This window comes from Helicoverpa zea, chromosome 24, assembly GCF_022581195.2.
Source record: "Helicoverpa zea isolate HzStark_Cry1AcR chromosome 24, ilHelZeax1.1, whole genome shotgun sequence".
NCBI classification, from domain to species: Eukaryota; Metazoa; Arthropoda; class Insecta; order Lepidoptera; family Noctuidae; genus Helicoverpa; species Helicoverpa zea.
The window spans coordinates 6,268,907-6,340,995 of NC_061475.1; the positions used below are offsets into that span (position 1 = coordinate 6,268,907).

The following is a 72,089-nucleotide window of genomic DNA, read 5'->3' on the forward strand; positions in this document are numbered from 1 at the left end:
GAAACTCGGTATTGAAATAAGTTATACTTATATCAGAATGACATATACCTATATATCCATGCGCAGGATTTTTATAAATGTGTTAAAATAGTCAAGTTTAGTGCATATTTTATTTTAAAATATTTTTTTTTTTTTTTCAAAAATATTTTTTAATGTTGTGTATAATATAGTCCACATAAAAGCCGATTATAACTTTTATCTGATATTGCTATCCCAGACCTGTGAAACCGAATGTAGTAGTAGTAGTATAGTTAATCTGGCACATAAGTTGCTGAAAGGCTATCAGAGATTGTATCAATAGCCGATGAAACTTTCCATAAATCTATAAATCTTTCCATTAATATCTACAAAAAAGAAAGTCGTGTTAGTTGCACTACTTATAACTCAAGAACAGCTGAACCGTTTAAGCTGAAAATTAATATGGAGGTAGTTAAGTTTTTGTCACCGGCTACGTGAAGCTGTTATCTCGGGACGCAGGTGAAACCGTGGGTTTAAGCTAGTTAGAAAATGAAAACGTGGCAATGAAAGGACGGTACGCCACGTGTCAAGCGAATAGAGAAGTAGATTCACCGGTCAAAAACCGCTAAGATTTATGAAAGTACGTAATGACACGTGTCAAGCGTAGAGAGGAGTAGATTCATCGGTCAAAAAGCGCTAAGATATGAAAGTACGTAATGCCACGTGTCAAGTGAATAAAGCAGTAGATACACGAGTTAAAAAAGCTAAGATAAAGACACCAGACAAGATATTGTCCTATCTGCACGTTCATTTTTATGAACATGACGAAACATTTTTGACACGTTGGGAATCGGTGACGAGATTTTTTTCAAATCGGTTACGGTTAGTTTTGAACCCAAACAAACAAATGAAAAATATATTTATGTATCAGTAATAATGGCGTCCACGGCCGATTTCGGCCACGGCAGCTGTTCTCATTTAAGGAGATTAGCCAGCTGCGCAGGACATATTATAGTGCACGAGCATTTGCGCAGACACAGGTGCACTCCCTATTCCTTCACTCTCATAACCCGATGGGACGGCAATACAACACGACCGAAAAGAGATCAGGCGCAGGACTGACATTTACGTGCTCTCCGATGCACGGGTGAATCAATCACCAACTTCCAGACTACGGGCTGCTTTGTGAAAGTTTTAAGAAAACCCACAAAGCGAGCAACCCTCGAGCTCAGCAGCCGCACTTGCGACCACTAGACCAACGAGGCAGACTATCAGTATAGAGTGTAATTAGCATGATTATGATGCAAGTAGTTGAACTTGGTTCAATATGATGGATAAGTAAATAGATGATAAGGAAATCTCAAACTCGTGGCAATGAGATTATCAATAAATGGCCACCCATGGAATTTTCTAAAGAAACTATAGGGTTTAATTACCTAAGTTCTTGGATTTGATTTTCTAGTTAAATATTATAAATGCGAATGTTTGTATGTATTGATACCTATATGGTTGCTTATTCCTCTTTGTCACGCAAAAAATACAGGATGGGTTTTACGAGCTATATTATTGCCAAGTTTCATTAAAATTCAATTTTTAGTCTTTTAAGAGCAACTAAAATCCAGAATTCAAAATCGAATTTACAATATTAACTAGCTGTCTTCCCGCTGTTTCACTTACGCCCCTGGAACCTGTCCGTGCCCGGATAAAATATAGCCTATGTTACTCGCGGCCAATTTCTTTCCCAACAGTGAATCAATTTTCCAAAATCAAATTCTTTAGGATATAAACAAACAAACAGACACAAAAATGTTTCCACTTCATTATAGTATAGATATAGATTATTAATTAGAATAGGATGTACTTAACGAGACACGACAAAGATACGTGGGTGTTACGATTATCTTATACAAAAAAAAAATGCGTCGTCACTTCACGTGCCAATAACCACGCTGATAAGTTTATATCTTGTCTGCTGGCCATATCTTGGTGCTTTTTAACTTTTGGGTTTTTCCTTTAGAAAAATAGAAGGTCAGGCAAGTACCAATGCAACTTTTCTAAGTTTGTATGTACTTTCTAAGTAATCTTAGACACCATTAGCTGTGTTTCGGATGGCATGTTAAACTGTAGGTCCCGGCTGTCATTGAACATCCTTGGCAGTCGTTACGGGTAGTCAGAAGCCAGTAAGTCTGACACCAGTCTAACCAAGGGGTATCGGGTTGCCCGGGAAACTGGGTTGAGGGGGTCAGATAGGCAGTCGCTTCTTATAAAGCACTGGTACTCAGCTGAATCCGGTTAGACTGGAAGCCGACCCCAACATGCTCGGAGGATGATGAGACCTTTACAAGCACTTATAAAAATCAAAATCTATACTAAAATTATAAAGCTGAACAGTTTGTTTGTTTGTTTGTATGTTTGTTTGAACGCGCTAATCACAGGAAATACTGGTCCGATTTGAAAATTTCTTTCAGTGTTAGATAGCCCATTTATCGAGGAAGGCTATAGGCTACTTTTTATCCCGGTACGGGAAGTAGTTCCCACAGGATGCGGGTGAAACCGCTGGCAGAAGCTAGTTAGCTATAAATTGGTTGCTCATTCCAAAAGTAGTTTCCTATGGAGAAGAATGGCAAGAAACTCCATGGTTACCTACCATAACATGCGAAGATCATGTAGAATCACAGACAAAAAAAAAAATGGCAAAATTAAGATGCTACATGGTGTTCACATTTACAAATCGGTTTATTATATTTTGGTACAAAGTTACAAACAAACGATTAAAAAATGATACAATTTTACTAGCCGGTGTAATTTTAAATTGGTGTGTCCTATGGAGCAGGACCAGCATGTTTCCAGGCATTTTTATCTTGAATATAATCTTCTAATTTATAAACTTCTTCTTATTTACACTTTGTAAAAAAGAATATTATCTGAGTTTTAAATCGCAAGTCATTCAGTTCCAGAATGATGTCTGGTATTTTATTAACATTTGACACAATATCCCATGAAAGATGTATATACTTTAGATAGTCTAAACGGTGGGATCAATTTTTTTTTTCGAGTGTTATAATTATGTCTATCACATATTTATTATGGCTGTTTATTTATTTAAAGTATTACGAGGTAAATTATTTAACTCCACAATTCTTATGGAGCTACGCATGTGCGTGCCGGATGGGTATGTGAGTAGGCGGCGGCGGCCGCAGCTGCTGGCGGTGCCGAGCGCGCGCACCAACCTGCTGCAGCGAGCGCCACTGACGCGCGCCTTGCGCACGCTCAACGCAGTGTCGAGTAGAGTCGATTTGTTTACTTGTTCGCTGAATGAGTTCACAAGGGCCACCTATAGTATTGTTAGTATTTAAAACTTTAGTAGTGGTATTATTTTTGTGATATTATGTTTAGTTTCGTATGTATAATGTAATTTTGAATTTTTAAATTTTATATAATGTAACTAATTTTTTCGTATTAGGCTAAGTGCCTGTAAAGATTAAATTAGCTGTGTTTTTGATAAATAAATAAATAAATAAATAAATAAATAAATAAAAAATATTTTATCAAACAAATGTGGGTTTTTCCTAACATACATGATAATTTCATATATAAATTACGGTCATAATATTATTTTTTTAAACAGTCCCCTAAGAGATTCACGACCACGTAAGTTATACATAGCTCTGACAGCTCGCTTTTGCAAGATAAATGTGCATTCAATGTCAGCAGCTCGTCCCCACAGCAGAATGCCGTACGACATGATGCTGTGGAAGTAACTAAAATATACCAGTCTACTACCAATATACATAGTTGGGAAAAAGGCTCAGGAGAGAGGAGAGGAGTTCAGTTCATCGTTATTGCACTTGGTATATCCTGTTATGATAATGAATACGGAAATAAATAAAATAACTTAAAAAGAGATAACATATATTGATAAAATCCGAAATAGAACATAATTTTCCTTACGTTCGGTTTCTAAGAGCGGGGGCACACGATGCGTTGCGGCGCCGCACCGCAGAGATTTCACCGTGTCAGTGGGCACACGAGCGGTGCGGCGCCGTAACGTTGTTATGTCGCAGCGGCGCCGTAGCATTTGACAGTCTGTTGTCCTTCCTCGTGACGCAAAACAACTGAGCGGTGCCGCTCCGACGTCGCAACGCATTCACCCCTCCCCGCCTCGTCTTGGTGGTTGCAAGTCCGGTGCGGCGCCGGAGCGCATCGTGTGACATGCCGTAGATATTTCTATGTAAGACGACGCAGCGACACCGCTCCGGCGCCGCACCGCCGCCGCAACGCATCGTGTGCCCCCGCTCTAAGGAAAAGTTTTAACAATTAACTGTCTATAATTAGAATGATAACAGAAATAGATATCGAGATATTTATTGAAGAATTTCTTTGATTTCATGATTTTAGATACTTTGATTTCATGATTGAACTGATTTGTTCTATCATGAGAATTATTGTCTAATATGACGAAACAGTCTAAGATTAGCACTCAACGTGACGTAGCAAATTCTATGGACAATAATTTATAACAAGTACAAACTTGAAAATTATATCCATACCTAAAGAGGTTTTTTTTGTCTGTTTGTTTGTACTCTAAAGGCTATGAAAATACTGAACCGATTTAAAAAAATCTTTCACTGTTTGTAAGCTATACTTTTCCCAAATAACATAGGCTTTGTTTTATCCCGGCATAGGTAATTCCCACGGGACGCGAGTGAAACCATGACAAAACGGTTAGTTATTTATGCAAAAAGTTTTACAACCTGAAAAAAATATCTACATATATAAACTAGTAGAAGATGAGTTTAGCACATGGGGCAGGACAATGTCGGTTTTCCTTAGGTACACCCCAAATACATAGTATATACTAAATAGAAGACGTAGGTCTACATAGAGTAACAAATGACGGAAATTCATTACGAAACTAGCGACAAACTTTAAAATTGAACTTGCACAAAACTTTTGGCACACATTGAATTCGGAGAATTGTTGAAGTATGAATAAGCAAAGTAGCGCCAATTAAATATTTTATAAGCCCTAATAAAAAATAATTAACTATATTTTACGACATAAAATTAACGTTTCAATATGTTTTTTTTTTTTTTGTATGGCAAAGAAACACTTGATCTTATACATACTATACTGTACTACATACTATACTGATATATACATACTTTGTATATGGAGGACTTTATTTCTCAGCAAGGTTTACTCATTAGAAAGTGGGATAATCTGAAAGTTCGTCAGTCAAAGCCGTCAGACGACAACTATTGTACAAAGGACGATGTCCATACTCACTGCTCTGCGTTACATTCACACGTACGAAAAGAAACCTTAGAATTGACTCCAATTGGCGTAAAGCCATAATAAGGGTTAATTGTGGGTTGATTCCTTTATAACTAACAACTATCGCTCTATATTATTATTCATACTCAAACCTAATGAAACTTGCCAGAGGCGCATGTGTTTCCTACTCTTGCCGAGAAAACTTAAATGTAACCCAAACTTTCGCGTTTATTTGCATTGACTAGGTTAATTATTTGTTTGTTTACAATGTCTTTATTTATATTGTAACTACTGTTCTATGTTTTTGGTTCCACCTGCGTTCTGACGGAATTCTTTTGAGGAGCCTGATAAAATTGTAACTTTCATGAGATTCAGTTTTAGCGATTTTGCTGTGAAAATAAGTGGTAGGCGTGATATAACTATGACTAACTGAAAGGCAGAGGGATTTAATGTCTCATGAAGAAAATATAAATATCTTAAAAGTAACAATTAACTAAAATACCTAAGTGCCTAATTGAGGAGTATTCTATCAAATTAGTTTGTTTGTTTGTATGTAACTGAGTACGAACCTAGTTGAAAACTATAATTTTCCTACTGAAATTACAAAAGCAAAATTTTGTTACAGAGTACATTGCTATTCAATTGCGTAGAAACTTTGAGGCAACTATGTTCTGTCGTTATAGGTAAAGAATCAACGCCTAAAGCGACCAACAAAATTAAGTAAATTACCAAACCAAGTAAAATAATTCAAACTCGACTCTATCATCATCAAAAATCTATTAAATATCTAACGCTCTTCAATAGATCGTTTTCAAGACCCGGACAATAGTCGGTGTTGTTTGCCCGGCTGCAATAATAGCAGGATAAACCCGGGAACTGCAAAGATAGACGTAATTTCTGCCCAGAAGGCTCAATACCCTGAATGTGGAGTGCATTTAAATGGCCTTGTCTATTGTTCGAGGTAGCTAGCTTATGTTTTATACCGGCTTTTAGTGAGGGCGCAATAGTGGTCCTGTGTAGACTTTGGCTTAAATCTTCTAGCCGTAACATAAAGGAATAGGCACAGGTTCAATGCTTTTGAGACTGTCTTTTGTTTTTATTTTATTAACTTCCCTGTACCAAGAGTCATATTGAGTCATATGTGATACTACTATGTATTCATCAATGACAGAGAAGTGGTTAAGATCATTTTAAATAAAATGTTGTCTTTTTTGTCACTTTTCGTCTTTGATTGCATTCATTCATAACAAAAAAAAAAACAGTCGTTCAGGATAATATAATGCTGATCTAACCCAATCTGAAACCTAATAACAACAATATAATAAATGTATGCATCTGTTTACATTTTAATAAGGGAAAAATGCAAAAATATTTTCAGAACGTGTAGTTTTTCTAGTAGTTTCTATCGCGTCTATTTACAAAGAAGTAATGCTTTTAATACTTCGGTAAAAGTTTACTTAAAAAACATAAATTGCAAACTACTTCAAAGTGTGAACGGTGGCCATTTAAATTATTGAAAGCATCTGATACGAAACTTTTAGTTGGTAATTAATTATGAATCTAAAAGCAAGACCGTCTTTAATGTTTCTTCGTTTAAATTAAAAATTCATGATGTTAGTAAAAAGTTACTACAAATATTGGAAGAACTTTAAAATGTCTGGCGAATACTCACCGTCATTGGGCTTTTTTACTATCATGCAGTAAGGCACAGGCCTCTTCTTAAACTGAGAAGGAATTAGCCTTAATTACCACGCTTGCCCAAGGCGGATTAGTGATTTCAGACTTTAAAGTTCAGGTTCCCTCAAGGCCACCACGACTTGTTGAACCTGATTTTTAAAATCTCAATATCTCAAGGTCACAAGGCTCGAGGCTTCCACGACTTGTTGAACACTTTAGTATTATATGTGTGTGTGTGTATAGGTACTACTAGATTATAGCAAAATCGCACACCAGCGGAAAGCTATCTCTTTTCAACAAGGCGTTAAAAAGATGATTACTTCTACAAAATACTTCAATAGGTCTAGGTGCGGCAAACGTAATTTTTGTTCTTTATTGTTTGTAAAAATGTGAATACGTACGATGCGTTTATGTACAGGGACCAAGGTTCCTTAGTCTTTCTTCCACACCGCCTAAAATTCATATACCTTATTCAATCTACCGTAAGTCACGTGAAAAAACAATGTTGTAAGTACTTTTCATACATCTTCATAAGCTTTAAAGTCTACGAAATCTCTTTATTAACAACGTTGATAAAATATTAAACATAGAGAACAAATGACCAGTGGAGGTGCCATATCGGGAAATCACTTTAGAAAATAGCGCGCTAGAATGCGGCTGAGCGACGGACGAGGAACGTTACTGTTTCCGCTCTAATGTTTAAACGCCTTCTTTGGACCCAACCTGTTGACCGATATCTCAAAGAACCCAAACCCCTCGTTAGTTCACACATAACTGATCGATTTGGTCATGCCCATCTTGCGAATTTGACCTAGAAGAATTCGCCTACCTGCATTATGGTATCTCCGCTCCTTACTTACTCGGTGGTATTAATACAAATAGCATGGAAGCGAAATTAACAAGCATCTTACAAACTTTAATTATTAAATCGTAGCGATGGTTTTATCCGTCAGTCTTAGCAACTGTAATTAACAAAGTTATACCAAATAGAAATTATAAATTAATACACATTCCAAAGATATTTAAATGTCGAATAAGATTTGGCGGGAGTTTCGCTCATCCGCCATATTGAAAACGTTATGAAATAGGGAATTCATTTATTTGAATTTAGAATGTTACAATGGCTGTCTCGTTGATGTAGTGGTCACAAACTTAATTAAGAAAACTTATTTTAGACCTTTTTTATCTGACTGAGGTACTTAAATAAATATTCCTTTAGAACCAGCCAAAGTCTATTTTTGTGTACAGTCAAGTAGTAACAAAATGATAGGTAGAAGATGTATTTCCATTGCCATGAAAGTAAAAAAGGCTCTAGTAACTTATTTCTTTTCCTGAGAAATCTACTTACCTCACCCAGATGAAAAGTAGCGTTTACTTTGATGTGGGTATAAGCTATATTACTGCCCAATTTAATCAAAATCGGTCCAGCTGTTTGTGCGTGAAGAACATTCAAAAACCTTCGCCTTTGTACATTTTATAATTCCTAATTGTATAATCTACATATCCTTTTATGGCAAGACAAATTTGTCTATACTAATATTATAAAGAGGAAAACTTTGTTTGTTTGGTTGTAATGGACAAACTCAAAAACTACTGGACCTACATTACTGGAGCTACATTACCTGCGAGTAAAATAGGCTATATTTTATCCCGGTGCGGGCAGTAGCTCCCACGGGACGCGGGTGAAACCGCGGGGAAACGGCTAGTATTTGTATGTCTCTAACCGACCACGGGACTACAGAGTCCCGGATTTTTGGAAGGCGAACGTGGGGCCGAAGCCAACACGCTGAAGCCCTTTTGAGACAACTTTACTGAAATGGCGACACAAAACCGACGATTATCCCCGTATACACTATAGAAATGTACCCAAGGACAATCCCCGGTTCTGTGCTAAACTATTGCTAACTATGGAGGAAAACTACTTGGGCTATTGTGATGGGATGTTAGTGGACTAGGAATGGGAAGACTATGGGAACTATGGCACCTGCCGATAACAATGTTTGCACACGTAAAAATGGCAGGTGGAGACTCGCCAACTCACTTACTGGGCCCCCGGGAATCAGCCACTGAATAGCAACAAGAGGGCAACAGGTACATGAGCGGCTGAAGGGTGAGGATACCTCGGCGGACTTTAAACGCAGATCACGCGCCCCCTGTGGGTCCAGCATCACCGGCCCACTCGCCACTTACCACGAGGCACCTACCCTCCGAGTGGGCTGCTAACCCTGCTCTAGCGACTCCACTCTGACCGGCCGATGAAGGCAAGCCAAGAGGCGGGAGACCTATCCCCCGTCATGCTTCACTCCGGCAGGCCGGAGATGGGGGACAGTATACTCTCCCTGGAGCACTCGGATATATAGCCCCGCGGGGTCGCTACTCCCCGTCATCCGCCTCAGATGCCCTGCGGGGCGTATTTGTATATTATTATAATATCTTCGTATTACAGCGTATTGCGTTTCCATACGTTGTTGTTTGTTGTTGATCATAGTTGTTCATCTTGTCGAGTTGAGTGGAGTTCTCGAGTGCTCGAGTTTGTTTCCAGCCATTTATTAGATCTTGTTGATTTAAATTGTTAAGAAGATGATAATTTGTATTTGAATATAAGAATAGTTTTGTTTTAATATAAGTTTAATACAAGGTGTTGATTTGCATTTGTGCCATACTTCAGGAGGAGGACATACAATACGTTAATAATCGATTTGAATTACAGTAGACGGGAAATAGCTAATATGCACTGCTTTTTTGTCATTGTAATGTCGTAGTATTTCAGAAGTAATCCAATTTTATGAATGAAAGGACATTGTTCCGGCTCCATACATGTTCTGCCTAAGAACCGTTCGAATGGAAAGTGACTTCTATAAACTCTTAAAATTATATGGAATCCTAGGAAATAAGTTTTCACGAACGGACACTTCAGGAAACTAAAATAATTACGAAAAAAGTTAATATTTTGAGGTTATAAATAAAAAATAACCAAGCTTGCGTGAAATATCAGAGTAGTATTATCAAACTACACTATACAAAATATCAACAATACTATGTACAGCTCTATATGTTCTCTTCTAGATCTAGGAAAAGACTACTCTACTAGATACTAGGAAAAGAGATAGTACCTAGTCAAGTTTAAGATAATTCTTTGACAATGATCATTTTATAAAGTTGCATTTTCTGTCTGTTCCTATGAATGCTTTAGATCTTTAAAACTACGCAATGGATTTGGATGCGATTTTTTTGAATAGATAGAGTAGGTCAAGAGGAAGGTTTACACCAAGGTTTTACATTGCCACCGTGCGAAGACGGGGCGTGTGACTAGTTTTCATAAATGCTTAGATTTTTTATGAAAAACAACTACCTTAACGCTTTTGCTTTCAACGTTACGTTTCTTAATATATAGTGAATCCACTTTGGATTTGTGATAAAACGCATAAGTATCCAAAATGGAAGAGTTCCATTCACCACAATTCATAAAATATCGATATTATTACGATGGAGAATTATTTATTTAAATGATTGTTACTACTTTTATATTAGACAGTTACCTAGCTATCTACATGCCATAAGGCGGGAATCGAACCCGCGGTCTATTACCAAGAAGGCACAGACCATACTAAAAATGTCATTACCACACAAAATAATTTAACAGTTAAAGTAAGGTTTACCAATAACAATGAAAGAGGTTTTCGAGGATGTGCAATAAAAACAATTTTTATATTCAATTAAAGGTTTTTAATCATCAATATTTCTCAATAATATATTATCTAAGAACTGAGCAGGGAGTTCAATTGAATTTTGATATCTCGCCCAGCTTAAATACCAGATAATAGTCATTATGTGGGCACAACAGCCCACTGTTCTACGCCCAACGATACAATTGCAACAGTAACGCCTGATGGTAGGAGCTTCTTACAAAGTACACAATTGCGTCCAACAGTGCATTGCATCTTATTATGCTCGACTGCTTCAGACCAACACGTCGTACATATAAGGTCATGAGCTTCAACCTGTAATAAATAAATACAATAAAACATTAGTAAATGTCAAGTAACTTGCAATTGTGGCAATTGATTTGAAAACCGAGAAATTGTGTGCTTATGAAAACATAAGTAGGTAGTAACATTCTTATCAAAATTAGAAAAAACACTTTCGTAGACCACTTACCATACGGGGAACAGTCCATTGTTGTATGCAACGAAGTATATCTTCGTTTTCTAATACTAAAGAACCTCCAGCAGATCCTCAATTTATACAATATACTATATTCTGCATCCATTGTTGTAATTATAATACAACTAAATTCGATCACAGACACAGCAATATCCGAAAATGCCAGGAAAATCCAGTCCTTTACACACAGCCGAGTCTATCAAGTACGCAATCTAATCGGAGTGCGTAATCAAGCCAAAGTTGTTAGAATAAAACCATGAAACGCATAGAAAATCATAAAAGAAACGAAAGTCGCAAAGCAATCAAACTGACTTCTAGCAAACCAGTGTTGCCAATTACGAAAACTATAATCCTACTCGAATGTCAAGCTAGAAATTCGCGATTTCGCTTAAAACATATAGAATACTAGTTTTTTTCTAGCTAGTCAGTTTAGGTATTTAAATGAATAAAGTGTTAGCAACTTATTTTAATAACCGACTTCGGAAAGGAGGTTCTCAATTCGATCCGTATTTACCGAAATCGCGAAAACTTCCGAAACTGGCAGCACTGGCTGACGGAAACATTTTATAACGCATCAATAATTGTGACCCAACTTTTTATTTGGAATTTATTTATTTGAAGTGTCCGTGGAATACTAAAATATGTTTCAAACAATATAAAAATAAATGAAAATTATAGTATAATTTATATTCACATCGGTTCTTAGGCCAAAATTGAACAATGTCCTTTATGAATAATCGTAGCGTATGCTTTGTGTTTGCGTTTGTGTGAGGGCGCAACGCGGTTTTAAGGCCAGTAACACACGCGCGAAGTTTAAATACGGCTAGATGACATTGACGGAATTTCGAAAAAAAAAAAAAAAAAAATATTACGTACCAATTTTTTTTTTTTTTTTTTGATTTGGGTCGAGAATCAGTACCTAGCATAATTACGTCCTTGAATATGGCACGAATGCAAATCAACAGCTTGTATAAGTATATTTTTTCTGTATGCATTACTTAGACGTTTCAAGTCGATTATTTTGTCGATTGTTTACTCGCAACTGCTATTTATTTAATTTTTCATTAATTGCCATTCAGAGGAAGCGATTTGCTACCCTTTTGGTACGACTATCAAACATACGGCTACTTAATTGTACTTACTTATGATCCCGACTGACAAAAAAAAAAAACTAGAATTTTAAGGTCCTTCCCCTGCATTTGACCAACCAACTTACTTACTTGAATTAATCTAACGTGATTAACCAAGCCAAAAAGCCACAGTTTTATTTAAAGGTTAAAAGGTATTAAAAGATCAAAGAAATATTGACCAAGAAATGTAATCTTAAGCAAAAATCAAGATAAATTGCCTTTATCCTCAAAATACGTAACACAAAGGAATCCGTTTAAATCCAAAGAGGAATAGTACAGGACAATGTTACCTCCTTGGAAATTATTTACATGCCTTCTTGGAAAATTTCTTCAAGGTTACAGGAAAAAAATGCTGAAATAAAACTGTAAGAACAAGCTTTGTCTGTGTGAATATAATACTAATATTATATACGTGTGTGTGGATGTTTGTTCCTCTTTCATACAAGAAGTACCTACTGAATGGATTTTCATTAATGCAGATAATATAGGATACTAGAGGTATTTATTCAGGTGCGAGAGAGATGAGATGCTTTTTCAGATTTCTTTTAAACAAGAATGCACAAGCATACAATTATGCTCGTACATATTATGTTACATTGTGGCAATTAATTATTTGGATTTTTGAAGAGAATCAGGACCAATTGATGATAAAAGAATCACGGGTGAGTCGATGAAACAATGATTAAGATTTAGAGGCAGACCTCAAAACAGTGACCTTTTGAAAGACTCCTAATCATCATTTTATGGAAAGTACAATTTTGTCACCTAATATTCAATACACCTGCCCGTACTGCACACTAATTAATTCATCGTAATTGCTTTTAGACGTCTAATTATACTGATGATACCACGACCGCGGTCATTTGGCTGGATTGATTGCTAGTAATGGGCAATCTATGGTGGCATTGCCTGTAAGTACCTGTTGAAGTTGGTTCGTTATGACTTCTGTTTTCCAGCTAGTAAGTAAAGGGTGCTAATTAAACAGGCTTTTTTTAATATCATTATTCGCCCCCAAAAATGTATGTTGCCTTCTAAATTACTAAGTCAGCCACAATTAATAAAGCGTCGAGCATCTAAATAATACTATCTTAGCCACGAGTTATCTTCCACTCTAAATACAACTCAGCATGATGGTTATTTTTTTGCATCTAAATTTGTAGCATGCATTCTAACAGTAAACTTCTTAAATACTATTAAATGACATCATAAAAATATTTATTTACCTTCTAATTTTTTAACTCGTACCTACTGAGTTTTTACTGACCTCGTGAAGGTCGCCGGAAGACGCTGGATGCAGGTCGCCTCCAACAGGTATCTGTGGAGATCTAAGGGGGAGGCCTATGTTCAGCAGTGGACGTCCTATGGCTGAGATGATGATGATGATGACTGAGTTTTTTGTTTAAAATATAACACATCCCATATTAATTGTCCCAGCATGGAAGTAAGCATGCAACATGCAGCAAGCATGGCTTCTGTCGCGGCTCCGGCGCTGCGGGGACCCGGCGGTCCCATGCGAGCTTATCGTCGCATATGGTTTTCACGCTCAAAACCGCAGCTTCGGCTTGCTGGCTGGCTAGGCCAGCCAGCCTCAGCCGCGGCGGCGAGCGCTGAAACTACCTGCGCCTCAGCTCGCAGGTCGCCTCGCCCCTCCGCGCCTACGCGGTTTTGAATTGCACTCTAGGGGTAGGGCAGACAAGACTACGTGGAGTCGGTTTTGCAGCGATTCGTTTTCGTCACTAACTTCAATTTTTAATACAGTGTTTTTAATTGAAGGTTATAAATGGCAATATGCTAAATAAATGAATCCAAATTAAATTCTACCATCAAAAAAAAAACGAGCCAAGAAAGGCGTTGATCTCGTTTTTCTTGGCTCGTTTTTGGAAAAATGAGGCCGAGTTAGTAAATTAGATGACAATGTATAAATAAGAAGGACAAGTTACAATAATTGATGATCTTTTATTGAAGCTTTCTAGTAGTTGGCGTTGTAAAAAAGACGAATTAATATCTTAGAGGCTATGTCATTTCCCCGTTGCTTAGTTATAAAATTAGAAATTTAATCATGTGTCCAATAAATAATTTTGTGGCTACACTTATTATTTCCCGTAAGTAAAGTTTAAAGTGCCCATTTTATAGACGTTTTTTTAAGATTTATATTGTTTATTTATTTTAATTTACGGTAATAATGAGTACGAATATTACACACCTACCTTTTATGTGTCTGATTATTGTATACTTATAAATACTATTTTATTTTACGCAGACAGCCCGTACTATGTCGACCATAACACATAAATAATGAGGATGTTTTTGCACAGCATAAACCGTTATGACCGTTACACGAAAAGTATTTTCAATAATATTCAAATTATGTGTACATCAAAATAAATTAGCATTTAAGCGTAATTTTATCTCATACAAACAAGTAAAAAACTACGACAATATTCAAAACTTTTCTCAATTTTGAATATACACGTGACGTACAAAAGGTTTTGCATAAAACAATGAAGACATTTTACAAAAAATTGTAATTTCCTTAATTATGAGGAATCTAATGTTTTCTACAAAGTCATAAGACAGTATGAAGGTTTCGTTCAAAGTGTCAACATGTTGTCATTTACTTTAATAGTGAGTGTATTAGTGAGTGCTACTACAGGTGCAAAAATATTAGCTGTGTTTCCTACACCATCTATAAGTCACCAAGTTGTCTTTCGACCCTTAACTCAAGAACTAGCTAAACGAGGACATGAAGTCACTATTATAACTACGGATCCTGCATTTTCAAAAGGAGAGGCACCACCTAATATAACAGAAATAAATGTCCATGATATATCTTACGATCTATGGAGAGACAAACTAGTCAAAGTAGTATTTGAAGGAGATCGAAACGATTTAAAATTACAAGTAGAAACATATTTTACAACTATACTAGACATTGTTATCCAACAATTTCATAGTGATGGAGTACAAAAATTGGTTAAAGATAAAACAAAGAAGTTTGATTTGCTGTTTCTAGAAGCGTGTGTAAGACCTGCGTTGTTATATTCTCATATTTACAATGTTCCTGTGATTCAAATAAGTTCTTTTGGAGCTATGCCTGGTAATTTAGCAGCTTTAGGAGCTCCTGTTCATCCGATACTGTATCCCAACGTGTTTCGACAGAGGAGCAATAATCTTACAATATGGGAGAGGAACAAGGAAATCTTAAAATTTTATTTGTTCCATCATTTGTTCAAGTATTATGAAGATATAGAATCTGAAGAGATTATAAGACATGTTGGTGCAGACATACCGCCTTTATCAGAATTGTATAAAAATGTTGATATGTTGTTCCTAAATGTGCATCCAGTGTTTGAAGGCATTCGACCTGTGCCACCTAATGTCGTGTATATGGGTGGAATGCACCAAAATCCTATCAAAGAATTGCCAGAGGTAAGTACTAGTAATACATATACATATGTCTTTAGTCTATAAAGTTAAAGACTTGCAGAACTATCTGAGATGAAGTTCATTTTCTGTACCTTTACGTTCTTATACTGACTTGAGTTGCTTAGTATCCACAAATAGGACAGTTTTAAGAGGTCCTACTCTCAAGCGACTTCTGAAACAACGACGCAACTTTTAAAATCGGCTTAAAGTAAAATAACCTATATTTTTTTCACAGGAACTCAAATCTTTCTTAGATAACTCCAAACATGGTGTCATCTATATAAGTTTTGGCACAAATGTGGATACCAATCAGTTATTGGCTGGCGATGTCAAGAACATGGTGAATGTCTTATCTCAGCTTCCTTATGACGTATTATTGAAGTGGGATGGAGAAGAATTGCCTGGACGTGCTGAGAATATTAGAATAGCAAAATGGTTGCCACAATCAGATCTTCTCCGTAAGTTATTTCTTTATTTTAAGAGCATTGATCTTGTTGATGTTATACGTTCCCACTTCCTTCCCTTCTTGTTGATTCGATTCATAAACATAATTTTTCGCACTTATTTTCTATAACTACATACTTTTACACCTTGTAAATTAATCCTATTTTAGTAATTCACGGCATACCGCGAAAACTGTTCAAAATGATAAGATAACTATACTACAATAAATGTTTTACGTTTAAAATAGTCAGTTACCACAAGGAAGATGTTACACAGAAATAAATTGAAATTAATCCATCGAAGCGTGAATCAATTCAATTAGTTCGAAAACCTAATTTGTTTGAAAATTAGACTATTCCCTTGCATGTTCATTTAACAAGGTATCATTTTGTGGATTAAATCGTCGAATATTGAATGAGTGAGATTGAAATAATAATGAGCTTGAATAATTTGTAGCTGTGTTTGCGTTTCCTTGTGTATTAATCTGTTACGTAATCTTAGAGGGTAATTAATGTACATATATGCTCTTTTGTCTATATCTGAGAGTTTACGCTTTAGTTTACCAAAGATTTTGAAGATTAGTACTGATTAATCATCGTCAGCTTTTGTATCGTCAAACAGTAGAGCACAGACTTCTTCTTATACATAGCAGTAATGTGCGTTTATCATATCATGCTGGTTAAGTGATTTCAGAGTTTTATATCCAATTTTCCTCAACGATATTTTCCTTCTCCGTTGGTCACTGATTGATATTCAAGATACTGTTAGAAAGTACACATACTATAGGTGCATAGGTACTGGCATGATTATGGCATCACACTTGTACTTGAGAAGCAAGGCCTCACCCACTAAGCCACTACGACTGCTAATTAAAAGACGGTAAATATATTCCAGGGCATCCAAATATAAAACTATTCATAACACAAGGAGGTCTACAATCAACAGATGAAGCTATAACAGCAGGAGTACCAATGGTTGGAATTCCAATGCTAGGTGATCAATGGTACAATGTAGAAAGATATGAGTATCACAAAATTGGAATCAAAGTAGACTTGGAAACTTTGGAAGAAGATAAACTTAGGAATGCTATCATAACAGTTATTGGTGATGAAAGGTATGTCATATTTTATTGAAAAAACTTTCGAGATAAATAAATGTAAGGTTATAGGCGGGACCTTTGCCCAGCTGTGGTATAATATGGAAAACAAAAAACAAAGATGAAGATCAGATTTTTATGTTAAGTGATTTTAACTTCTGATTTCATTCAGCTTGCCACACAGCTTGTTCAGCCTTTTTAAATCATCACCGTCTTTGACTGTAGTATAAGTCTTGAAAGTTGATTCCTTAAAACTAAAGTCTACGAAGACGATCGAATATATTTCCTTTCATACCAGTTATCGTCGCAACGTAGTAAAACTTCGAACATTGATGAATGATCAGCCAATGACACCCTTGGAGCGTGCGGTGTGGTGGACGGAGCACGTGCTGCGTCACGGCGGCGCGCGACATCTGCGCTCTCCCGCCGCCAACATGTCGTGGACGCAGTATTTAGATTTTGAAGTAGTTCTAACACTTCTTTTTACTTTCCTAATTTTAGTATTCATATTCATAAGCCTTGTTTATTATGTTTGTATAAATTATGTGACTTCAAAGAAACTTAAGGCTGCTTGATGAATAAACATGTTGATTTTAGTCCTTAGAGTTTAATTTACTTTCAAATATTGTTATAATTTTCGGCTTAGATACAAAGTGAAGTTGGTCTTCTTATTGTTGTGATTTGAAACAGTCACGGTTTGTTACAACTTTTAACTACATAATAATAGTTGTCGCCATGTTAAAAAAGAAAATAATTTTGAAAATTAAATATGTGATGGGAAAAACAGTGATATGACGGAATATTATACGGATATAGAAAGAAGTCCCGGGGCACCCAGGGGTGAACGCGGGTAAAACAGCTAGTTAAATATAAACAAAAATAAACATCTTCAGCAGTTGTTTGTTCTATTCTCATTAAAATTTTAGTAAGTCAAAAAACATTACTGTCAAGTTCTATAATTTTCAAAGTTCCGCCCTTGAAATCAAAAGTCACGTTCATTCTGATAGACGCTCAGAATATCTTAATAGGTCAAATAATTCCATTAAGTACATTATACTGAGCATTCAATGAAGTGACCTTGGTCATGAATAGTATTGATAAACAGACAAACTGTTTATCTGATAACTTTGCGAAGATAACAATTACACCACTGTATGAAACATCTGTTGTTATCAATTTGGAAATAAACTGGTTTATGTAAGATAACCTGTTGAACCCCGTTTTACTTGCCTTTTACAAATATGCGTTTATTTTTTTTCATTTTTAAAATTCTTTTTTTAATTAGAAAAATACAAAAATATATGAACAAGTCATAAGCTACAAGTTCAACTGCTCACATTAAGGTACGTTATGAATGCCAACAGCCGATCGCACAAGCTGCGATTACCATTGAAAACGTACCCTTAGGCTCAAAGTCCACAAACGCAGAGTAGTGTTTAAACAAGTAATATAATTTCTCCACTCAGAGAACCTGCTGTGTAGGGGGAGACAAGACGATGAGATGATCGGAAAACGAAATTCTATAAGTAGAACTTCAATTATAGACTTCAATTTTTAAACACATTTATATTAATACATAGTAGGCTTCTTTAAATACGTAGTGTGTTTTTATATTGCACAATAAAAACCTTTGCTTTTGACTCAATCTATAAAGCAAGATTATATCCTAACTTTCCTAAGAGAATCTTGTATTACACAACATTGCGTAATATTATGAAATACTTTTAGCAGTACCAGGTATCTTCCAAAGATAATATCATTGTTTTAATATTAACTAAATTATTCATTACCTAACTTCAAATTAGTACCAGATGTCATGAATATTTTAAGTAAATACTACAGTCTAGTTGTCTGATTAACATACCCTAGTCATGCAAATTATTATTTTAAGATACCTAACAGTAACAATATACCTAAGTATTTACATAATGTACTTCAAACCAAATTAATTAGTTACGTGTTACAAAAATAAACCTACATTTACATTGAAGAGTAAATAATGTTTTATATAAAAAATATATTTTAAGGAAATAAAATGCTGCAGTATTTTTGTAAACGTTGGCAGGGACTTTCTGAAATTTGAAATCTTACACACTTTTATCAAAAAACTTCTATGGGAAGTCAAATATTATATTGGGTTCATTCTAAAATAAACTTACAATTTTTTATTCTTCTATAATGAGCAAAAACGCTTACATAGGGTATATTGAAAAAAAAACGGCAATTGGAGAACCCTAAAACCAATTTATTGAATTTAAGTCAAAAATTGAAGATAATTGAAGATAATTTCAATTAGCAACAATAAGTCTGTATAATGAAACATTGTAAAATAAAAATATTTTTTTTAAATAAAAAGATAAAATATCAATATTTCAAAGCAGAACAAAAAATTTTGCCGTAAAAATAGAAAGACCCTACCATTCAACAGGTCAAAATCAGTATTATATGATATTTTCATTAAAAAGATCTTTTTCATCAGAAAACCTATCTACTATGTGCCGGGTATCTCAAAATACTTTCAAAGATAACGAACGAATTTCATCATAATTCACACACACATGCTAATCAAACCGGTTTACGCTAGCAATATATAAGGAAGTACATATACAATATCATCACAACAATCTAAGCCACTCATCGAACGATGTACGCTCAATCGTTTTTAATATTTACTTTATTAATCGCATACAATGATGCGGCGAAAATACTGGCTATGTTCCCAGTACCGTCTATCAGTCATCAAGTAGCGTTCCGACCTCTCACTCAAGAACTTGCCAGGCGAGGACATGAAGTCACGGTTATCACACCAAATCCCGCCTTCCCGAAAGGAGGAACACCTGCAAATCTAACAGAAATTGATGTGCATGATATTTCTTATGGGATTTGGAGGAAGCTTTATGAGTATACTTCTGGTACTACAAGCCCAACCACTCAAACGAGGATAGCTTTCCAAATGATGGTTCAGCTAGTGGAAAACCAATTGCAAGTCGATGAAGTGCAAAGACTGATAAAAGAAGAAAAGTTTGACTTGCTGTTCTTAGAAGCAGTGGCACCAGCTTTAATAGTGTCACACATATTCAAAGCACCAGTGATTCAAATATCTTCATTTGGTCCTATGAATTTCAATGTGGAGACGATAGGAGCAGCATGGCATCCTTTGCTGTACCCAAACAGTTTTAGCCAGAAACTGTACAACATGACAAAATGGAACAAATTAGAAGAACTGTGGAATTTTTATAGTTTAGAAGGTGTTATGAGAGAATCTGATGTTTTAGAGTATGAAATGGCTAAAAGACTTTTTGGGGATAATGCTCCAACTGTGAAAGAGTTGAGAGATAATGTTGATATGTTGTTTTTGAATACTCATCGGATGTGGGAGGGAAATCGTCCAGCTCCTCCAAGTGTTGTGTATATGGGTGGACTGCATCAGATGCCACCGAAGGAATTACCAAAGGTAAGCCATATAATTAATCTAACATAGTATCTGCTTATTGATGTAAAATAGATATGAGACTTGACGCTTGTCAAATAATATGCTTGTGCAAAAGCCATCTTAGTTTTGATGGAGTATTGCAAAAAGTGGCTGTTTAACCTAGTGACCTAGTGTAGTATTTGTTATAAAAAATACTGATTGTAAAAAACCTTGTATTTATAGTAATGAGGTTGTTATTGGTTAACACGGAAGCAATTCAAGCGTCCTATCGTAACTGAGTATTTTTATTTATATAAAGATACTAAAATATAAACATAACGTTATCAAATGCTATCAGAATGTACCAGAAGTTCTTAACAGATAAAACACTATTACATAAATGATTGAGTGTAAACAAATATGAAGTAACTACTAACAAACGCCAGATGATTCGTTCAAGGTTAACAAACGTTTGCTAAATATAGGTTCAATGTCAATAATGAATAGAAACAATAGACTGCAACATTAAAGTTTAGAACATGCCGAAATGTCTGTGTGTAATCAACGAAATGTTGAAAATAGAAGAGATGAGGAGATATTGCATTCTTACATTGTGTTAGAAACATACAATAAAAAAAGAAAATTGACATATGCGATAAAATATCACGGTGTCTGAAGTTCCGCGGTATTGTTGACTGGTATTGATGTTAGTCAAAATTGATCAATCCATAATTCTCCACAGAAGTTATAATAACAATAGCGAAATTCTAGACATAAAGTTGAATTTATGTTTAGATGGTATTTTATTAAATTCATAATTATTTACAGGATCTCAAAACCTACTTAGACTCTTCAAAGAACGGCGTTATATACGTAAGCTTTGGTACAAACATTCAACCTTCACTATTCCCGCCCGAGAGGGTTCAGATGTTCATAAAAGTATTCTCTGAACTTCCCTATGATTTTCTATGGAAATATGACAAAGATGAGCTCCCTGGACGTACTAGCAACATTAGGATATCCAAGTGGCTGCCACAACCTGATCTTTTAAGTGAGTGTAAGAAGGATTTGCTTTATTGCCATCTTGATTTGTACTGGTTTTATCTCAGGTGGTTTAAGTCACTGGTTTAATTCATTCCAAAAAAGACCACTTTTTTCTTTACTTATTTAGTTAGACAAAACTATAGTAATCTGTTAGGTACTTTATTTACCGATACAGTTACTCTGAGCTTTATCCAGCATATTTGTGCCTTATAATTCTAAAGAAGGTAGGCATAATAGGACAATAAAAAGAAGCAAGCCTGTGCCTAGCAGTGGGACGATAAAAATGCTGATGATGTTGATAACCCTTAAAACTTCGATAATTTTAAAGACGATTTATAACTGGAATGTGATCTTTCAGGACATCCAAACGTAAAAGCATTCATAACACAAGGAGGTCTACAATCAACAGACGAAGCTATATCGGCAGGAGTACCTATGGTTGGTCTTCCTATAGTTGCTGATCAATGGTACAATACAGAAAAGTATGTTCACCATAAGATTGGCGTCAAACTTGATCTGGATGAGCTGTCTGAGCAGCAACTTAAGAATGCTATCAAGACTGTTGTTGGAAATAAAAGGTTAGTAAATGATGTGTTTATTGTTTACAACGGTATTGCAAGAGTTTTTGAAGTAACTAAGAGGAAAATAGGAGTTGTACGATCTGTCTTTAATGCCAGTAACATAACTTATTACATAGCTACTAATCTAGACGTTAATTTATATTAATAAATACGTTAATTGATATTATTTTTATAATATGGGTAATTGATAAAAATAATATCGTAATTAGGGCAGTGGATTATGTCCTTTTCGTTGATGGAAATACCCATTATTTCATGATTCTCAATAACTTTGATAGACGGTCCTTAAAGTACTTACGCACTAATTATGATAAAATCATAATTGATGTACACCATACCGCACATCGATAGAAAGATAAAATAGATCGTACTATTGGCGATGATAAGATTTCAAGTACCACCTGTTTATAGCATATGCCTACAACTCTCGTCAAATAATTTTGCCCTCTGTTAAGTCAACCGTTTGATTAGCATGTGCAGTAATATTAGTAAGCGCTGTTTTTGACTGTGAAAAAAACATGGTGCGTCGACCCGAACTTGGGATAAGGGCAGGAGGATAGTGACAGTTTTGCAGTCATAAGTAGGCAACTTAGGACAAGTATATATCTACAGCAAATAAGCTCATGATAAAGTACATGCGTAAGTACAGGGCGTAATTTGTCCAGCAATAGTATCCAGATGCTATAATTATTGCACTTGACTAACAAAACAGAACAGCGATAAACTTAACCCATAATTCTTGCAATCTTTCAGCTATCGCGAAAACATTGTGAAGCTAGGACAACTGATGTACGACCAGCCAATGACACCATTGGAGCGTGCGGTGTGGTGGACGGAGCACGTGCTGCGTCACGGCGGCGCGCGACATCTGCGCTCTCCCGCCGCCAACATGTCGTGGACGCAGTTCCTCGAACTAGAACTAGTTCTTACTGTACTTTCAGTCATATTAGGCTTAGTCTCAGTATTATTAGGTATAGTGTACTATTTGTGGAAGTCTTTTACTTCGAAACCAGTCAGTAAAAAAGTTAAGAAGAATTAAAAGACTCGTAAATGCTTTTGGTAAGGACCTAATTGTGATACTTGCTTATAGATAATATTATATGAAACAATTTATGTTATTAAGGAAAATAATGTTATGTTTACCTGTTACATCCGTGAATTTTGTACAAAATCCAAGCATTGGATATTTTTGAGTAAATTATAATTTTCCAAAGTATATTAGCTTGTTTTAATCATTTTTTCCTTGAATACGTATTCCGCATGTTTATCATCTTCCTCTTCACAGAAAAAATACTACAGTAACAACAGTAATAACAACAGTAGGTACTCTTTATTTCCTAAAATGTTTTTACCCAATCAAATTGCCATATGGCTTCATGAATGTCTAAACTTATAACTGATACAAAAAGTAAAGTTTAAAATCATACGTATGTAGTACCTACTACTTTCTCCCAGCAGTTCCACCCACGTCCTATGGGAAATACTTCCCGCACCTGGATAAAAAGCTGCACAGCAGCCTTCATCCATATTGGGTTATGTAACACTAAACGAACTTTTCGAACCGGTTCAGTATAATGCCTGAGATTAGTCGATGTAGCTATCAAATAAACAAACTCCTAGGCTTAAAAATATCAGTATACATTTTACCAATATAATATTTCAAAGAATTCACAATCTCATATCAGAAACGCACATCCAATCAAACAAAAAAATAATCTTCAGAGCTATAAAAAATAAACAAGATTTTCATCTGCCATTTTGTGGTGAGCTCAAAGAAACGTACCTTATCCTTTCTCCTGCCCTGTTCCCAATGTTTAGGTCTTCTTCTCCATCCATCTACATTTACACTTAGCGCCCACTTTGTTGCATGCGTACCCTCCCTCCACATTACACGCCCATACCACGACAATCTTCCACTTCTCATCTTTTCCGTTTTCAAAGAAACGTATCTACCTAATTATATAAAGGAGCAATCAACTTAATTAAATAAAGAGATGATGAGAAACTTGAAAGCAAAATTACAAGATTAAAATTCTGTGAGTCTATTTATTAATTAAACTAGCTTCCGCCCTTGGCTTTGCCCGCCTCGGATTCGGTTATATCGCGTTTCCAAGGGAACTCTTCAAAAATCCAGGATAAAAACTATCCTATGTTCTTTCTCAAGGTCAACTCTATCTCTGTACCAAATTTCATTAAATTCAGTTCAGTGGTTTAGACGTGAAAGCGTAACAGACAGACAGAGTTACTTTCGCATTTATAATATTAGTAGGGATAATCTACAGAAATTGTTAATTGTTTTCGGAAGGACATTTTGAACTTGTTTCGTATAATTGCGTTGATTGATAGCGGCATTGGACGGCCGTGACCCTGCACCGATGAATTTAGTAATGGAAAATGGGCGATTCCGGTCAAAATGTCCACCACGAACGAGACCTATGTGGCTAGATAGCCCGTTAAATATATATATATATTTGTTATGAAAGAAAAAAATATATAATGCCAGAAAAAAGTTATAGCAAAATCAAATAAAACATTTTTTAGATTTTTTCAATTACTTTTCGTGATGTTCGATTTTCGTACTTTCTGTAACTTCTGACAAAATAGAATTATTCATTATTAGAGAGAAGAAACCACCACTTACATCGAACTTTCTTAGATTCAGGCACCGCTGAGTATATTCAAGCACTTCAGCTGGCGCCTCAATTGGTTAGTGATTAGCACATCCAATGGGCAAAAAAATATGGGCTGTTTATATGCAAATGTGTCTTACTCATCTTAGTTTTGGATAAAGTGCGGAAATGGAAGTGGAATAAAATAAAAAATTATAATGGTAACATACAAAAAATACCGAAAATTAAGAATACATTTTTGGCTATAACTTTTTTTGGCACTGTTTTTTTTTTCTTTTTTAGTAAAAGTTACTCTTGATTAAATGGACTATTTAATTATATAGGTCTGGTTCGTGGTGGACATTTGGACCAAACTTTATACATTCTTGCCCAATCTCCATTGTTGGTTACATTATTTTGTACCAGAATGTTCTCTCTTGTTTATGACATTGCCATTGGTGAGTAAGTATACATAATGCATCGAATTGAAAAACCTTTAATAAATAAATCGTGATTAGGAACTAATTTTTTCAACTCATCATCGTTTTGCCTTATTTTATTGCCCACATAAAAAGTCATCTTAGAAATGATTGCCTCACCTCTTAGCAGTTGTTTGTTTGGACTTATAAAAAAGGGTGATAATATTAATTAGGCTATCGGCGGATTGTCGTAACCTATAGAGTTACATATATGAGTAGCAATTTGACATTACTTTTAAGGGGCTAATGTCAAATCTAAACTCTAGTAACCCAATCAACAGAACAGTATATGAAATACTGAAATCTGCAGTACATAATTTTCAAGGTTTTGCTTTCCAATGTTTGTAATTCAATACCAAATATAAGCAATAGTACCTTTCACAGACTAGCAATAGAAGTGCGAAGTAAATTAATGTTCTAATCCTTTGTACAAACGTCAACCCTTTTCATCTGACAGGCTCAGGAGTCGAAGACACACGTGTTATTGACAGACGGACAAAAGGTATTTATTATTAATTAGCTTAAGATTTAACGAGGATTATTTACTTGAAATACTAGATGGTTGCTGTGGTTTTACTCAGAAGTGAAGGGTTATGCAGTGATGTTACTTCATACCCCACTGAACGATCTCAATGAAAGAACGCCCATTGTATGATCTGAATGCCTTTTGACACGGAGTATGTGTAGTGTGTGTGCTCAGTTCTGCAGCACGCGAAATAAAAGAGCGGAAAATTCGCTTAGCGTGAAAGAGCTATAAGAATCACACATTACATACTAAACTGTCTTATTAATTGGCTCGATGGTTGCCTGATAGTTTATTCGGAAGGAAATCATGAATCTATTTAATTAACGTCCAACTTAATATAATTATTATTTTCTTCAAGGAGCAACATTTGGACATGAATCTTTACACACTGACAGTTGAAAATCCTGATTCCATAATTCCTATTACAATTTTCTTTTTACTATTAAAATCATCCATCGTTTAAAACCTCACTAGACATAAGACAACTAATGACACAGTACAATAAACTACATAAGACATATTTTATGTTAGAGAACAGAGTGACATCTGGCTGCGAGTCGTAAGCTCGCCACCACGCGTCATGACTTGAATAAACCCCGCCGTCATGTTATTATACGTTATTATGCTTTTAGGGTTCCGTAGAACTGCTAATATTTTCTTTAAATTATTACTGGCTTCTGTTCTGATAGAACGACTTCTAGCACCTGGATAAAAACTATTTTATGAGTTATTCTGATATATAAGCTTTGTTGTAACAAAGTTTCATCAATATCCATTCGGAAGTTTTTACTTGAAAGGGAAATATGTAAACATTAACATAAAAAACTTTCATGGTATGGATTGAGAAAAGAGAAGAATTATTTTAAATAAATGCAATCATAATTTTGGAATAAAAATGTTTTTAAGTTCTCCATTATTTAATTTTTATTTCACAGGAAAACCACAAAAATAATAAATTGCATCTACAGGAAGTAAAATGCAAAAACACGAGGAAGTATTTTTTCTCAGAAAAGAGATTACCTACTAATAGTACCTACGGACAAATTTTATTTCAGCAAGTTAAGATAATTTCAAGACTATTTCATTTACGGTACATAAAATAAAGGAACTGAGTTTTTGCAGTGTTCAAAATAAACTAATTTCAGTATAAAAATTGTAAAAGTCACCATTAAATTTACCTAAACTTCCCTTTGGCCCCTATATTCATATTATTTATTTGGCTTCTTGCTAGAATGCTCTTAACTCAGCAACTACTGGATCGATTCGAAAAATTCTTTCAGTTCGGTTCCACGAAGTAGTTCCTACCAAAAAGGTGCCACCACATGCAAAAACTAGTTATAAAATGATGACATGTCATCATGATATTTCAAATAAAATTTAAATTTAAATAAAAAGGATGATTTTCTGAAACTGACAAAATTACATACATTCTAAAAATAATATCAGCAGAACTGAGTAAATAAAATAAACGCAACAAAGATTCTTCTAGACTCTGGGGCAACACAGAAGTTAACTCGGACGCAACAAGGGCCCGACTCTCCTAATTTTACTTCGACTGAGATCCAATTCCGACTCAATTACGATTGAAGCAATTTGGAGACGTGGTGATGTGACGCGACGCCCTGCAGCGGTCTCTCCTGCAACGGTTGCCATGGCCGGAGGCTGCGCTGACAGGGCGCTGCGGTGACGGCGGTGGCGCGCGGCGCTGCGCTTCTGAGTACCACCCCAGTGACGTCTGTCATTCAGTGTTTAGACTGTGTTGTGTATATATTTATTTTTTGTATTTATATTTGTATTGTTAGTTGTAAGTGAAATGAACAGTAGCGATGCGGCGAGAAGTGCTAGTCAACCTTCTGCATCGCTAGATATTCCGGAACGATGCCCGCACTGTACCCAGGCACGGTACTTTAAAGGTAAGCGGGGTCTGAATATCCACATTGGAAAAATACACAGACCCCAAAGTTTTTCAGTACCTCCAAATGTCAACACCCCTCAACCTGGCCCACACACAGTACCCAATGATGTTCCCATTTGGCAAAAGCTTTTCAAATTAAAAAACTCTGTTCCCATTTTAAAGCGGGTTCCCCGTGGTGCGAGGCCATTAGTAGCGCAATCCTTAGCGCAGTGCATGCGTCTCGCAGCACGGGAGAACTCGCCACGTGCCTGGGAACTGTTACTCACCTTCCCCTACAGAATTCTCCACATCCAAAAAAATTTAGCTAGCAAAAAATCTTTGACATCAAAAGTAAAAGGAAATTGTAATATTTCGACTCAAAATTTTGACTCTAAATTACCGGCACATTGTTTTACCTCCCCAAGGTGTTTAAGCAATTTAATTGAAACAAAGCTAGGCGAAGGTGATATCAGAGGTGCAGCCAGAATACTCTTCAGCAGTGATGTTGTGGCGCCATGCTCTCCGGATACTCTTACAGCCCTGGAGAGCAAACATCCGGCCCCCGCTGATGGTCTTTCCTTTCCCGACCCTCCCCTTCCTGATACAAACACCCTCACAGTTACAGGTCGACAAGTGGTTGAGGCTGTAAATTCTTTTCGAAGCGGAACCGCCGGCGGCCTCGACGGCCTGACTCCGCAACATCTTAAAGATTTAACGAGCTCGGGCGCCGGGGACGCCGGTGCGGAGCTTCTTAAGGAGCTTACAGCCCTAACCAATGTGATGCTCTCCGGCAGTGTGCACGATGCTGTCCTCGACATCTTATATGGCGCTAATCTGTGCGCCCTTAAGAAAAAGGACGGCGGTATTCGTCCCATTGCCGTGGGAACAACATATCGTCGTATAGCAGCCAAAATCGGTTGCAAATTTTACAGTGAGGAACTTTCGAACAAATTTCAGCCCCTACAGTTGGGATACGGTTCCAAAGGGGGCTGCGAGGCTGCCGTACACGCTTCGTCGGCCTACCTAAATTGTGGCAAAGGAGAGGTCATCCTGAAGGTTGACATCAAAAATGCTTTCAATTCCGTAAACCGGGACACCCTGTTGGCCGAAGCACAAAAAGAAGTACCAAAAATTTATAGTTTTCTCTATCAGTGTTACAGGCACCCATCAAAATTACTTTATAAGGACAACCTATTGGAATCTGCAGTCGGATGCCAACAAGGTGATCCCCTCGGGCCAGTAATTTTCAGCCTAGCCATTCACCCGATCATTCGAGAGCTAAATTCCAAATTCAACGTTTGGTATCTAGATGATGGGACCCTGGGAGGCGATGTAGAGACCGTATTTCAGGATTTCATTCATTTAAAACATTTTCATTCCATTGGTTTAGAACTAAACTGTACAAAATGTGAATTATTTATTACTGACACGACTGACAGACAAATGACAATATCCAAATTTCAATCATTAGCACCACAGATTAAAATTATAGATAAACAGTCTCTCCGCCTCCTTGGGGCTCCCATCCTAGACGAATCTTTTTCTACATTTATTTCGGAAAAAATTGATAATTTCAACGATATTTCGGAACGCCTACAGAAAATTACAATGCATTCGGCCATCACAATTATTCGACACTGCTGTTTTGGTCCTAAATTTACATATTACCTCCGTTCTTTTCATCTCTTTAAACATAGCCACCTTTTAGACCCAATTGATAAAATTATCCGCCATACCCTCAGCTCCATTCTCAATGTGGCCCTGGACGACCGAGCCTGGCAACAAGCCACATTGCCCATCCGGATGGGAGGTCTCGGCGTCCGCAAAATTACCAGTATTAGTTTACCGGCATTCATATCCTCGGTTCACGGCACTGAGAAATTAACCAGGAATATTCTTACTCCAACACTGGCTGATTTCGAGGTGCCGTATTTAGCCGAGGCTATGGATGCATGGAAAATTACTTGCCCGAACGAAAATTTACCTAGCAACACGTCTTCCCAAAGACAGTGGGATGAGCCGCTCTGCAGAGTAACCCGGAATAGTTTAATAGAAACGGCAATTACTCCTGCTGAGCGAGCGCGCCTACTGGCTGTGGGTAGATGGGAGTCGGGGCTTTGGCTTCAGGCACTACCGTCGTCAAACATTGGCACCATGTTTGACGATACAACTTTCCGTCTCGCTACTTGTTTACGTATAGGAGCACCGTGCTGCTCCCCTCATCGCTGCCACTGTGGTGAGGCTGTCACCAGCCTCGGACACCACGGCCTGTCGTGCAGCCGTAGTGCGGGCCGTATTGCGGGTCATGCAAACATCAATAACATTATACGTCGAGCTCTTGTTGCCGTCGGGGTACCAGCTGTATTAGAACCAAACGGCTTGGCACGCGACGACGGTAAGAGACCAGACGGCATGTCGGTATTCCCTTGGAAGATGGGTAGGCCTTTAGTATGGGACGCAACCTGTGTCGATACTCTTGCGCCATCACACCTTCCAAGTTCTGCGTGCTGTGCTGCTGCTGCCGCTGCGGCTGCGGAGAACCTCAAGCAGCGGAAATATAGTGGCCTTGTCGGAAACTATATTTTCGAACCGTTTGGGGTTGAAACCCTCGGGTCGTGGGGTCCGAATGCCCACATTCTATTTAAAGATCTCTCTAGGCGGCTGGTTGACGCTTCTCGTGACCAGAAGGCTGGCTATTACCTCGGACAAAGAATCAGCATGGCGATCCAACGAGGTAATGCTGCCAGCCTCTTGGGCACGCTCCCAGTTGACAGCGATGATGACGAATTTTTTGACGCTTTTTAGTTGTTTGTTTTACTAGGATAGTTTTTGATTTTTATTGTAAATATGTATTGTAAATATCTATGTAAATAAATATTACACGCCAGTAAAATTGTTATAAAAAATAAAATAAACAGTTTTTGTTATTTGTCACATTAGTACGGAACCCATTAAATAAAATGATATAAAACCTTCATACTCATATTGCCATGTTATTTTTCTGAGAACTTGCTCTGATCATAATGACTTATTTTGATAAGATCTTCTTTTGATAGACAGATAATTAAGGTTGTGATTTATGATCGAATATTTTAACCTTTCAGATATATTATATACTCTAGGGTTTAGTGATGTAGCCGTAATAGCAAATTAGCCCATGTTTCTTACTAGACCCTTGTCTTGTAACACAGACGAAACAACCAAGGAATTCTTCACGTCATCGAGGGTAATCAAGGCCAACCAAGGGGTATTGGGTTGCCCGGGTAACTGGGTTGAGGGGTCAGATCGGGCAGTAGCTCCTTGTAACGCACTGGTACTCAGCTACATCCGGTTAGACTGGAAGCCGACCCCAACATAGTTGGGAAAAAGGCTTGAAGGATAGATGATCGAGGGTAATCAAGTTTACAATTCTTATAAAATAAGACTATTCGATAGATAGGTAATTATACTTCAGGTATTAGGCACTCAAATTTTTTTTTAATCATAGAACTAATTAAAGTACGTGATATAATGGGCAGTCTGATCGCTAAGAGTAATCCGTGCCAGACAACCTTAGCCACTTCATGATGGTCAAAATGGCACTAAATACGTATGAAAACTTCAACCTGATTTGACTTCAGAGGAGCAAAGGACTACATCAAACCAACATATTTTAGTGTCATAGTTATTTCTTGAATCCACTTGATAGTTTTTGATTTGGACTTGAAACAAAGATTGCTGGAGGATGCATGATGGGAAAGCTACCTCGGTCAAAATCTTGAAAAAAAAACACTATTTTTTCATCCTGGGTTTGAAACCTGAGAATTCTAGACTTAAAGAATGGTCAGTACAGGAATCTTAGAGTTGCAATCACATTTCAATCTATGATCACTATATAATGATTTCAAAAATAATACACGAACAGTCAACATAATTAAGGAGTACGACTTCCATCACACTAATAACGCCGCAATATTAAATTTCCATAACCAAAATACGAGCAGAACAAACTAATTACTTAAAGTTACAAACTCAAATAAGCAGGAACAAAATCCAATCTTCCACAAGCTAGTTAATTCAAAGCAAACAATCTATTTAGGCTGATTTTTCAATCGCCAGATAACTTCTATCTGAGGAATATTTTTAACGTTTTGACAGCTTTTGTATGGAAAATATGTCAAACCGCCATATTTATTCCTCAGATAGAAGTTAACTGATGATTGAAAAATCAGCCCTAAGTAGACACACAGTATACGTCACTTACTTACATCAAAGACATCAAATTATACGGTGACAAATAGTAAATCTACACTATATAATTATATGATCAGGAGGAAATATTTTTTTTGTTTGTCTGTTTGTGGCCTGAAGGTTTTGAAACTATTGAACCGACTTCAAAACTTGAAAAATTCTTACACTGTTGGAGAGCTACAATCTTCCCGAGTAACATATTATTATAAAAGGTGCTTTAATATTACCTGCCAGGACTCGAATGGAGGGCAGTATTGCGTTTATAGATTACAATAGTAAAGATAAATAATTGATTATTTGTCATATTTTATTTCATACAAAAAAAAATACGTATAAATTTGACTTTTTTTTTTTTTTTTTGGAGCTAAAAAAAATATATATATATATATACACTATATCTAAAAGGCGTCAAAAATTCATCCCCATCGCTGTCAACTGGGAGCGTACCCAAGAGGCTGGCAGCATTACCTCGTTGGATGGCCATGCTGATCCTTTGTCCGAGGTAATAGCCAGCCTTTTGGTCACGAGAAGCGTCAACCAGCCGCCTAATTTGACTTAATTTATTAGTTTAAAACCATCCAGTAGAGCTGCGCGTTGCCATTCTTGCAGAACAGATAGAAAGAGATGGCAGTTGTTTTCATTGACAAAGCGTGTGTTGTGAACCACGTTATGCAGAGTAGAGTTAATGTTAATTTAACTTGTTTAATGTCTTAAATTGAATTGACTGTTCTGGGGAACGAAATTTCTTCACTATTGCAATTTATAAACGCAATACCACCCCCCATTCAAGACCTGGCAGGTAATATTAAAGCACCTTATATATTTTGCCCTGGTACGGGTAGTAGTTCCCATGGGTAGTGGGTGAAACCGCGGGAAACAGTAGCTAAACAATAAATATCGAGGTGCCTTTTACACATGGTTGGCTAGCCCCATGGTAAGCTATGTACTGATTAGATACCACATAATATACATGTTCACAAATACATATTGAAACACTCAAACAGCCAACAAACATGCTGATCACACAAACATCGACCATACCGGGAATACATAGAACCCAGGACCTCAAGTTCCACAGTCCGGCATGGTGATCACTGCGCCAACAGGGTCATCTAAATAAACAAAAGTTAATTCATTATCAGGCGTGTAAACTGCACAAGTGGGACTAGTTCTGAACCATGGAGTAAGGAAAGATGAGCGAGCAGAGATGCCATAATGTAGGTAGGTCGGGCGCTTTCTTCTAGGTCAAATTCATACAGTGGGCATGACCAAAACGATCAGCAACGGGTTTTGTCAACGATTTTTGGTATTACCTACAAAAGATAGTCGGGTCCAAAGAAGGCATATAAGGGCGAAAACAGTAACGCTCCTCGTCCCCCGCACACCCGCATATTGTCGCGCTACTTTCTTAGGCGATTTTCCGTTATGTCACCTCCGCTAGTCATTTTGTTCTCCATGATCTGAACTTTGCAGATGTTGAAAGAGTAATAGAGATAGGAGATACAAAATTCCGTATGACAGAAGGAGATGGGTTTAACGAGGTTAAAAGTTAAGAATCTAGGGACAGAATTATAGTGGGAGTTGAAGGGTTGGCGTAGAAAAATTTTCCTCGTGGCAGTAATTAAAAAATGATTAGGTTTTGTCACGTTTTTTATACAGGCTCAGTAAGAAAGAGTTAAGATTGTTTTATGAAGATTAAAAAGTTAAAAGTAACAACCTATTACATGGAATTTAAATTTCAATTGGGAAAATATATGCCTACTATTCGCCAGATCTAGATGCTTTCTCCATGGTTTTAAATATTATCAATATTTAAGAAATAAGGAGAGACCTACTGCTTATTTGTTATCGACTCACACTTCACCAATTAAACTGAACGAGATTTTCATTAATTAGAATAGGTACTTTGATTGATTGAAAATTATATGAAAGTTACGTATCTTCAGTTACGAAGCCCCAAGTGCAATGTTAGATTTTAATAAGCTTTTACAAAGCAAGATTTTCATTTTTAACCGAAGATATTTTTATATGTAGTTATAAACTGATTTGTACAATGTATCTGTTATTACGTCTAACGGCCAGTTTCTTCATCAAAAGTTAAAGTTAAAGTAATGTCTAAAGTAAAAGTAACGGTCAAATACGTTTTTTCAAGGCTAAAGTGACAGCAAAACTAATAGAAAAATTGAATTTGACCGTTACTTTTACTTTAGACATTACTTTGACTTTTACTTTGGCTTTAACTTTTGATGAAGAAACTGGCTGTAAATCTTTACGATATTCAAATTACCAAAGCCCACAGACAATATAATAATTATAAATTTTGTTTAAAAATATTTACGGGAGATATAATAATAATTGTACCGTATTTATCTCCGACCCCTAGATAAGTAACTACCGTTTCGGAAATTAGAAATCGGTATAACTTGAGTTTGGGATCATATTATATTACTTGTTTTCTAATTAAAATAGACTTATTAACGAGGGGTGCGGCTGAAATGGTTTTGAACAATTTCAAAACAGGTTTTTGGAAAAATATTCTGAGCTGATCACATATGTGATATGACATTAGTCTCCTATACCAATATAATAAAGAAGAAACAATACATACTTTTTGTGTGTTGGTGCCCTAAAGTCTCCGAAAAAACTCAACCAATTTAAAAGCGGGTGGAAAAGTGGGAAAACGGCTATAGTTGACAATATAATTTGATGTGTCTTGTATCTTAAGTTCTACTTAACTGACCGTAGATGCCATTGGCACAATAATGTACTAAAAAGCAAAGATTTGTGAGAGTGTTTATCAATTATTCACGCACAATCGGCTCAACAGATTTATAACAGGTACAGCTTACCTTACCCGGGTGACAGAAATAGTTTTCTCAGATAGGTAACTAAATTGACTGCAAAATAATTTATTTTTAAATCCAATCCCAACTAAAAAAAACAATAAATAAACCTCACTGAACCATAGAAAAGATACAACGATCGTTTTATAAGACGTAAAAGGAACACGCTTGAGAGAGAACACGGGAAGTGCATTATTCCAACTGCACACAGACGGAGTCTGTATAAAAGTTTATAGGAGGTAAAAGGGCTCAAGTACTCCTTACTGCACTATACTAAAGTTATAATTAAATTTACAAGGTAAAGTGACAAATACCGCTGAAAGGTATTAGAAGGTGCTACGGAGGAAAAAAGTCGTGGTGGCCTAATAGGTAAAGAGCCAATCTCTCGAGTATGAGATCGATGGGTTCGATTCCAGATCAGGTACCAATGCAACTTTTCTAAGTTTGTATGTACTTTCTAAGTATATCTTGGACACCTATGGCTGATAAAAGGTGAAGGATCATGAGGAAACCTGGACTATATAGTCTGAAATCAGCAACCCGCATTGAGGAAGCGTGGTGATTAATGCTCAATCCTTCTCCGTGTGAGAGGAGGCCTGTGCCCAGCAGTGGGACGATAAAAAAGCTGTAACAGTAACAGAGGTATTGCTGCAAATTGTTTTATGGTACGTTTCGTAGACAAGCTGACGAACTGCAACTACCGACGGCTCGTGTAGCCACTTGTTTGAAATCGGCCAATATCTAAGGGCAGTCTGAAGTTGTAGTCGACAGCTGGCTTTCAAAACGTACCATTACAATTGTGGTTGAATGTGGAAGTAACTGTCTGACCCCCTTTGAGCCAAAACTGCTGTATCGATTTAAATGAATTTTGGTACATGGATAGACAAGCCCCGATCAAAAACTGCTCACGTTGTTATAAAGTAAGCAGTTTCCTCAACTCAATTTCTTTTGCAAAATAGAAGGTTTAGCTCTGAATGTCTGGTTCTTGCTCTATTTCTAAGCTTGTGTCAAATTAATTTAGTCTTGCGTTTTATCGGAGGTTGCTTATAATCATCCGTCTAGATGGCAGATGTAATTCGCAGACGACCTCTATAGCGCAATGGTCACCAAGCCGGACTGCCGAATTTGAGGTCCCGGGTTCGATTCCCGGTTCGGTCGACATTTGTGTGATGAGCATGCTTGTTGGTCGTGGTCTGGGTGTTACAATGTATTTATAAATATGTATATGTGTAGCTATATGTAGTTTATCAGTTGTGTTAGCACCCATAACACAAGTTAATTAATAACTTACCATGGGGTTAACCAACCGTGTGTGAAAAGGTGTCCCGACATTATTAATTCAATGTCGAAAAAAATACCTGGATTAAAGCAAGCTCACTCAAGGTCAGCCCACAAGGCTATTTCTGATGGGACACATGATTACATACAGCACGGGCTTCATAGTGAAGTTCAAATAATGATATTGCTTGCCCATAATTAGTGTACTAAAATAGGGTGCAACAGTAGTAATTATTTATTTAAAAATACCATGAAAAACCAACGATCGAACTTAATACCATTTTCGTTTCAATGCATTCAGACACAAATCATTTGTAGTCGTTCAGACCATACGAATATCTGGAAAAATATTTTTTTTTTTTGTAAACATGATAAAAAACAATTTAGTCGTCAACATAAAACCTATAATGATTTTTCGTTCCCTTTTCGGCTACCGTCAAAAATTTAACAGTCCCTTACAATCGAACTTTTTCGTTGTATTTTCGTTAATTAGTTTTTTTATGTGGTCTTTAAGTTTTGTTTTCAAAACCTATTATTTTCCCTTGGTTTATGTAATAAGTGATAATGTAGAATATTGCATATGCTTTTTCGTTGCGTTTTTTACTAAGGAAGAGTATATATATTTTTTTTATAAACGTCAATCCTCTATCGATAATTTGCCGGGCGCAGAAAATTTGTTTTCGCGACTTAATCTTATTTTAAGAGTTTTTGTATTTTATTGTTTTCTTATGAAAATTGTAGTTATTATAATATTGAGGATTTTCGCCCCTGAATTGTTTCAATTAGGTCTATATTTGGATATTGTAATGGGACTCTTACAGTCAATGTCTTGTGACATGGGCAGGTTCACAATAATACTTATAGTAGGTCTTATGTACTGTCGAATGAAAATAATTAAAGATAATATGGAAATGGTAGGCAATGATCTTCGCAATAGATTCGCAGCGAGAAAGTTTACGCAGATGTACCAAAGTTTTGTGTGTTCTTTGCAACGCATTGATGTGCCTCTGAAAGTTTCGGTAAGTCAACTCTTTTGTATAAAAGAGAAAGAATTGAAGGTCACTAGTATGTTGAAAGACTTGGATACGCAACTGTGACTGTGTTGGGTGGAGAATTGACTGTTGTGGTAGAATGGGTAAATCAAATTGAACAAAGCTAAACAGATGAATAGACGTTGTCAATACTGATTGTCAAATCTTTATTATACTAAACTCTGGCTATGTCAAAGCGCCATAGATATTTAATTAGTTTTAATTTAAAATTAAACAAATGATTTTTTTTTTTCAGGTAACAGGAATTATTATTGGCTCTGCAATGCGTATCACAACACAATTGTTTAAGGATCTCAATAATATTAAAGAAAATGTGAGTTTATAAGTTATTGTATGCCTACCTTTATTTATTAACTGACAATTTTTTTACTTAAAATCACACTGTGGATTAAACTGTCGGCTGAGAGTTGACCCTGCGGATAGCAATTTTTCTTAAAAATCTTGATTCCAATCAAAGTTTTCAGTTGGTCTGATACCGGCTAAATTCCCGATCTTTATGAGCCTAAACGAATTATCGACCGACTAGAAGTATGCAGTGAGCTGCTAAGTAAGACAGAGCAAAAAGTGTTCATCAGGGAATGATAACTAAAAATTTTGATTCTTACTAGGCTGTCTTTGACTGCCTTTTTTGACTTATAAATAAAATACTCTTTAACTTCTGGAGCTTATAAATCTGATATACATTTTTACATATTTCAGGGTATCGACAATTTGGAAATTAATGCGGTGATAGTATATTTTGTTGACCCGGCCATGTTCCTGGTAATATCTGCTGTGATCTTAGACATTACTACTGAATACTTTTCCGATTTCAAACTTAAATGTATCGAGAAGAAAATACTGTGTGACAGTGAGTATCTTGAAGAAATTTTTATTAGAAGCTACTAGCTTCCGCTAACGGCTTCGTGTTTTGATAAAAATAGACTATGTGTAGGTAGCGTGCCAGGGTATTCTACATACCATATTTCAACCAAATCGGTGAAGCCGTTTTAACGTGAAAGAATAACAAACATACATCTTTCACACAAACTTTCACATCTATACTTAATATTATAAAGCTGAAGAGTTTGTTTGTTTGAACGCGCTAATCTCAGGAACTACTAGTCCAATTTGAAAAATTATTTCAGTGTTAGATAGCCCATTTATCGAGGAAGGCTATAGGCTACTTTTTATCCGGGTTCGTGCAGAGGTTTCCACGGGATGCGGGTGAAACCGCTGGCAGAAACTAGTTTATAATATTAGTAGGACTAAACTAGCAGACATACTGTTACTGTTACAGCCTTTTTATCGTCCCACTGCTGGGTACAGGCCTCCTCTCACACTGAGAAGGAACTGGCAGCCATATAAGAAAGGAAAAGGAAGAAGGATTATCTGCTTATTTATAAAATTAATTATTTTTTAATTTTCATCACTAACCCGCATTGGGTAAGCATGGTGATTAACGCTCAATAATTCTCTGTGTAAGATGACATGTGCCCAATAGGAAGACGATAAAAACGCTGGCAATGATGACTTACATTTTCAAAGTAGTACTTAAAAAAACGGAGGCCCTTGTCCAGTAGTGGACGTCTTAAGCTGTGACAACGACCATGAATGAAAAATACAAAAAATAGGTGACCTTCGATTTCGAGCTCAGGGTTGAAACTAACGTTGCTTGTAGCTAATAGGTCATACGTACTGATATCAAAAAAGTGAAGGAGATCATTCAAGTCTCAAACATTTTGCACCCAAAAATGAAAATAGACAGAGTAAAGAAATTAGACAGAGTAAAGAAAATAGACAGAGTAAAGAAATTGTAGATTCTCGTAGAGAGCCCTGGAGATTTTTTACTATTACGAAACGAAATGAATGATGCCCTTTATGGTTTCTAGTTACGCAAAAAAAAACATGTCGTATTTATTTTAATACTTCAAAGCTTTGAATGTATTAAGGATTCTTGGAAATCCTAAACTGACCTAAAAACCGAGTTTCTCTTAGACCAAAAGTAAAGCTTACTTGGAATTAAAAAGTCAAACGATTTAAATATAAATAATTTGGTTTTCTTTTAGACGAGCATTTATTTATTTACCTACTTATGAGCTTGTTTGTTAAATTATATAAATAGAATATTGATCGGAACTTTAGTATACCAATGTTTTGAAAGTAAACTTCGTGATCATAAAGTTTTATTTTACACGATTTTATTGACAAACACACAAATAATACCAGTACTTCATTGGCTATGCATTTGAGGCATTCATGTAAAAGTACTACTATTCTATAAATTATGTCTAATAATACACATGCCTATGAAAAAAATTATAGCAATTTTTATCAGAAACTCGTCCACCAAGTCAGTCTATTTGTTCATAAAAAAACTCAAAAACTGTTTGACTGTTTTTTTATTAAGGGTGCGTCTACACGATGCATGTAGCTGGAGCAAGTTAGCATGCGCAAGTGACAGGAGCCCGCAAGTGGATATTTTGCTTTAGTACATGCACGAGTCGCTAACTCCGCACGTTTTTACAATGCATGTAACCTGCGCATGTGCCTTAACATGCACAAGCTACTTGCACCGTGGAGGTGCACCCTAAAGATTGGGAGTTTCATATTCGTCAGCGTCTAGAGGAAAGAATAGACGGACAGAAGTAATTTCACATCAAATAATTTTATAATTTCAGATGAACGCGAACGATGTGAATACGAATACGTCTTACTTCTTTTGGAAAATAAACCCTTTCAGTTTAACATCTTTCGCGCGGTACCTTTGAGCGTGGCTTCTATAATCAGCTTTATTTCTTTCGTTGTTATTAATATTATTGCTATTTTGCAAATAAAAGGGTTTTATGCTTAGAAGGTTTTTGAAACTGTCCTTTAAATTTTTTTTTAATGATATATTTTCAATAATTTAAATATTTATGTCATGAGCACAGCACTGTTTGTTACTATTGAACTTTCTTGAAACACAATAAACAATTTGGAATTATTACTTTGTTTAATTTATTTGACCTTGTGATAGACTGGTAGAACAAACACAATAATCAAATTAAAGGCTGTATTTACATATATCAAGGAAAAAATAAAATAAAAAAAGGAACTAAAATAAATCTTCGCATCAAACCTAAGAGACTTCAAGAGACGGCTATTGGAAAAGTCAGTACCACATCTAGAATTTATATATTCTGTGACACAAGATGTCCTAGACCACGGCGTAAGTGAGCAGAGATGCCATAATGCAAGTAGATCAAGCGCTTTATTCTAGCTAAAATACGTATGGTGGGCATGGAAAAAACGATCAGTTACGAATTAAATTAACAAACTAACGTGTTCGGGTTCATTGGACATCTGTCAACGATCCAAAGAAGGCGGAGATAGTAACGTTCCTCGTCCCCCGCACACCCGCATTTTGGCGCGCTACTTTCTTAGGAGATTTTCCGTTATGGCACCTCCGCTAGTCATTTTGTTCTCCATGTCCTAGACCCGTTTATGTAGTGTCTCCGGCTTTCAAAGAAACTGACTTTATTAAATTAAGCGGACTAGATCGCGTAAAGAAAAGGGGTGAAACATTCGCTTAAGTTAAGATCTTTTCGAAAGCAAAATCTTTTATTATTTAATTATTTCTGATAGATCTAGGTCTTGCAGAGCCTGCCGGGACAGTGGGACTGTTCAGCGGGGCTCCACAAGGAGTATGGTGGATTCTAGTTAGTAAAAGTCACTGACTTTAAGTCAGACACTTCCTCCCACTGTACTTAGGTACAGTGGGATGAAGTGTCTGACTTTTCCCACTGTACTTACAGTGGGATGTTGTTAACCTTATGATTTCCCACGAAAAAGGTGCTGCGTAAAATATCAATATTCTCAGGTCACATTCGGATAAAAAGTTGCTCATACCGGGTTGACCAAAAGTGTCAAAATCCATATATCTCATGCAGGTGTAATAGGGGTGCACGGTAGCCATAAAGAGAGAAATCTGATCCTAAGATGATCACGACCCTCTATTATCTTAATAATATATCATAATCATAATCTTTTAAATACACATATTAATAAACCAAACCTCCGAAACGGTATGTTCTAAGATTGCAGGTATTGATCTAAGATTTACACAGCTCAACATTTCTGTGAACCACTTAACTTGTATTATACGGTATTGATTCAAAGGCGTTTAACCGTAGGGCAACCATTGAAACGACAGTCATTGTGATTGGGGTGTCAATTTAGATTAGAGACTACCCTGTATTGTCTTCACAAAGGTAAAATACTGATAAAGGAGGATTATGGGAAACTATTCTGTGAGACAATCAATGCATTGAAGTTAGAGGTCTCACACTGGCCGGACTTTTTTGGACTGGACTTCCTGGTCTGTTTTACCGTTGTTCGCGCCCACACTAAACTTACTAAAACCGAGCGGATGTGTGCCCGGCTCTACGGGACGCGAGGGGGTGGAGAGAGGGACGCGGGCGCAGGACGCGCGCGCTGGAGCCGCGCGCCGCCATATTGATATTGCTAACTACGCACGCCACAAGAGCATTGTCGAAACAAATTAAATTAATATTAAGCGAAGAAAGTGTCGCGTCGTCCGTGTCCTTACACCTGTATTTATTTTATTTTAATTAAATTACTTTTCTTTACATATACAAGAAGAAGTATTATTTTGTCTCCGACAAAAGTGGCGACCGTGACAGGACAAAGAAAAGGACGCTGCGGCGACGCCATTACGAGCCACATATAATCCGACGCGCCGGCGAGGAAAGGAGTGAAGGTGGAGGACATCTGAGCTGCTCGGGAGCCTACTGGAGCCACAGGAGGTCTAGCCCACAAGGAGAGTAAGCCCTGTTCCTTTAATCTGTCCATAATCCTAAATATCCTTTGTGTGTCCTCGACTGTGCGTAGCGGACGCTTGCTACTCGAGCGTTAGGTGTTTATATTCCTAATCTAGCTCCCGGTGGCAGGCTGTGCACGTAATTATAAACATAGCGCTTCGCCCAAGTTTTCGACTCGGCTATTTACATAAAAAGGTGTTGCGTTTTTATAACGTTTAAGCATGTGTGTGTGACGTTTTCATGGCGTCAGCTCTATAAAGTTTTCTAGCTTGAGAGTGAGTTTTAACTGTAATACACGCACGTTGCACGTACCTAATTTTCACGCAATTATTCATAACTCATTATTTCGATTTTCACGCTAATTCCATAGCACTCACAACGCTATTTACGTGCAAATACTAAGGTATATACCTAAGTATATAAAGCCTTTCTAGACTTTTCAATACTCGAACCGCTTTTTCATTTTATTTGCCGACTATTCCAGCTTCCCTCCCCTGTTGGGTGGAGGTCGACACGTCGTGCTAACGGGTTCATCGTGTGCGCGTGCGGCTACGGGCTGCTGGCCAAACTGTCTGCTCGGCGTGAGCTTCAGCACCGGCACCAGCAGCGCGTGCGACTGGACCTGAGCTTCTCTACTTCCCGAAACGGGTTTGAGTGCACATAGTAATTTATTATTACTTATTATATTCGTTATTTGCGTTTGTGAAATTGTGATTATTGTATAAGTGCTATAATATGAGTGAATCAGAGCTCAAAATGGAATTATCCACCTTAGTTAAACAGCGTGGAATAATAAAAGGTAGATTAACAAGATTTGAACAGTATGTAAAGGAATTAACAAGTTTAAAGGATATACCTGCTTTAAAATACAAAGAACTTGAATTAAAAACTAGTAAAATACAATCATTAATAAGTGAATTTGAAGATATACAAAACAAAATTGACATTTTACATTCGGATCCTGACGAGCAGATCCAAGAAAGAGAAATGTTAGAAAATAAGTTCATTAATTTAATAGCAATAAGTCAAGAATTATTAGATAATAGTGGTGTTAAAAAAGAGACAGATCATAATGATCAATTTTCAAGTAATTATAGTTCTCATAAACACAGCGGGATCAAATTACCCACTATAAAACTTCCCACTTTTGATGGAAACTACCTAAAGTGGTTAGAATTTAAAGACACATTCTTGTCTGTTGTAGATAGCAACTTAGAAATACCACATATAAATAAGTTTCATTACCTTAGGTCTGCGCTTGAAGGAAGTGCAGCTGTAGTTATAAAGTCCATAGAGTTTAGCGCTAAGAATTATAAAGTTGCCTGGGACTTATTGTGTCAACGGTTTGAAAACAAAGATATTTTAGTTAATAACCATTTAACAGCATTATTTAATATCGAACCATTAAAGAGGGAATCATACAAATCTCTAAGATTCATTGTTGACCATGTCATGAAGCATCTCAGAGCACTTGAGACGCTAGGCCTGCCAACAAATAAGTGGGACATTCTCATTATATTTATGATTTCATCAAAGTTAGACTTGCATACCGCCAGGAAGTGGCAAGAACACAAAAGTAAGTCTAGTGAACTTGTATTGTTGACCGATTTCTTTGATTTTCTTCGCAACCGGGCTGACATACTTGAGACTTCCTACTTTAATAATACTCACTCAGACAAAGTTCCTGATCACAAACATAAAACAAACACACACTCCAAAAGTTTTGTTGCAGCTGTTGATAAGAAAGTAAATAATAATGAATGTCTTGTGTGCAAGGAAATTCACCCACTTTACTTGTGTGACAAATTTAAAGGTATGACTGTGGATGAACGTCTAGGTGAGATTACCAAGTTTAATTTATGCAAGAATTGTTTTCGAAGTGGTCATAATGCATATCAGTGTAGATTAAAGGCGATGTGTCGTACATGCAAGAAAAAGCATAACACATTAGTGCATGTCACACAAACAGAGAATAGTGAACAACCATCAACATCATCTTTACCGGTGTCACTGTCTGTGGTCAGCAGCGACCAGGTGTTATTAAGTACAGCTCTTATCCAGGTTGTGAAAGATAAGAAAACATACACAGCCAGAGCCCTGTTAGACACAGGAAGCCAATCATCCTTCATCACTGAGAGTTTAAAAGAAAAATTAGGTTTAGTGATTAACCCGGGAGGGTCTGTAAATGTTTGTGGTATTAATAATTCTAATTGTAGTATTAAGCAAAGTTGTAATTTAAAGCTTAAGTCTAGGTGTAATTCTTTTGAGATTAAAGTTAAGTGTTTAGTTGTTCCCAGAATTACTGGAATTTTACCAAATTCTTTAATAAATACTGAATATTTGAAATTACCAAGTAACATTGAGTTAGCTGATCCAAACTACTTTTTCCCTTCTGAGGTAGATATCCTCTTAGGGGCAGATGTCTACTGGGACATAGTAGGCTCTAATTTAATTAAATTAGGTAATAAAAATCCTGTTTTACAGGAGTCCAAGTTTGGGTGGCTAGTGAGTGGCCCAATAAGTACACAACAGCCAACCTCACAAGTTTATTGTAATTTCACTCAAGAAATAAAGGAATCTTTAGAGAGGTTTTGGACAATTGATGACCTTCCAGTTACTAAAACATATTCTGTAGAAGAACAGCTTTGTGAAAACAATTTTATTGAGAATTTTTCTAGATTACCAAATGGTAGGTTTGCTGTGACAATGCCTTTTAAGGAGTCCCCTGAGGAAGCTCTTGGGAACTCATATTATATAGCTAAGAAGTGCTTTTTAAATCTAGAGAAAAAATTTGCTAAGAATCCTAGTCTTAAGATTAAATACAAGGAGTTCATAGACGAGTATGCTAATTTAGGACATTTAACAGTTTTAAAAAATAAACCTGAGTTCGGATATTATATGCCCCACCATGCAGTAATACGGGAAAAAAGTGAAACCACTAAACTGCGGGTAGTGTTCAATGCCTCATGTAAAACTAGTTCTGGAAAATCACTTAATGATATACAGATGGTCGGGCCAGTTATACAGAGTGATTTAATATCAATTTTGCTTCGCTTTCGTAAACATAAATATGTTCTCACCGGAGATATAGAGAAGATGTTTCGGCAGACTGAAATTAAGGAACAGCAGCGCCACCTACAACTAATATTATGGCGCGATGACGAAACAAACCCGATAGATATCTTACAGCTAAACACAGTAACTTATGGTACTGCGTCCGCACCATTTCTCAGTACTCGATGTTTGCTACAGTTAGCAAAAGAATGTGAGGATAAGTCTATAGCATGTGTCATTGAAAATGATTTTTATGCTGATGATTTAAATACTGGTTCCGAAACTGTAGAGGGTTTAAAACACATTTATAGGGAAGTTGTTGCTACTCTTGATTCAGCACTCTTGCCTTTAAGAAAATTCAGAACAAATTGTCCTAGCTTATTTGAAAATGATGATGATACAGCCAAATTTGTAGATTTTAATAAGGAATCTAGTGTATTAGGTCTTATTTGGTGTCCTAAGTCTGATAATTTACTATTTTCCACAGATTTACAGCATTCTGCTCAAATAACCAAACGGTCAGTAATCTCTACTACGGCCAAAGTATTTGATCCTTTGGGACTATTAAGCCCTTGTATTATAGTACCTAAAATTTTACTACAACAATTATGGTCTGCTAAACTGGACTGGGATGACCCAGTACCAGTTGAATTTTGTAAGGATTGGTCTAACCTTTTGAAAGAATTTTCATATTTGTCTGATATTAATATAGAACGTTGGGTTTTATGTGACAATCCTAAAACTATAGAACTACATTGTTTTGTCGATGCCTCACAACAAGCCTACGCGGCATGTATCTACTTGCGCTCTGAAGACTGTACTGGAAAAGTAACAGTTAGGTTGTTGTGTGCTAAAGCACGAGTCGCCCCAATGAATCCAACCACTATACCGAGGCTGGAGTTGTGTGGCGCACTCCTAGGGGCTCGTCTATGTTCAAAGGTATTAGATTCCTTACAATGTAATATATCCCGAAAAGTTCTATGGTCTGATTCGATGGTTGTGTTGGGATGGGTGCAAACTCCACCCAGGGATCTTAAAGTATTTGTTTGTAATAGAGTGAACGAAATAAATCAACTGACACCGGGATTCGACTTTAGATATGTACCAACTGATCAAAACCCCGCAGACATGGGTTCTAGAGGTGTGTCTCCCAAGCAGTTAAAAGCTTCTAGCCTTTGGTGGGCAGGGCCTTCGTTCCTCGCTAATGACCCTACTTGTTGGCCTACACAACAACAAATCCCTAGTTTACCAGAACTTAAAATCCCACGCAACATTGAATGTCACACCACAATTGTAAATAACATAATTGAATTTGAAAAATATTCTAACTTTAATAAACTCATTAGGATCTATGCATATGTGCAACGTTTTGAACATAATTGCTTAAATAAAAATAGTAGAATTAGTGGACCATTAGATGTTAAGGAATTAGATAAGTCATTATTAACTTTAGTTAGGTTAAGTCAGTTGGATAGTTACTCTGACGAAATTAAATTAATTAGCGACAAGAAAACTCTTAATTGTAAGTCTAAATTACTGTCGTTGAATCCTTTCTTAGATGACAACAATATATTGAGAGTTGGTGGTAGGCTTCAAAATTCTGAATTTGATTATGATAAGAAGCACCCCATGATTTTAGATGCAAAACATCAGTTCACTCAATTGTTATTCAGGCAAGAACATGAACGTTTATTTCATGCAGGACCGCAACATCTGCTAGCGTCTATCAGAGAGCGATTTTGGGCCATAGGAGGTAGAAATTTAGCTCGCAGTACGACTAAGAAGTGTCTACTCTGTACTCGCTTTCGAGGAAAAACCATTCAACCAATAATGGGTAACTTACCTTCGGAAAGAACTTACTCAATGTTTCCTTTCTACACATGCGGTGTAGATTTTGCTGGTCCTTTTACTATTTCTAGCCGCAAAGGTAGAGGAAGTCAATCCTCAAAATGTTATCTATGTTTATTTGTATGCCTCTCGACTAAGGCGATTCATTTAGAATTAGTAAGCAGTTTGAGCTCTGATGCATTTATATTGTCTTTAAAAAGGTTCATATCAAGAAGAGGCAAACCTAGTGTCATCTATTGCGATAATGGCACCAATTTCAGAGGCGCAAATAACGAAATGTGTAGAGTGCTCAGGTCCAATCGTAAGTGTACTGATAATTTCGCGAATGATAATGGTATAAAATTCGTATTTAGCCCGGCGTACTCGCCTCACTTTGGGGGCATATGGGAAGCAGGAGTCAAGTCGGCAAAGTTTCATTTAAAACGCACGGCCGGTAAAGCTTCCTTGACGTTCGAGGAGCTTGCTACGTTATTAGCACAAGTCGAGGCCATACTTAATTCCCGTCCTCTGTCTCCCCTATCTTCCGATCCTACCGATCCTACACCACTTACCCCAGGGCACTTCCTTGTCGGGCGACCTCTCACGTCGTTACCGTCGGCACCTATTAATACGAAGAGTCCAAATCGTTACCAACTTATAGAGAAAATCAGACAAGACTTCTGGCAAAGATGGCGCCGGGAGTTCGTAGCGGAGCTGCAGCAACGCACGAAATGGAAAACCAGGCAGCATGAGCTTCGTGTGGGTGATCTGGTGATCCTAAAGGAAGAAAATGTTCCCCCACTGCAATGGAGACTCGGCCGTGTCACACATTTGTATCCTGGGACGGATGGAGTCAGCAGGGTGGCCGATGTCATGTCTTCCAGAGGCACAGTACGAAGGGCTGTGAACAAAATGTGCATTCTACCAAGTTCAGCCCCAGCAGACACGACACTGATCAATGATGACAAGGATGCTGCCGAGAATAAAGAAGCTTGAAAGCTACCCTTTCAACCCCGGGAGGATGTTCGCGCCCACACTAAACTTACTAAAACCGAGCGGATGTGTGCCCGGCTCTACGGGACGCGAGGGGGTGGAGAGAGGGACGCGGGCGCAGGACGCGCGCGCTGGAGCCGCGCGCCGCCATATTGATATTGCTAACTACGCACGCCACAAGAGCATTGTCGAAACAAATTAAATTAATATTAAGCGAAGAAAGTGTCGCGTCGTCCGTGTCCTTACACCTGTATTTATTTTATTTTAATTAAATTACTTTTCTTTACATATACAAGAAGAAGTATTATTTTGTCTCCGACAACCGTAAAACCGAGAATACACGTGTGAGACATTCCAAGCAGTAAACATCTGTCGCTCGGTTTGAAATGTCATCGACAGCAAACAGTTGACAACTACCGGTACAAAAATGAAATTCATCATTATCGTACGAACGTTGCCCCTCAAAAGAACTAAGCGGAAAATCCGTTAGTGTGAAAACGTTGGCGACGGGATGGCAGCAGTACCTCATAAGCCTGAATTTTAAGACCAAAATGTGGGTCAAGTCAGTAGGTACCCTTGACTGTGTCAAAGTCTGTACAAACATACCTAGGAATACTAGGCTCAACCTATTTTCCACCAAATTCAAACAATGAACGGGTTGACCGTCTCGAACTTGCAATACCTACTCCAATTAAACGCGGCAACAACTCAGACGAATTTCAACCTTAACTCCCAGACACCAAGGTTCAGATTTTTCCGCAAACACGACCAATTTACCAGTCTTTTGTTCCAGAATCTTAGGCAGGTGTTTGAATTCGGGCCGAGCCTAACAATGAAATTTCAAGATTGCTTGTTTGTTTTGTAGAAACGGGCTACTAACGGCTGGCTTATTGTTCAGTTTTGGAGTTTTAACAAAAGCATAGTCATAGCATAAATTGTAGTTACTATGTATTATTGGTCAGCCATTTTTAGACGGACTGCGGCAAGTAGGTACAATTTAATTTTGATTTATCTACCCGAGTGATTCTCTAAAATTCTAAATGAATAACATTTTGCAGTCTCTTTAGGGCTACTTTCTGAGAGTTTATTCAAAGCTACAAAACGGCTATCAGGGAATCAAAAACGAAACAATATTTACGCATGCAGCAAAAGATTTAACTCTTTGCTTCAAAGCGAGGATATAAGCTACCAAATCATATATCAATACAGCATGTCCTAACCAATCAAGTCAAGACACCTGTTTTTGTTGGAAGTGGGTGGGGGTGAGGGAATGTCAGTTTCTTAATGACTAAAACCCACCATGTTCCTACGCCCTTAAATACCAGGGCCATGGTAACTCTTTCGAACAATTCCGTAGCCCAGGAAAACAACACACCTCAAGCAATAATTTGTCAGCACTCACAGATAAAATGGCGGACCACAAACAGTAAACATCTTTAAAGTAGATTTATAGTACTCATAAAATAGAGAAATAGCCGTAATAGCGACACCAACTTTAGTTTTACGGCCGATTGCGAAAACAGTAACAGATTTAAATATTTTTCCTTGTTTTGTTGTATGTGGCTTTCAGGCTTTCATGATTTAAGTGGTTGTTAGAAAGATAATTCATACTTATAGCTGTTTCTCGCGGTTTTACTCGTGTGCTACAGAAATCCCATTTAGAAAAGGGATAAAAACCAATGATTTCAGAGTACATCTCCATCTGTGACCTACATCATCATCATCAGCATCATCATCCTCCTGCCCTTATCCCAATTTATATGGGGTCGACGCAGCATGTTTTCTTCTTCCATACTCTTCTGTCTGCCGTCATCTCACAAGATAGATAGATAGATAGATATATTCTTTATTATGCACACCAATTAAAAAAAACAACAAGAACAAACAAAAATTTTGAAGTCGGTGACACAATGGGCGGTCTTATCGCTAAAAGCGATCTCTTACAGACAACCTTTGGATGGATTGTAAAAAAGGAAATAACCATATCGCAGGTAGTTTTGGTGCACTATGTATATATAATATTAATACATAAAACAATAACAAATAAAATATAATAAATATATATATATTTATATATATAATAGATAAATATAACAGAAATATGTATACATATATGATATATTTTTAAAGTCGCCAATTAAACTTGACAACAAGTCTGCAACAGTATGGTATTATACCCAACTACAAATTAGAAAGGTAGTGTTTTTTTACCAGGTTCTTGAAAACTGCTAAAGATTGAGCCTGCCTTATTGTTACGGGCAACGCATTCCACAACCGCACAGCTTGAACGGTAAAGGATTTATCAAAGAAGTTAGTGGAATGCATTGCCATCTCTAGTCTCAAATTCTCAGATGACCTTAGATATTTTGTATGTGTGTCATTAAGGAACTTAAAACGTTCTTTGAGATAGGACGGGTTTTTTGGATTGAACAAAATGTTGTACAGTAAAGACAGGATATGAGTATTCCGGCGAAGACGTATAAGAAGCCACTTGAGTTTTGAACGGAATTCAGAAATATGATCATATTTGCGCAAGCCAAATATAAATCTAATACAAACATTTTGAAGTCGCTCAAGTTTATCAAGCTGTGCCTCAGTGAGATCAGGATAACTGACATCAGCATAATCAAGGATTGGAAGCAGGAGGGATTGTGCAAGCGCAGTTTTGGTGGCAGTCGGGAGAAAGTTTCGCAATCTCCTCAACGACCTGACAGATGCAAACACTTTCCGGCTAATTTCTTGTAGTTGGGGACCCCACGATAAATTTTTGTCAATGAGAATCCCTAGATTTTTAACCTTGTCCCTAATTGAAATGGCAGTGCCACCAAAAGAAATATGAGGAAGTTGCGGCCAGTCAATCCTTTGAACGAATCTAGAGCTACCAACTACAATGGCCTGAGTTTTTGCTGGATTGACCTTGAGACCGTAAGTTTCACTCCACTCGCAAATTGTAGCCAAGTCGGTGTTAATATTAGCGATTGCATCTGCCAAGTCCGAAAATGCAGCTTGGCAATAAATTTGCAAATCATCAGCATAAAGGTGGTAGGAAGAAATGAGATTTTTGGAAATAGAATTAATAAATATCGCGAAGAGTAAAGGAGGAAGTATAGCACCATGAAGAGTATGCGTCTTCTATGCATATACGTTGACGGCGGCCAAACAGGTAACTACGAAACCAGTCAATCGCCGTTGGAGATACGTTCAGAGAGCTAAGTATGCCAAGCAGGACGTCGAAGTCGACGGTATTAAACGCATTACTAAAATCTAGCAAGCAAAGGACCGTCAGATTCCCGTTTTCCATGCCACGGCGTATATCCTCAGTAATATTCACTAACGCTGTAGTGGTGCTGTGACCAGGTCGGAAACCGGACTGGAAAGGATTCAGCAGGTTATTCCTACATAGAAAAGCATTCAGCTGATCATGGACAAGACGTTCTAGGACTTTGGAAAGGAATGGCAGGATGGAGATGGGACGATATTCTGAAAACGAAGCAGGATTAGATGTTTTGGGTAGGGGGATGATTTTGGCTTCTTTCCAAATGGATGGAAAGATACCACAGGATATGGAATAGTTAAGGATATGGCACAGGACTGGTAAAATTTCACAAGTAACGTTCTTTCTAGCCATGTCAATTTTCACACTCCATCCATCGTTTCTTTGGTTGTCCCCTTCCACTATATCCAAATCTTGTTCATATAAAATTTTGCTATGCAGCTATGATATGACTACAATATATATAGCTTAACCTTGGACAACATAGATTGACCTTATATGACTTTTACTGTGTCCTAACCATCACCGTATATATCATGACATTATTCGTCTATTTTGAACCAGAAATGACTAATGTATGTAAGTTTGCTTCTTGGTTTATTCTGCTATCGACTTCTAGTGAGTGTCTTAAGTTTCCTTTTCAGTCCTCTTTCCTGTTTGTTTTGTATTTCAGTATCTAAGTCTAAAATCTTAAACTTGTTTATACTTTAAACCCTGAGTGGCAGTCATAACGGTCATCTTCATCATCAGGTCACATCCCAACCTTCAAGAGCTTTGAGTTCTCTTCCTACCCTTCAAATTCACTATCGGAGACTTGTTCTCGGTTCCTGATTCGAAGATCCTGGCGAGATGGCAATGGGGCTATCTCGGTAGCATATGCCCGATATCCATAAAAAGGAATCATCAAAATCTGTTCATATTATTCAAAGTTTTTCTCGAACACAAATGGAATTGTTCATTTTATTTTTAGGAAGTCGGTATAAACATGACATTGATATAATTAATGTTAGAACCGTACCTACAGATGATGATAGATAAATTTTATACGTACATGTACAAGGATAGGTTAATTTTAATACACATACACTTCATATTTTCAGAAGGCTACAAACAATTGAACAACATCAAATTTAAAAATTTTTAGTGAATTTTCTGCGCAATTTTTCTTTTATAAAACAGTTGCCATGATTGGGGGTAACTTGGTCTGTAACATTAGGAGCATCATGTTATTTCGATTCGCTTTTGGCTATCGTCAAAATTTCAATGGTTCCTTCAAATTACGTGTATTCTCTTATCTTTATCCCATTACCTTTCTAATTATTTCGAATCTTGATATTTTTACTGTATCCACAGTGTCATTACATGACATAGCTGATGTTCTGGAGTATTTCATTAGTTTTTTCGCAGCATTTTTAACTAATGATGAATATGTTTTTAAATGTTACGAATTCATAAATGGCATTGATAACCTGCCTGAAGTTCAGAAGTACTTAAATTATTTGAATAAGATTATTAAACTCAGACCTTGGCACTTTCTTCTTAAAAATTTCATCATCGGCATTGGCTACTATTATATCGAAAGAGAAAGCAACACTTTGTTAGCAATATTTTTCAAATTTTTCAATTATATGAGCTGCGATGTGGGTTGTTTTTCACTGTTTCTTATATTCGGATTATTTTACTGTCGAACAAAAGGTTTGCGACTTAACATGGAAGGGAAAGGTACTGATATCCCTTGGGATAGTTATACCGTAAAGAAATATATGAATAGTTACCAAGCGATATACAACAATATTTTCAGTGCTTACAAGATTTCTATAACAGTGGTAAGATACGAGGATTATTTATTTGTAATGCGATTTATTTTTGTTCTATAAGTTGGTCATAGAAAAATTATATTAGGGGAAAAATTATATTTAAAGTATGAAATTGCCGTTTTATGCTAGTAGGTTTTTGAATTGCCATAGAGTCTTCATGGTTTGAGGTTTTCGAATGAAACTTTTTTCACATGGTTTCTGTGATGTTCTTCTTTTAAAAAATGGTAAACATTTGATTTTCGATGTTCAATTGTTTTTGTTATTCAACTTAAACAAGAAAGATGGATTTTGCGAAAATTTGAGTAATTTTTGAATATGAGTTCCGACGCGGAAGTGAACGACAGAAACAGCCCGCAATATCAATGCTGCATTTGAAGAGGTGTCTGCTAATGAACGCACCTTGCGATTTTGGATTAAACGCTTTCGTGGTGGAAACTTCGACTTCAAGAACGAGCCACGAGGAAGGCCGCCTGACAGGTGATTAACGAGGAATTACGAGAGACGGTGAACGCCGATCCTAGTCAAACTACCCAGATACCCAGCCGAACACCGAATAATGTTGAAAAAATTAGCAGTAAAACAGCCACGACTCATGAATCGACCTCCACCGTTATTGATCCATTACAACGCGAGACCTCATACAGCAAGAGAAACCGTTTTAACTCTTCAGGAACTGCAGTTGGAAACTTTTGTCTTCCTCCATATTCGCCAGACATGCTCATGATGATCATTTTTTTTGTGATTTGGACAATTATCTGCGTGACAAGAAGTTTTCTTCCCAGGAGGCAGAACAAAATTCTTTCACACAGTTTGTGCAATCTAGATCCTCAGAGTTCTATCGTAAAGGCATAAATGACCTTCCTATTAGATGGCCGCAATGTATAGATAATAATGGCAACTATTTTGATTAAATAAGTTTGTTAAAAAATAAAAAAAAATACAATTTAGATTTTCAGTACAAATCGGCAATTTTATACTTTAACCCCTGTTATCTCGGCTAACTCGGATTAATCACAGATACCTATTTCTTTTTTTTTAGGTGGGATCAACCCTGTGTGTTTCAGCTATTAGAATTCTCTATTATTTGCATTGTGACCTGGATATTTTGCGACGGGAGGTACTTTATGAATCTAATATTCTTACCTTAGGTTGAAACGTAAACAACAGTATACATTAACCAATTTACCAACCACCCCCTTAATAAGCCCTAGAGATAGAATTTTCGAAGATCCGCCAGAAGGTGTATGACATGGAATACCTACTTATAACAAACACTACGCTAAAAAACTGTATTGGTAAAGAATAACAAGAACATTTTAGGCTTGTCATACAATGAAGCCATAATAGCATTTATAACATTAATAATTTTCAGGGAATTATCTATGGAATGGATTTGATAACTGTTTACGAATACTTAAATGAACCTTTTTTCGATGTCATTTATTTAACAATAGCTATGGATCTCATCAATCGTAACTATAACTATATGAAATCTGCAATCATTGAACAAAGAATTTATGCTACTGGTAAGAATAAAATACCTTGATCTATTTTTAAGTTCTAACTGTTTATGTCCGTTTGGATTATTTTAATGGAATCCTTACTAATATTATTAGTAATGACGAAGTGACATTTGTTCCTCTTCACAAAAAGTACATACTGTTTTTTGATAGAACTTGGCAGTAGGCCTTATCAGTTTGCTGAAAGTAGTTGCATCGAGAAGCAGGTGAAATTGCTGGCAACGAGTAAGATAATGAATAAAAAAGTACACAGGATACTCTGCCGAAAATCAAATTAATTTCTTTAGGTAATATGTATTGTTCTGTTCTTAAGATTACTTTATAATTTCACAGATGAGCGTCTTCGCAGTGACCTACTGCAGTTCCAGACTCTGCTAGAAAATTATCCGATGAAATTTTCTATTTTACCTAATCTAGAGATTAATACGAAACAAGTATTCGTCTGCATTTCGTTTGCTATCGTTAACATCATCGCTATACTTCAAATTAAGACCTTTTACAATTAAGTACAGTCATGCTGATTTAGCTTTGTTGTTTGCCTAATATTTCATTACAATTATCTTAGTGGGCAACACTTGTGAGGTTTAATGAGTATGTACAGTCAACTTCAGGTCAGTGGTAATAGTTTTATAGGAAATTCGTACTTATTACTATTGAGTTAAGGTACATGACAGTTACCACTGATGTGCAGTCTACTGTACTACTACTTATATAATCGTAATAGTTTGTGTGTGCCATCTATCCTATGTATCTGTGTCAAATAAAAGATCTGGTCAAAATTTTGAGATTTTTTCACGGTGTGCTATAAGTTCTTTGAAAACCCCGATAATTTCGTAACAGAACTTGAGTTAGGCTATTAATAGATGATTGTGAAGTACTTATTTGACATTGTAGTAACCATTTTTTTAGTTACATTTATGTCAAGGGCATCTATAGCTGTTTTAACTTAATTTACATCAACATTACTAATAAATACACATACAATGTCACTTTTATCTTCCATCGCATCACTTGCTTCAAAATAACTTTTCAATGCACATACTCGTTTCATATTGACTCATGTACTACAAAGTTCTGTATCATTGAGTTTTTACTTAGACTTTCTAAGAAATCCACTGGATTTTAATTACAATGATTGGAGATTCATTGGTCTGCAATATTAAATACGTAATTTGGATACGTTTTGCTTTCGGATATCTTCCAAATTTCCATGGTTCACCCAAAATGAGGGCTTTCTCATATTTTTACACTACATTCTTATTTATTTCATTTACTACGATTATTATCGCACCTTTCTACAAGTTTCCTTGGTTCTTTCGTGTTTTGGCATTATTAGAATATACAACGCACTTTTTACTTGCTTTTGTGACTAAAGATGATTACCTTTATCAAAGTTTTAGATTCATTTATGGCATCGATACCAACGCCAATGGCAGAAAGCTGTACAGAAATCTTGAAGTTTTCTTTAAGTTTATCATTTTATACTTTTTAGCTAACAAAATCCTTGTTGTTATGATGCTGTGTTATCGGTTCCCCAGTACATGTCTATTTTCAAATACCCTCAATTTCTCTGTAAACATAATAATTCGCTTGGCTTGTGACATGGGTCGATTCACAGTGATTCTTTCAATTGGTCTGTTGTATGTGCGTTCAAAAATTTTGAAAATGAATTTTCTCACTCAGTCCCCGAATACAATATGTGGTAGATACTCCGTGAGAAACTTTATAAATATGTATGAATCTTTAATTAATACTTTTGATAAAATTAAGACACCTACGAACATTACGGTATGTTTTGTTATGAATTTAATCTTATCACTATTTCTTACCGTATTTATATTCTTTTGAAAACTGTTATTATCTTGCAAACATTTTTTAGACGGCAGTCACTGTAGCGACTTCCCTGGCTAGAGTATTTTATAATATTTACTCAGATCTTACAGACTTAAAGGACCAGGTAAGTGAATGTCAGAAACTGTTTTAGTAACAAAAACCTTATTTGATACATTTGGAGAGATAGGGAAATCAGGCTTAGGACTGAGATATTCCATCTTTCTGAGGCACGGATGTATCACCTGCACTTTCAGACTCAAGGCGGCTTTATATAGCCGAAGCCAGGTTCTGTGGAATTGTTTGCAAGAGTAACCGCGGCCCTGGCACACAGACCTCTCTAGAAGGAACACGGTGGGCCTCTTCATGAAAGCGATTTCGACTTGTAATCGACAGACAATTAGACCAATGAAACTATTCAGAATACTTAGATACAGAAATAATGACATCATTACTGGTTTTCAGGGATCTGGTGGATACATCGTTTTGTTGTTGGGATACTCAAATGAATCAGTTCTTTTGCTCTTTATGTGTGCTGTGGTTTTAGATGTTATCTACGACAAATATAACTTTATCAAAACTAGAGTTGTTAAACAGAAGATACAAGCTAATAGTAAGTAATTATCTTAGTTCTTATAAAGGTTACTGGAAGACGCTGGATGCAGGTTGCCTCCAACAGGTATCTGTGGAGATCAAAGGGGGAGGCCTATGTTCAGCAGTGGACGTCCTATGGCTCAGATGATGATGATGATGATGATGTTGATGTCAGGGTATTTACTTGGTATTTTCTGTTAAGATTCAATGAGATCAGTCAGCTTTTCAGGATTGCTGAGTAATAATAAAAGTCAACAACAGACATGTTTTTGATATATCCGAATGCTAAAGGATCTACTAAATTTTTGAAAATCTCGATAAAAAAGTAGCTTCGATAAGTAGGCTATCTGAAAGATTTTTTGAAATTAGTGCTGTTGTTACTGAGATCAGTCCGTACAATTTAACTTCTCAGCATAACAATATTAAAAATGTACATGAAAGTAACTTCTCGTTTATTCGACAGATGAACGACAACTTAGCGATCTTCAGGATCTACAGCTTCTACTGAATAATCGTCCTCTACGATTTGACATCCTACCTAACATACCTCTAACATCCAAGCTGTTTCTCAGCTGTGTGTCATTTGCTGTTATTAACATCATTGCGGTCTTGCAGATAAAGACCTTTTACTCTTAAGTCTGGCTCGCTTTTTCCCAACTATGTTGAGGTCAGCCTTGAGCCTGATCTGATACAGCTGAGTAATAGTTCTTTATATAGAGCATCTGCCCATTTGACCTACGTAATACAGTTACCTGAGCAACGCAATATCCCCTTGGCAATACTGATTATCAGACTTCATGGCTTCTGATCACCCGTGACGACTGCCAAAAATGTTCAAATAACAAGGCCCAACATTTCCAGTCATGATTAAATGGTCACCCATCCACGGTCTTATCTACTTTACTCTTATATACCTCAGTAAGTTTTTAGTTTTAAGTATTGCAGTGGTTATCAACATTAGTGGCCTAAACATCAATGAAAGATGAAGCCCTGTCAAGTTTCTTGGTAGGTAGTCCAAAAATCCTGATTTAAGTAACCAACGATAATGGCATAATCTCTAGCGTCTGGGAATACTATTCGTTCCCTATAATGTCTTGTTAGCCATCACCTCTAGGAAATTTTGATTATAATGTAATAGAATTCTTTTAATGTGTTGTGTGTTTTTTCAAATCTTGCCGTCGATTTTGAGAATATTGAGTCAATTTAAATAAATGTTAGTTTGCTGTCACTATCTTTGTTATTTACAAAACCCTTTTCAAGATTACAAATATTTAATCGGATAGTATCTACTTCTCGTGAAAATTAATAGCAATAAGACGTAACCACGTCAGTAGCTGCAAGATGCTGACTGTGTATATTCAAATTTTTGTTATTTCCCTTCCAGTGTTTTCTTAATTCGGTGAATCACGAAAGATTTCTTTTGTAAAATTTGTCCTTTATGAGAAAGTATTGATAATTATCCACGATATTGATCAAATTGCAGTTCAAGGTGATTCTAAAAATCGTAGGGCATAGTAGTTCTGTTTACATGATATAAAAATAGAAACAAATAATCTAAATGATACGTTTTATTTCAAGCATCAAATCCTAAATTAATCAAACAACAATTTTGTCACACTTTATCTATACATATAATAAATCTGTAAAAAAACTGTGTCTGTACATTGAATATATTAAAAAAATAATAATTGGGTGGGGTTTAGAAACAGTAATGGAGCACAAATCCAAAAAAAAATTCTGTCTGTATGTCTGTATGTCTGCATGTCTGTATGTCTGTATGTCTGTATGTCTGTATGTCTGTATGTCTGTATGTCTGTATGTCTGTATGTCTGTATGTCTGTTTGTTTGTACACGCTAATCTTCCGAACTACTGAACGGATTCCAATGATTTTTTCTTTGTTGTATAAGTATTAAGCCTGGTCAACATATAGGCTATAATTTATCTTCGAAACTTGAAGACCTGATGCAGAACTCCAACAGACCAACAAAACTATAAGAGATACAAAAATGGTGCCATGGCAAAAATTGTTTCATGTGATGAGCATTTTCAGCTGAGATAATAAATTTGAAGATCTGGAACACCTGATGTGGAACCCCAAGAGCCCAGCTTCTCTGTACCATATACAGGTATGATGTTTTAGCAAAAGTTGTTCAATTTGATAAGCACTTTCTATTGACTTATACAAATTGAAGATCTAAAACACCTGATGTGGAACTCCAGGGGCCCAGCTAGACTATAGCATATAGAGGTATGACGTTTTAGCAAAAGTTGTTCAGTCTAATAAGCACTCTCTGTTGACTTATAAAAATTGAAGATGTAAAACACCTGATGTGGAAACCCAGGAGCCCAGCTAGCTTATAAAGATATGACGTTTTAGCAAAAGTGGTTCAATCTGATAAGCACTCTCTATTTTGACGTATAAACATCGAAGATCTGGAACACCTGATGTGGAACTTCAAGAGCAATACTACACTTGAAATGTATAGAAATGAATGTTATGAAATAGGTATGGCGAATCAAAAAAAAGTAATTAGTCCGTCTTTTAGATAACCCTAAAATAATGGACACGTATTTTTCTTTTCTCTCTCTCACAAACAAATAATAACGAAGATACAACACGCTTGAATTTTGTGTTAAGTCACTGCTTAGTACAAATTTTACATACCTAGACGTAGCGTTACGAGCCCCCACTCTCCGACTTTGTTGCGTTATATCTCATTATTATTTTGTATGTCTCTTCCAGACCTCGGGACCACAGAGTTCCGAATTTTTGGGAGGCAAACGTGGGGCCGAAGCCAACACGCTGAAGACCCTTTGAGACAACTTTAATGAAATGGTGACACAAAACCGACGATTATCCCTTTATACGCTATAGAAATGAACCCAAGGACAATCCCCGATGGACGTCGTTAAAAAAAGACAATCCCCGGTTCTGTGCTAAACTATTGCTAACTATGGAGGAAAAGTACTTGAGCTATTGTGATGGGATGTTAGTGGATGACAATGTATTAGGTACATGTAAAAATGGCAGGTGGAGACTTGCCACCTCACTTACTGGGCCCCCGGGAAGCAGTCACTGAATAGCAACAAGAGGGCAACAGGTACATGAGCGGCTGTAGGGTGAGGATACCTCGGTGGACTTTAAACGCTGATTACGCGCTCCCTGTGCTTACCATGAGGCACCTACCCTCCGAGCAGGGCTACTAATCCTGCTCTAGCGACTCCACTCTGGACGGCCAAGCCAAGCCAGAGGCGTGAGACCTACCCCCGTCATGGTTCACTCCGACCGGCCGGAGATGGGGGACAGTATACTCTCCCTGGAAAACTCAGTATATATAGCCCCGCGGGGTCGCTACTCCCCGTCATCAGCCTCAGATGTCCTGCGGTGCCTGTATCTCATTATTATTGTCGTTATTATCTCAAGAGCCTTTGTCCCAATTATGTTAGGGTCGACTTCCAGTCACGATGCAACTGAGTACCAGTGTTTTACAAGGAGCGACTGCCTATCTGACCTCCACAACCCGGTTACCCGCTCAACCCAACACCTCTTGGTAAGACTTACTGGCTTCTGACTACCCATAACGACTGCCAAGAATGTTCAATGACAGCCGGAACCTACAGTTTAACATCCCCTCCAAATAACGGTCATTGGTATCCAAAATATACGTAGAAAGTACATAAGAACTTAGAAAAGTTGCATTGGCAGGCACTTGCCAGACCTGGAATCAAAGCCGCACGCTCATACTTGAGAGATTGGTTCTCTACCCACTAAACCACCACGACTTCCACTAAGTCACCACGACTTTGTCATCTATTTAATGTTTTTTTACGTAATAATACGTGTACCTAATATTTTTGCCACTCACAACTTAAATGCGGACTAATTAGAATCACCACTTTTATCCCTATGGTCACGTCTATTGCGGTTCAGTTCTCAGCGTTTTGTTTAGTCTACTGTGCTTTTGCCGTTAAAGTACAAAAATTAAATATATGGAACGTTTCTAATGGTTATGCGTATTCCGTTGTTTCCAAGTCAACGGGCCCTTAAAATTCAATATCAGACTATTCAGATCTTTGATTTTGCTGACCCCGTAGTCGCTGGCATAAGGGACAGGATCCGCGTACGAAGTCGCGGGCAGAAGCTAGTAGTAACATAAAATATTATTAAGCACACAAAGACACAGCAGACGAGAAAAGTACCTTTGCCTTTAAGAATAGAAGGTTCTTATCTGCAAAATTGCGATAATGTTAAGGATGAAAAATGACAAACAGTTCAGAAATAGCTTTGTTGTCAGAGGAAGGTTCGGTAGAAGATGAAATCGAAGCGGTCGATTTTCTAGAAGCATTAGTAAATCTTGGAGATCACTCCGCAGCCGCTCATCTGAAAGGACAAGATTTGGTTGTTGTCATCTTTATACATGAAAGTATTTGACAATATTAAGGATGATGGTTTATCTGTGAAATTAAAAGAAAAAACTTTTTCTACACTTAAAAAGGAACCTGGTGTGAGCTCATACAATTGATTTTGAGTTGGACTAGATGTTATCTGCAGATCCATCCGTGTCTCAAGGGACCTTCTTTCCGCTTCTTGATACAAATAGTTATGTTTTGGGTTCCAAATTATTCCATTGAACTCGGTTGAGCAGTTTTGACACAGTTAATCTCATTTATATTAACAAGGATTACATCTTGGTAAAATTCAACCAACTAAATATGGTGATAACTACCTACAAAGTACTTACTTTTAGCTTGTGTTCTTTGCTCTAATACTTTGATCTTCATATAGCAATAGTCGTCGTTGATAATATCTAAGGTGATAGTACCAAGAATGACGAAGAAAATTGGTTCATTCAAGTATCCCAACATCCCCATCTTAGACATCCCAGCAAAACCCTGACAAAAAAATCGTAAATGTTACATCAATTTTCTATTCTTAGGTAAAATTATGGACACGAAGACAACGGATAACAGAGCTAACAATTCAGATCCATGAAATCTTGGTAGTTGCTTAGATCCTTCTTTAGACTTTTTGCTGTATTGATAAAAAAAAATATATTAAAACCAGCACCAGCAATAATAGCTTCATCACCTGTTGTCATACTTAGCCCATAAGCTTCTTTTCTCAAAAAAAAAACAACTAATAAAAAATACTACCATTAATTTGACAGGCATATCAATGGATTCTGCATAATCAATAAGTGTTTGGTACATATTTATATATTTCTTTACGGAATATTTGTCCAAAACGACCACATCGGTTATAGTTTGGAAATTCATTACAAAAGTTTTAATTCGACAAAATAGTATACCAAAAAGTAAAACAATATTCAATCGGCCTATATCACAAACAATGTAATATATAATATCTGCAGTTATGTGTTTTAGAAAAGGACCAAGATATTTTACCAATTGGAAAATTATAAGTGACCTGTACAAAATATAATACAAACCGAAGATTTTAATAAAAACACGGAAACGCTTAAAATTTTTGTGGGCACCAGGTAAGTTATCAATGCCATAAATGAATCGGTAATTCTTATAAACGAATTCTTGATTGGTAAGAAATGAGAAAAAGAACTGAGCGCAATATTCAAGAGCTGCACTGTAACGCAATGTTGGATTCAAGATATTATGTTCAGCACACCAAACAACTGAGTTCAAGATGATAAAAAATAATACAGGATAAAGTTTTGAGAAAACACGCAATTGAGGAGAACTGTTAAAATCTAAACGAAAGCCGAAAATAAAACGTAGGAACATAATGTATTGAATGCTGCAGACTAAAGAATCGATCATCAAGACCATCGTTTAAAAACTGTAAATTTTGAAAGTATAAGCGACACCGTCACAGAGCTCAACGTGGAACAGTGAAATGAATTTCGCTTTGAAAAATTTTAAAGTCTACTGGTATTTTCCAAATTAAGCCTATTTTTAAAAGTAAATATTGGACATAACATACGATTACAGTACCGTAAAAAGATTTCAAGGAAACTTACTATAAAAGTATTCTGGGGCAGTGTTGTTATTTAGATGTTATCTTGTCATACTAAAAATGAATTCGTTGACTTTTCAATAACCGATCCATGCGTTGTTTTTCGATTGGAGTATGAACTTTGATATTAGCTTCATATTAATAACTAGCTATTTTTTGCTGCAGTTTCACCTGCGTCCCGTAAGAACTTCTGCCTGTACCGAGGTAGAATAAAGCCTATTACTTACTATAGTATGTTACTTGGGAAGAGTGAAGCTTTCCAACGAGTTCAGATTCCTATTAATTATTAACATAATTGCAGTTCTTTAGACGTTGAAAATATTACGTATATGTGCTTTCGGAATAATAGATATTTACATTTCTTAGAATAACTACACTGTACTGTCTTATTGATGGCTATATACCTTTGTCTCTTACAAGTTTGAATAATTCGTTGTTAGAAAAAACACCGTGATCTCTGATACATTATTTAGCAATATCAAAAGTGTTGTGTCCTTACGTTTTGCATTCGGATAACTTCAAGAATTCAATGTCGCATATTTGCATTCTTTATTTTTATCAATTGTCTTTATTTCTGGTCATCTATCTCCTGGAAATTGTTCTTCTCTTATTTGCCTTCAGCGACTGAATATGCAATACATTTTGTAACTGTGTTTGCTACTAAGGAAAAATACATTTACGCGTTCTACTAATTCTAAGACCAACTATAGATATACTAAGTACTTTTATCAATGTTTTTAATATGGATGTTCTGGAATAAAAACTAAATAAATACAAAATATAGATTTATGGTAACAGGTTTTATTTCACAAACAAAGATAAATAAACCTGTGCATAAAATACGTGTCAGTAGCCTAGGCCCCCATAGTCGATGCACCCGAAAATACTTCTCAATTAAATTGCCCGAATCGGGGGCATTGGCTACAGGTGCTGTGGCAATTGAGGGCGTAAGCCACTGACCGAGAAGTATGACGAACTAGCTAACAGAATGTTAAAGAATTGCTTGAAAATCACAACATAAGTGGAATTAATTATTAGTTTTAAAAACACGCTGGTATACAAATTAAGAATAAAATGATTTAATTTGTAAAACAGCAATTATGTTAATGATAGCGAACGACATACAGCCGAGATAAACACTCAACGTCATAGGCAAGTTAGGAAAGATGCAAAAATGGAGGGGACGATTATCCATTAACATCAGTAACTGTTGTATCTCAAAACGAAATCTGGAAAATGAAATAAAAAATTCTTTAAAGTTAATAAAAATTAAGCAATAAGAGTCACTTGAACCGTGCAACAAATATCTCGCTTTTTGTAAGAGTCTGTAAGAATAAACTGTAGACTTTCAGACGGCTGATCATTTGTTTGACCTTATAAATCAGTATAAAGATGAGTGGTAGTACGGACATTACAAAGATCAGGTATTTTGCTGGTACCAGACCGTTAACTTTGATAGCAAACAACATTTTCTTAAAAAATATATTTGCCAACCATTGGGCCAACTGCGGGAACTTTAAACAATCAAAATATTTTGCAGAAGAAACTTACAAGCAATAATAGCTTCATCACCTGTTGTCATACTTAGCCCATAAGCTTCTTCTAATGTAGAATGATGTTTTACGTCACTATTTCTCATATCCCTGCCTTGCAAATATGTACCATCACTCAGCTTACCTCGGGTACTTTATGCTATGTGTATATTACATTATATTCTTTAAGCTGTAACACGATCTACCTTATATAACCCAGGAAGATGCTCAAGGAATGGTCATGCAATATTTTTCTCACCTGTTCTTTTAGCATTGCTAGGTCGTAACTTAAGATAAAAAGTACTCTTATCATGGAGGATATTACCGTCACTACCATCTGCAAGAAAATAATGTTTAGTGGCAATTTAACAACTTAGTTTATCGATAGTTTTAAAGAAGGACAGAACATTGAGAAACATACCGTCACTTTGACAGGCACAGCACTATCATCAATGGTATTAGTAAGGGATTCGTACATTTTGATAAATTGCTTTAACGAATATTTATCCCATGCTGCATTAGCTGATTTAGTGACCAAATAGTTTCTCAAAAGTTTTACCCGTGAGTATAATAAACCAATGAACATAATCAGTATATAATCCCCCAGATCACACGCTAACCGATGCAAAAGGATAGAAAAGAAAGATAATGAGTTTGCAAACGAACATAATCCTGAAATTCGAAAGCAAATCATAGTCGCAAAAAACAAAATATTAGCCAAACCTAATACAAAAGACACTTTAAGAAAGTATTCTAGATTCTGAAAGATCTTCTTTGCGCCGGGAATGGTATCAAGACCATAGATTAATTTAAAGTTTCGTTGAATGTCTTCATCTTTAGTTAGAAATGAAACCGTAAAAAGTACAAAATATTCCGTCAATGCTAAAATTAGATACGATAAACGATGATAGGATAAATTATTTGAAAATAATGTTAAAGCAGTGAATAAAAGTAAGAAAAATATAGTGTACAGATATGAAAGCCGCTTTATCTTAGATGAGCCATTAAAGTTTTGACGAAATCCGAAAGCGAAACGAATGAACAAAACGTTTTTGATATCGCAGACCAAGGTATCGTCAGTCATGTTGGCGACACTACCTTTGAGTAAACTCTGGAAAGTTGTTAAATAAAAATAACTCGAAACCACTAGAATTCTGTTTTAAGGTAGTAATAAAGCTTACAATGAAAATAATAACTACAGTGAATACAGAATAGTGATATTGTTCGTGATAGTAATCAAGTCAGCTTTCAAGGTGATTCTATTTCCACTAACTGTGGGGCTCATTGGTATATTTTGGTCAAGGATTTTTTTTTTTAAAATGCAGATGAAGTACATTTATTAATTAGTATTTCTCATTTGAAGTCAAATGATGAAAAGAATTCAATAGGTCTGTGGGTCTGACTGTCATCGTCAACCTTTCTTTTTAATAAATTTGAATTTAGATTACAAACTATTTCATAAGAAATTAAAACAACAAGGTGTAGATATTTGGTAACAAGTTTTATTTCACCTAAATATAGCCCGATAGTTATATCAGAATATTAAGCACACAAGGATAGAATAGAAGAAGGAAAAAACAAAATCACAGTAATAATTATGCTTTTACGAATAGAAGGTTCTTATCTGCAAAACTGCAATAATGTTAAGAATGATAAATGACAAACAGTTCAGAAATAGCTTTGTTGTCAGAGGCAGGTTCGGCAGAAGGTCAAATCGAAGCGGTCGATTTTTTAGAAGCATTAGTAAATCTTGAAGATCACTCCGCAGTCTTTCGTCTGAAAGAACAAGATTTGGTTATGGTCATATTTATACATGAAAGTATTTGAAAATCATCCTTAAGGATGATGGCTTGGTGATAGGTGCCTAGAAATTACTCACTTTTAGCTTGTGTTCTTTGCTCAATAATTTTGGTCTTCATATAGCTATAGTCGTTGTTGATTATGTCTAAGGCGATGGTACCCAGGATGACGAAGAAAATTGGTTCATTCAAGTATCCCAACATTACCATCTTAGACATCCCAGCAAAACCCTGAAGACAATGTTTTGACATTTCTATCCAATGCTGTGTTACAGTATGGTCTTTTAAATTAAGTTAAGGACGCGAAGATAACGAATGACAGAGCCTTCAACGGAGGCCTGTGAGACCTTGGTAGTTCCATAGATCCCTCATTAGACTATTTCCTGTTGGGAATATTTTTTCTCCCGCTTATTATTTTGTCATACGCTTAAACTAGCTTCATCGTCTTCTGTATCTTCAGATACTTATCTCTAACGAATCAATAATATCATCATCACGGCTAGTCCAAAAACTTCTTCATTCTGTTCTTCCAAATTTTGTAACCATTTCTCAAATTCTCGCCTTGCAGAATCATTACTCGACTTACCTTTGGTACTTTATGCTATTTTATTCATTTTGAACTTCGTACGTTGTAATAAGTCTGGAAGATGCTCAAGGAATGGTCATGCATTATTTTACTCACCTGTTCTTTTAGCGTTGCAAGGTCGTGGCGTAAGGTATAAAGTACTTCTGCCGGGGCTGCGGGTTGTTCGAAAGAGATACCGCGGCCGTGGCACATAAAAGGCCTATGACGGAACACGACGGTTTTTAGTCAGTAAGAGTCTGACACTCCCTCACTGCTGCTAACCCACAGCGGGAGGGGTCATTTGATGATTTTTGACGTCGTTAAAAAAAAAGGTGCATTATTTTACTCACCTGTTCTTTTAGCACTGCAAGATCGTGACCTAAGCTGTAAAGTACTCTTATCATAGAGGATATTACCGTCACCACTGTCTGTAATAAAACAATGTCTAGTGTCAATTTAACGACTCAGTTTATCGACAGTGTCAAAGAAGGATAGTACATTGAGTAACATACCGTCACTTTGACAGGCGCAGCACTAATATCAATAGTATTAGTAAGAGATTCGTACATGTTGATATATTGCTTTACCGAATATCTATCCCATGCTGTATTAGCCGATTTTGTTTCCAAATAGTTTCTTAAAAGCTTTGCCCGTGAGTATAATAAACCAAGGAACATAATCAGTGTATATCTCCCCGCATCGCAGGTTAACCGATGCAAAAGAAGAGGACTGACGGAATATGAGTTTGCTTCTGGAATTTTAAAGCAAATCAAAGACGAAAAACACAAATTGTTAGTCCAACTTAATACAAAAGACACTTTAAGAAAGTATTCAAGATTCCGAAAGATCTTTTTTGCAACGGGGATAGTGTCAAGACCGTAGATTACTTTATAACTTCGACGGATATACTCTTCCTTAGTTAGGAAAGAAATCATAAAAAGTATGAAATATTCGATCAATGCCAAAATGCGAAAGGACAATAAAATAACTTCATTCGGAAGTAATGAAAAAACAGCAAATAAAATTAAAAAACACATAGTGTACAGATATGAGAGCCACTTTATCTTAGATGAGCCATTAAAGTTTGGATGAAATCCGAAAGCGAAACGAATGAACAAAACGTTTCTGATATCGCAGACCAAGGTATCGTCAGTCATGTTGGCGACACTACTTTTGACTTATCTCTTGAAACTACAGTAAAAGTAACTCGAAACCGATGGAGTTTTGTTTTGAAGTAGTCATAGAGTTTATAATTAAAATAATAACAACAGTGAATACAGAACAGTGATCGTGATAGAGATCAGACCAGTGCTCAAAGTCATTCTAATTTGTCTATGAAGGACAAATTCTAAATCCACTGTATGTGTGTTTTTATCATGATCAAGTTTGTTAAAAATGCACGTCATATAAATAGATTTATCCTACTTATTTGAAATCAAATGGGAAGTAAGACAAGGTATCATTAAATACTTCCATAGGTTCCAGTACAAGTTCATAACCCTGATTCAAATCTGGCAAAACTGGAAAATGATTTACTTCTCTTCTGGTGTCAGACATTTCTAAAATCCACCTGATGGCCTCTGACGCGGAGTTGTAACAACGACTGCAACTGAGTAGCATTCAGGGACGCCGACTTTACGTGCCCTGTCAGGCGTGGGGGTATAACACGGCCAACTTCCAGACTCCGGGTTGCTTTGTGAAAGCCACAAAACCTATAAAGCTATTTCAGGAATGGAACCTTTTTTATTAAATTTTTATTCAAGATGTTCTAGAAAAGGAATTTAGTTTTTTTTCTAAGCAGAAAGCTAAATAAAATTAAAATATGGATTTCTGGTAAAATATTTTATTTCACAAACAAAGATTGACAAACCTGTGCATAAAATATTGATCAGTGGCTTAGTCCCCCCATGTACAAAGCACCCGTAGCTGACGCCCCCGATTCTGGTAATCGAATTAAAAGCTATATTCGGCGGCGTCGACAATTGGGGGCGTAAGCCACTGACCGAGAAGTATGACAAACTAACACACAGTAAAGATAGAGATAAATTTATTTGTTAAAAACATTTGTTATATATAATTATGTAAGGTGGTGCAGTATTATATACAGTTTCAATAAGTTTTGCCCTATCAGGCGTACAAATATACATTTATTGAACTAAAAATCTACATTCAATGTGAAAGAATTGCTTGAAAATCCCAATATAGGTAGAATAAATTAATAGTTTTAAAAACACACTAGTATACTATTAAGAGTAAAATGATTTAATTTGTAATACAGCAATTATGTTAATGGTAGCAAATGACATAAAGCCGAGAAATAAACTCAACGTCATAGGTAAATTTGGAAATATGCAAAACTGGAGCGGACGATTATCCATTAACATCAGTAACTGCTGTATCTCAAAACGTAGTCGTTCATCTGGAAAATAAATTAAGAACCTTTCAGAACATTATAAAAATTAAACAAATGAAACCACTTTTTGGAAAGTTTATAAGAAGAAGAAGCTTTTTATAAGAGCCTGTAAGAATACCAGCACATTGTAGACTTTCTGTCGGCCAATAGTTTGTTTGGGGTCATACTCGTAAATCATTATTAAGATGAATGGTCGTACGCACATTACAACGACCAGGTATTTGGCCGATATCAGGCCGACTAAAAACTATATAATATCATTAATAATTTTCTTTAAAAAATTTTTGCTTACCAACGCGTCACCTGTCACGATTCATCATCATCATCATCATCATCAGCCTATCGTAGTCCACTGCTGGACATAGGCCTCTCCAAGTGCACGCCACGATTAAACAACCAGAATATTTTATGGAAGTAAATAGGTACTTACCATTGGTACGATTTCTCTGTCCAATCATTTTCAACTTGATGTTTTTAAGTTTATCTTGAATCAAGTCTGTAACCATTGACAACAAAGTGACAGCAAAAATAGGTTCATGTAGGTGTCCAGCCAGAGCCAATATTATAACCTCGAGAAAATCCTGAAACAAATCTCTTTTCTTTACAATCTGTACAAATCTACTACATGTAAAAGAAAGTCGAGTTAGTTACACCTATTATAATTCAGGAACGGCTGGACCGTGTAAGCTAAAAATTTGAGGAAAAGCAGCATATGGAAAACAGAAAGGCTTTTTTCACGACGTGGACGGACGGATGTGAGTGAAAACACGGGCGAAAGCTAGTATTACTATATAGAAGATTTTTATGCTATGAAAATACTGAACGTATTTGAAAAAAATCGGGATTTGGGTGGTTCAGGTTATGGGTTGAGGAGGTCAAATAGGAAGTAACTCCATAAACACATACCCCCTTACTTATAAAATCTCTAATCACCTTCTAAGCAACATTTTAACTAATCACTACTTAAAGTCTTAAGTAGTGATTAAATGTTAGTTAAGACAAACTTAAGTAACGTTTATAAGTAAGAATTTTCTTAAACAGCTCTTAAGTATTACTTATATTTAATTCACGTTTATGGAAATGGCAGATTGGAAGTCGACACTAATATAGTTACGGAATGGCTAAGCAGACAATGATTATTGTTTTTTTTTTACTGTAACAAATCTATTAACACTTAACTTACGTGATGTTTAAAAAGGATAATAACTTCATATAAGTCGAGGATTAATCTAGCAGACGAACATACCAATATGACGACAATCTGAAGCAAAATAACACATTTTTCATTTTATTGTTGTTTTTCTCAAAAAAACAACTAATAAAAAATACTACCATTAATTTGACAGGCATATCAATGGATTCTGCATAATCAATAAGTGTTTGGTACATATTTATATATTTCTTTACGGAATATTTGTCCAAAACGACCACATCGGTTATAGTTTGGAAATTCATTACAAAAGTTTTAATTCGACAAAATAGTATACCAAAAACTAAAACAATATTCAATCGGCCTATATCACAAACAATGTAATATATAATATCTGCAGTTATGTGTTTTAGAAAAGGACCAAGATATTTTACCAATAGGAAAATTGTAAGTGACCTGAAAAAAATATAATACAAACAGAAGATTTTAATAAAAACACGCAAACGCTTAAAATTTTTGTGGGCACCAGGCAAGTTATCAATGCCATAAATGAATCGGTAATTCTTATAAACGAATTCTTGATTGGTAAGAAATGAGAAAAAGAACTGAGCGCAATATTCAAAAGCTGCACTGTAACGCAATGTTGGATTTAAGATATGTTCAGCACACCAAACAACTGAGTTCAAGGTGATAAAAAATAATACAGGATAAAGTTTTGAGAAAATACGCAACTGAGGAGAGCTCTTAAAATCTAAACGAAAGCCGAAAATAAAACGTAAAAACATAATGAATCGAATGCTGGTGACTAAAGTATGGATCATCATGACCTTGGTTTAAAACTAAAGTCAATTTTGAAAGTGTAAGGGACACTGTCACGAAGCTCAAAGTGGAACAGTGAAATGAATTTCGTTTTGAAAACTTTAAAGACTACTGGTATTTTCCAAATTAATCCTATTTTTAAAAGTAAATATTGGACATGACATTCAACTACAGTACCGTAAAAAGATTTCAAGGAAACTTACTATAAAAGTATTCTGGGGCAGTGTTGTTATTTAGATGTTATCTTGTCATACTAAAAATGAATTCGTTGACTTTTCAATAACCGATCCATCCGTTGTTTTTCGATTGGAGTATGAACTTTGACATTAGCTTCATATTAATAACTAGCTATTTTTTGCTGCAGTTTCACCTGCGTCCCGTAAGAACTTCTGCCTGTACCGAGATAAAATAAAGCCTATTACTTATTATAGTATGCTACTTGGGAAGAGTGAAGATTTTCAACGAGTTCAGATTCCTATTAATTATTAACATAATTGCAGTTCTTTAGACCATCACGATATACGTTGAAAATATCACGTATATGTGCTTTCGGAATAGTATTTAGTAATAACTGATGCGCACTTGACTGATTTTAAAGTAGTATCCTTATTTAGAATCGCTACACTACTAAGTTTTATTGATGGCTACATACTTTTGTCGCTTACACGTTTGAATATTTCGTATTTTAAAGAAGTTATGACCTCTGTTCCGTTAGTTTGTTATATTAAAAGTGTTATGTAGTTTCGTTTTGCTTTCGGATAACTTCAAGAATTCAATGTTCAAGAAAGATTCAGCTGTTAACTTATTTGCATTCTTTATTTTTATCATTTGTCTTTATTTCAGTACATCTATCTCCTGTAAATTGTTCTCCTCTTATTTGCCTTCAGCGACTGAATATTCAATATATTATATTTTGAATACATTTTGTAATTGCATTTGCCACTAAGGAAAAATGATTCGTGCGATGCGTTCTACTAATTCCTAGAC

At 36.3% G+C, this 72,089-nt stretch overlaps 5 protein-coding genes across 6 annotated transcripts; 4 read left to right on the forward strand and 1 right to left on the reverse strand.

Annotated features, from left to right (window-relative positions):
- The first annotated feature begins 14,810 nt into the window (after positions 1–14,810).
- LOC124642380 (UDP-glycosyltransferase UGT5-like) lies at positions 14,811–17,747 on the forward strand. Its single transcript, XM_047180779.1, has 4 exons — positions 14,811–15,635; positions 15,868–16,090; positions 16,971–17,190; positions 17,471–17,747. Exons 1-4 carry the CDS (start codon positions 14,811–14,813, stop codon positions 17,745–17,747), a joined length of 1,545 nt encoding a protein of 514 aa, XP_047036735.1.
- A 2,035-nt stretch (positions 17,748–19,782) lies between these two features.
- On the forward strand, positions 19,783–23,427 carry LOC124642379 (UDP-glucosyltransferase 2-like). Its single transcript, XM_047180777.1, has 4 exons — positions 19,783–20,626; positions 21,413–21,635; positions 21,987–22,206; positions 22,963–23,427. Exons 1-4 carry the CDS (start codon positions 19,817–19,819, stop codon positions 23,246–23,248), a joined length of 1,539 nt encoding a protein of 512 aa, XP_047036733.1. The 5' UTR covers positions 19,783–19,816; the 3' UTR covers positions 23,249–23,427.
- A 13,026-nt stretch (positions 23,428–36,453) lies between these two features.
- Positions 36,454–40,085, forward strand: LOC124642416. Of its 2 annotated transcripts, XM_047180822.1 has the most exons (4): positions 36,454–37,087; positions 37,356–37,433; positions 37,820–37,970; positions 39,781–40,085. In XM_047180822.1, the coding sequence occupies exons 1-4, from the start codon at positions 36,476–36,478 to the stop codon at positions 39,951–39,953; spliced, it is 1,014 nt and encodes a 337-aa protein (XP_047036778.1). In that variant the 5' UTR covers positions 36,454–36,475; the 3' UTR covers positions 39,954–40,085. The 2 variants fall into 2 exon arrangements, with proteins under 2 accessions (XP_047036778.1, XP_047036780.1); XM_047180824.1 differs by lacking the exon at positions 37,356–37,433.
- Positions 40,086–41,478: 1,393 nt separating this feature from the next.
- Positions 41,479–48,088, forward strand: LOC124642247. Its single transcript, XM_047180591.1, has one exon. It carries the CDS (start codon positions 42,658–42,660, stop codon positions 47,797–47,799), a length of 5,142 nt encoding a protein of 1,713 aa, XP_047036547.1. The 5' UTR covers positions 41,479–42,657; the 3' UTR covers positions 47,800–48,088.
- A 20,531-nt stretch (positions 48,089–68,619) lies between these two features.
- On the reverse strand, positions 68,620–70,656 carry LOC124642454. Its single transcript, XM_047180882.1, has 4 exons — positions 70,466–70,656; positions 70,317–70,394; positions 69,564–69,714; positions 68,620–69,139 (listed from the first exon to the last, which is right to left on the reverse strand). Exons 1-4 carry the CDS (start codon positions 70,586–70,588, stop codon positions 68,967–68,969), a joined length of 525 nt encoding a protein of 174 aa, XP_047036838.1. The 5' UTR covers positions 70,589–70,656; the 3' UTR covers positions 68,620–68,966.
- Between the last annotated feature and the right edge of the window lie 1,433 nt (positions 70,657–72,089).

What these genes read in the sequence shown, in the direction of transcription:
- LOC124642379 (XM_047180777.1), top strand. Translation starts at nt 19,817, where the DNA reads ATGTACGCTCAATCGTTTTTAATATTTACTTTATTAATCGCATACAAT. An exon ending in GCCACAACCTGATCTTTTAA is followed by an intron (nt 21,636 to 21,986) that starts GTGAGTGTAAGA and finishes GTGATCTTTCAG; the next exon opens with GACATCCAAACGTAAAAGCA. An exon ending in ACTGTTGTTGGAAATAAAAG is followed by an intron (nt 22,207 to 22,962) that starts GTTAGTAAATGA and finishes GCAATCTTTCAG; the next exon opens with CTATCGCGAAAACATTGTGA.
- LOC124642416 (XM_047180822.1), top strand. Translation starts at nt 36,476, where the DNA reads ATGATTTTTCGTTCCCTTTTCGGCTACCGTCAAAAATTTAACAGTCCC. An exon ending in ATGTGCCTCTGAAAGTTTCG is followed by an intron (nt 37,088 to 37,355) that starts GTAAGTCAACTC and finishes TTTTTTTTTCAG; the next exon opens with GTAACAGGAATTATTATTGG. An exon ending in GAAGAAAATACTGTGTGACA is followed by an intron (nt 37,971 to 39,780) that starts GTGAGTATCTTG and finishes TTATAATTTCAG; the next exon opens with ATGAACGCGAACGATGTGAA.
- LOC124642247 (XM_047180591.1), top strand. Translation starts at nt 42,658, where the DNA reads ATGAGTGAATCAGAGCTCAAAATGGAATTATCCACCTTAGTTAAACAG.
- LOC124642454 (XM_047180882.1), bottom strand. Translation starts at nt 70,588, where the DNA reads ATGAATTTCCAAACTATAACCGATGTGGTCGTTTTGGACAAATATTCC. An exon ending in TTATCCTTTTTAAACATCAC is followed by an intron (nt 69,715 to 70,316) that starts GTAAGTTAAGTG and finishes GATTTGTTTCAG; the next exon opens with GATTTTCTCGAGGTTATAAT. An exon ending in ACAGAGAAATCGTACCAATG is followed by an intron (nt 69,140 to 69,563) that starts GTAAGTACCTAT and finishes TTTATTTTCCAG; the next exon opens with ATGAACGACTACGTTTTGAG.
- LOC124642380 (XM_047180779.1), top strand. Translation starts at nt 14,811, where the DNA reads ATGTTGTCATTTACTTTAATAGTGAGTGTATTAGTGAGTGCTACTACA. An exon ending in GCCACAATCAGATCTTCTCC is followed by an intron (nt 16,091 to 16,970) that starts GTAAGTTATTTC and finishes AATATATTCCAG; the next exon opens with GGCATCCAAATATAAAACTA. An exon ending in ACAGTTATTGGTGATGAAAG is followed by an intron (nt 17,191 to 17,470) that starts GTATGTCATATT and finishes CTTTCATACCAG; the next exon opens with TTATCGTCGCAACGTAGTAA.